The sequence below is a fragment of the Idiotropiscis lumnitzeri genome, chromosome 22 (assembly GCF_059441095.1).
Source record: "Idiotropiscis lumnitzeri isolate Australia: NSW breed Sydney's pygmy pipehorse chromosome 22, RoL_Ilum_1.0, whole genome shotgun sequence".
In the NCBI taxonomy this organism is placed as follows: Eukaryota; Metazoa; Chordata; class Actinopteri; order Syngnathiformes; family Syngnathidae; genus Idiotropiscis; species Idiotropiscis lumnitzeri.
In genome coordinates, this window is record NC_142412.1 from 7,661,196 (window position 1) to 7,731,182 (window position 69,987).

The following is a 69,987-nucleotide window of genomic DNA, read 5'->3' on the forward strand; positions in this document are numbered from 1 at the left end:
GTCTCCCCAGGAGGCGTGGGTTCGAATCCCACCTCAGACAGAGCCCATTGAAAGTTCCAAGCAAGAACAAAGCAAACACATTCAAGAGAGCATTACCAGGTGCCAGGATGGCGGAGCGGTCTAAGGCGTTGCGTTCAGGTCGCAGTCTCCCCAGGAGGCGTGGGTTCGAATCCCACCTCAGACAGAGCCCATTGAAATTACGAAGCAAGAACAAAGGAAACACAGTAAAGAGAGCATTACCAGGTGCCAGGATGGCGGAGCGGTCTAAGGCGTTGCGTTCAGGTCGCAGTCTCCCCAGGAGGCGTGGGTTCGAATCCCGCCTCAGAAAGAGCCCATTGAAAGTACCAAGCAAGAACAAAGCAAACACAGTCAAGAGAGCAGTACCAGTTGCCAGGATTGCAGAGCGGTCTAAGGCGTTGCGTTCAGGTCGCAGTCTCCCCTGGAGGCGTGGGTTCGAATACCGCCTCAGACAGAGCCCATTGAAAGTACCAAGCAAAAACAAAGCCAACACAGTCAAGAGAGCATTACCAGTTGCCAGGATGGCAGAGCGGTCTAAGGCGCTGCGTTCAGGTCGCAGTCTCCCCAGGAGGCGTGGGTTCGAATCCCGCCTCAGACAGAGCCCATTGAAAGTACCAAGCAATAACAAAGGAAACACGGTCAAGAGAGCATTACCAGTTGCCAGGATGGCGGAGCGGTCTAAGGCGTTGCGTTCAGGTCGCAGTCTCCCCAGGAGGCGTGGGTTCGAATCCCACCTCAGACAGTGCCCATTGAAAGTACCAAGCAAGAACAAAGTAAACACAGTCAAGAGAGCATTACCAGTTGCCAGGATGGCGGAGCGGTCTAAAGCGTTGCGTTCAGGTCGCAGTCTCCCCAGGAAGCGTGGGTTCGAATCCCACCTCAGACAGAGCCCATTGAAAGTACCAAGCAAGAACAAAGCAAACACATTCAAGAGAGCATTACCAGGTGCCAGGATGGCGGAGCGGTCTAAGGCGTTGCGTTCAGGTCGCAGTCTCCCCAGGAGGCGTGGGTTCGAATCCCGCCTCAGACAGAGCCCATTGAAAGTACCAAGCAAGAACAAAGCAAGCACATTCAAGAGAGCATTACCAGGTGCCAGGATGGCGGAGCGGTCTAAGGCGTTGTGTTCAGGTCGCAGTCTCCCCAGGAGGCGTGGGTTTGAATCCCACCTCAGACAGTGCCCATTGAAAGTACCAAGCAAGAACAAATCAAACACAGTCAAGAGATCATTACCAGTTGCCAGGATGGCGGAGCGGTCTAAGGCGCTGCGTTCAGGTCGCAGTCTCCCCAGGAGGCGTGGGTTCGAATCCCACCTCAGACAGTGCCCATTGAAAGTACCAAGCAAGAACAAAGCAAACACAGTCAAGAGAGCATTACCAGTTGCCAGGATGGTGGAGCGGTCTAAGGCGTTGCGTTGAGGTCGCAGTCTCCCCAGGAGGCGTGGGTTCGAACCCCACCTCAGACAGTGCCCATTGAAACTACCAAGCAAGAACAAAGCAAACACAGTCAAGAGAGCATTACCAGTTGCCTGGATGGCGGAGCGGTCTAAGGCGTTGAGTTCAGGTCGCAGTCTCCCAAGGAGGCGTGGGTTCGAATCCCACCTCAGACAGAGCCCATTGAATGTACCAAGCAAGAACAAAGCAAACACATTCAAGAGAGCATTACCAGGTGCCAGGATGGCGGAGCGGTCAAAGGCGTTGCGTTCAGGTCGCAGTCTCCCCAGGAGGCGTGGGTTCGAATCCCACCTCAGACAGAGCCCATTGAAAGTACCAAGCAAGAACAAAGCAAACACATTCAAGAGAGCATTACCAGGTGCCAGGATGGCGGAGCGGTCTAAGGCGTTGCGTTCAGGTCGCAGTCTCCCCAAGAGGCGTGGGTTCGAATCCCACCTCAGACAGAGCCCATTGAAATTACCAAGCAAGAACAAAGGAAACACAGTAAAGAGAGCATTACCAGGTGCCAGGATGGCGGAGCGGTCTAAGGCGTTGCGTTCAGGTCGCAGTCTCCCCAGGAGGCGTGGGTTCGAATCCCACCTCAGACAGTGCCCATTGAAAGTACCAAGCAAGAACAAAGCAAACACAGTCAAGAGAGCATTACGATGGCGGAGCGGTCTAAGGCGTTGCGTTCAGGTCGCAGTCTCCCCAGGAGGCGTGTGTTCGAATCCCACCTCAGACAGAGCCCATTGAAAGTACCAAGCAAAAACAAAGGAAACACGGTCAAGAGAGCATTACCAGTTGCCAGGATGGCGGAGCGGTCTAAGGCGTTGCGTTCAGGTCGCAGTCTCCCCAGGAGGCGTGTGTTCGAATCCCACCTCAGACAGAGCCCATTGAAAGTACCAAGCAATAACAAAGGAAACACGGTCAAGAGAGCATTACCAGTTGCCAGGATGGCGGTGCGGTCTAAGGCGTTGCGTTCAGGTCGCAGTCTCCCCAGGAGGCGTGGGTTCGAATCCCACCTCAGACAGAGCCCATTGAAAGTACCAAGCAAGAACAGCGCAAACACAGTCAAGAGAGCATTACCAGATGATAAGATGGCAGAGCGGTCTCAGGCGTTGCGTTCAGGTCGCAGTAGCCCCAGGAGGCGTGGGTTCGAATCTCACCTCAGACAGAGCCCATTGAAAGTACCAAGCAAGAACAAAGCAAACACAGTCAAGAGAGCATTACCAGTTGCCAGGATGGTGGAGCGGTCTAAGGCGTTGCGTTCAGGTCGCAGTCTCCCCAGGAGGCGTGGGTTCGAATCCCACCTCAGACAGTGCCCATTGAAACTACAAAGCAAGAACAAAGCAAACACAGTCAAGAGAGCATTACCAGTTGCCAGGATGGCGGAGCGGTCTAAGGCGTTGCGTTCAGGTCGCAGTCTCCCAAGGAGGCGTGGGTTCGAATCCCACCTCAGACAGAGCCCATTGAATGTACCAAGCAAGAACAAAGCAAACACATTCAAGAGAGCATTACCAGGTGCCAGGTTGGCGGAGCGGTCTAAGGCGTTGCGTTCAGGTCGCAGTCTCCCCAGGAGGCGTGGGTTCGAATCCCACCTCAGACAGAGCCCATTGAATGTACCAAGCAAGAACAAAGCAAACACATTCAAGAGAGCTTTACCAGGTGCCAGGATGGCGGAGCGGTCTAAGGCGTTGCGTTCAGGTCGCAGTCTCCCCAGGAGGCGTGGGTTCGAATCCCACCTCAGACAGAGCCCATTTAAAGTACCAAGCAAGAACAAAGCAAACACAGTAAAGAGAGCATTACCAGTTGCCAGGATGGCGGAGCGTTCTAAGGCGTTGCGTTCAGGTCGCAGTCTCCCCAGGAGGTGTGGGTTCGAATCCCGCCTCAGACAGAGCCCATTGAAAGTACCAAGCAAGAACAAAGCCAACACATTCAAGAGAGCATTACCAGGTGCTAGGATGGCGGAGCGGTCTAAGGCGTTGCGTTCAGGTCGCAGTCTCCCCAGGAGGCGTGGGTTCGAATCCCGCCTCAGAAAGAGCCCATTGAAAGTACCAAGCAAGAACAAAGCAAACACAGTGAAGAGAGCATTACCAGTTGCCAGGATTGCAGAGCGGTCTAAGGCGTTGCGTTCAGGTCGCAGTCTCCCCTGGAGGCGTGGGTTCGAATCCCACCTCAGACAGAGCCCATTGAAAGTACCAAGCAAGAACAGAGCAAACACAGTCAAGAGAGCATTACCAGTTGCCAGGATGGCGGAGCGGTCTAAGGCGTTGCGTTCAGGTCGCAGTCTCCCAAGGAGGCGTGGGTTCGAATCCCACCTCAGACAGAGCCCATTGAATGTACCAAGCAAGAACAAAGGAAACACGGTCAAGAGAGCATTACCAGTTGCCAGGATGGCGGAGCGGTCTAAGGCGTTGCGTTCAGGTCGCAGTCTCCCCAGGAGGCGTGGGTTCGAATCCCACCTCAGACAGTGCCCATTGAAAGTACCAAGCAAGAACAAAGTAAACACAGTCAAGAGAGCATTACCAGTTGCCAGGATGGCGGAGCGGTCTAAAGCGTTGCGTTCAGGTCGCAGTCTCCCCAGGAAGCGTGGGTTCGAATCCCACCTCAGACAGAGCCCATTGAAAGTACCAAGCAAGAACAAAGCAAACACATTCAAGAGAGCATTACCAGGTGCCAGGATGGCGGAGCGGTCTAAGGCGTTGCGTTCAGGTCGCAGTCTCCCCAGGAGGCGTGGGTTCGAATCCCGCCTCAGACAGAGCCCATTGAAAGTACCAAGCAAGAACAAAGCAAGCACATTCAAGAGAGCATTACCAGGTGCCAGGATGGCGGAGCGGTCTAAGGCGTTGTGTTCAGGTCGCAGTCTCCCCAGGAGGCGTGGGTTTGAATCCCACCTCAGACAGTGCCCATTGAAAGTACCAAGCAAGAACAAAGCAAACACAGTCAAGAGATCATTACCAGTTGCCAGGATGGCGGAGCGGTCTAAGGCGCTGCGTTCAGGTCGCAGTCTCCCCAGGAGGCGTGGGTTCGAATCCCACCTCAGACAGTGCCCATTGAAAGTACCAAGCAAGAACAAAGCAAACACAGTCAAGAGAGCATTACCAGTTGCCAGGATGGTGGAGCGGTCTAAGGCGTTGCGTTGAGGTCGCAGTCTCCCCAGGAGGCGTGGGTTCGAACCCCACCTCAGACAGTGCCCATTGAAACTACCAAGCAAGAACAAAGCAAACACAGTCAAGAGAGCATTACCAGTTGCCTGGATGGCGGAGCGGTCTAAGGCGTTGAGTTCAGGTCGCAGTCTCCCAAGGAGGCGTGGGTTCGAATCCCACCTCAGACAGAGCCCATTGAATGTACCAAGCAAGAACAAAGCAAACACATTCAAGAGAGCATTACCAGGTGCCAGGATGGCGGAGCGGTCAAAGGCGTTGCGTTCAGGTCGCAGTCTCCCCAGGAGGCGTGGGTTCGAATCCCACCTCAGACAGAGCCCATTGAAAGTACCAAGCAAGAACAAAGCAAACACATTCAAGAGAGCATTACCAGGTGCCAGGATGGCGGAGCGGTCTAAGGCGTTGCGTTCAGGTCGCAGTCTCCCCAAGAGGCGTGGGTTCGAATCCCACCTCAGACAGAGCCCATTGAAATTACCAAGCAAGAACAAAGGAAACACAGTAAAGAGAGCATTACCAGGTGCCAGGATGGCGGAGCGGTCTAAGGCGTTGCGTTCAGGTCGCAGTCTCCCCAGGAGGCGTGGGTTCGAATCCCACCTCAGACAGTGCCCATTGAAAGTACCAAGCAAGAACAAAGCAAACACAGTCAAGAGAGCATTACGATGGCGCAGCGGTCTAAGGCGTTGCGTTCAGGTCGCAGTCTCCCCAGGAGGCGTGTGTTCGAATCCCACCTCAGACAGAGCCCATTGAAAGTACCAAGCAAAAACAAAGGAAACACGGTCAAGAGAGCATTACCAGTTGCCAGGATGGCGGAGCGGTCTAAGGCGTTGCGTTCAGGTCGCAGTCTCCCCAGGAGGCGTGGGTTCGAATCCCACCTCAGACAGAGCCCATTGAAAGTACCAAGCAAGAACAGAGCAAACACAGTCAAGAGAGCATTACCAGATGATAAGATGGCAGAGCGGTCTCAGGCGTTGCGTTCAGGTCGCAGTCTCCCCAGGAGGCGTGGGTTTGAATCCCACCTCAGACAGTGCCCATTGAAAGTACCAAGCAAGAACAAAGCAAACACATTCAAGAGAGCATTACCAGTTGCCAGGATGGCGGAACGGTTTAAGGCGTTGCGTTCAGGTCGCAGTCTCCCCAGGAGGCGTGGGTTCGAATCCCACCTCAGACAGTGCCCATTGAAAGTACCAAGCAAGAACAAAGCAAACACAGTCAAGAGAGCATTACCAGTTGCCAGGATGGCGGAGCGGTCTAAGGCGTTGCGTTCAGGTCGCAGTCTCCCCAGGAGGCGTGGGTTCGAATCCTGCCTCAGACAGAGCCCATTGAAAGTACCAAGCAAGAACAAAGCAAACACATTCAAGAGAGCATTACCAGGTGCCAGGATGGCGGAGCGGTCTAAGGCATTGCGTTGAGGTCGCAGTCTCCCCAGGAGGCGTGGGTTCGAATCCCGCCTCAGAAAGAGCCCATTGAAAGTACCAAGCAAGAACAAAGCAAACACAGTCAAGAGAGCATTACCAGTTGCCAGGATTGCAGAGCGGTCTAAGGCGCTGCGTTCAGGTCGCAGTCTCCCCAGGAGGCGTGGGTTCGAATCCCGCCTCAGACAGAGCCCATTGAAAGTACCAAGCAATAACAAAGGAAACACGGTCAAGAGAGCATTACCAGTTGCCAGGATGGCGGAGCGGTCTAAGGCGTTGCGTTCAGGTCGCAGTCTCCCCAGGAGGCGTGTGTTCGAATCCCACCTCAGACAGAGCCCATTGAAAGTACCAAGCAATAACAAAGGAAACACGGTCAAGAGAGCATTACCAGTTGCCAGGATGGCGGTGCGGTCTAAGGCGTTGCGTTCAGGTCGCAGTCTCCCCAGGAGGCGTGGGTTCGAATCCCACCTCAGACAGTGCCCATTGAAACTACAAAGCAAGAACAAAGCAAACACAGTCAAGAGAGCATTACCAGTTGCCAGGATGGCGGAGCGGTCTAAGGCGTTGCGTTCAGGTCGCAGTCTCCCAAGGAGGCGTGGGTTCGAATCCCACCTCAGACAGAGCCCATTGAATGTACCAAGCAAGAACAAAGAAAACACATTCAAGAGAGCATTACCAGGTGCCAGGTTGGCGGAGCGGTCTAAGGCGTTGCGTTCAGGTCGCAGTCTCCCCAGGAGGCGTGGGTTCGAATCCCACCTCAGACAGAGCCCATTGAATGTACCAAGCAAGAACAAAGCAAACACATTCAAGAGAGCTTTACCAGGTGCCAGGATGGCGGAGCGGTCTAAGGCGTTGCGTTCAGGTCGCAGTCTCCCCAGGAGGCGTGGGTTCGAATCCCACCTCAGACAGAGCCCATTGAAAGTACCAAGCAAGAACAAAGGAAACATAGCAAAGAGAGAGCATTACCAGGTGCCAGGATGGCGGAGCGGTCTAAGGCGTTGCGTTCAGGTCGCAGTCTCTCCAGGAGGCGTGGGTTCGAATCCCGCCTCAGACAGTGCCCATTGAAATTACCAAGCAAGAACAAAGCAAACACAGTAAAGAGAGCATTACCAGTTGCCAGGATGGCGGAGCGTTCTAAGGCGTTGCGTTCAGGTCGCAGTCTCCCCAGGAGGTGTGGGTTCGAATCCCGCCTCAGACAGAGCCCATTGAAAGTACCAAGCAAGAACAAAGCCAACACATTCAAGAGAGCATTACCAGGTGCCAGGATGGCGGAGCGGTCTAAGGCGTTGCGTTCAGGTCGCAGTCTCCCCAGGAGGCGTGGGTTCGAATCCCGCCTCAGAAAGAGCCCATTGAAAGTACCAAGCAAGAACAAAGCAAACACAGTCAAGAGAGCATTACCAGTTGCCAGGATTGCAGAGCGGTCTAAGGCGTTGCGTTCAGGTCGCAGTCTCCCCTGGAGGCGTGGGTTCGAATCCCGCCTCAGACAGAGCCCATTGAAAGTACCAAGCAAAAACAAAGCAAACACGGTCAAGAGAGCATTACCAGTTGCCAGGATGGCGGAGCGGTCTAAGGCGCTGCGTTCAGGTCGCAGTCTCCCCAGGAGGCGTGGGTTCGAATCCCGCCTCAGACAGAGCCCATTGAAAGTACCAAGCAATAACAAAGGAAACACGGTCAAGAGAGCATTACCAGTTGCCAGGATGGCGGAGCGGTCTAAGGCGTTGCGTTCAGGTCGCAGTCTCCCCAGGAGGCGTGGGTTCGAATCCCACCTCAGACAGTGCCCATTGAAAGTACCAAGCAAGAACAAAGTAAACACAGTCAAGAGAGCATTACCAGTTGCCAGGATGGCGGAGCGGTCTAAGGCGTTGCGTTCAGGTCGCAGTCTCCCCAGGAGGCGTGGGTTCGAATCCCACCTCAGACAGAGCCCATTTAAAGTACCAAGCAAGAACAAAGCAAACACAGTAAAGAGAGCATTACCAGTTGCCAGGATGGCGGAGCGTTCTAAGGCGTTGCGTTCAGGTCGCAGTCTCCCCAGGAGGTGTGGGTTCGAATCCCGCCTCAGACAGAGCCCATTGAAAGTACCAAGCAAGAACAAAGCCAACACATTCAAGAGAGCATTACCAGGTGCTAGGATGGCGGAGCGGTCTAAGGCGTTGCGTTCAGGTCGCAGTCTCCCCAGGAGGCGTGGGTTCGAATCCCGCCTCAGAAAGAGCCCATTGAAAGTACCAAGCAAGAACAAAGCAAACACAGTGAAGAGAGCATTACCAGTTGCCAGGATTGCAGAGCGGTCTAAGGCGTTGCGTTCAGGTCGCAGTCTCCCCTGGAGGCGTGGGTTCGAATCCCACCTCAGACAGAGCCCATTGAAAGTACCAAGCAAGAACAGAGCAAACACAGTCAAGAGAGCATTACCAGTTGCCAGGATGGCGGAGCGGTCTAAGGCGTTGCGTTCAGGTCGCAGTCTCCCAAGGAGGCGTGGGTTCGAATCCCACCTCAGACAGAGCCCATTGAATGTACCAAGCAAGAACAAAGGAAACACGGTCAAGAGAGCATTACCAGTTGCCAGGATGGCGGAGCGGTCTAAGGCGTTGCGTTCAGGTCGCAGTCTCCCCAGGAGGCGTGGGTTCGAATCCCACCTCAGACAGTGCCCATTGAAAGTACCAAGCAAGAACAAAGCAAACACATTCAAGAGAGCATTACCAGGTGCCAGGATGGCGGAGCGGTCTAAGGCGTTGCGTTCAGGTCGCAGTCTCCCCAGGAGGCGTGGGTTCGAATCCCGCCTCAGACAGAGCCCATTGAAAGTACCAAGCAAGAACAAGGCAAGCACATTCAAGAGAGCATTACCAGGTGCCAGGATGGCGGAGCGGTCTAAGGCGTTGTGTTCAGGTCGCAGTCTCCCCAGGAGGCGTGGGTTTGAATCCCACCTCAGACAGTGCCCATTGAAAGTACCAAGCAAGAACAAAGCAAACACAGTCAAGAGATCATTACCAGTTGCCAGGATGGCGGAGCGGTCTAAGGCGCTGCGTTCAGGTCGCAGTCTCCCCAGGAGGCGTGGGTTCGAATCCCACCTCAGACAGTGCCCATTGAAAGTACCAAGCAAGAACAAAGCAAACACAGTCAAGAGAGCATTACCAGTTGCCAGGATGGTGGAGCGGTCTAAGGCGTTGCGTTGAGGTCGCAGTCTCCCCAGGAGGCGTGGGTTCGAACCCCACCTCAGACAGTGCCCATTGAAACTACCAAGCAAGAACAAAGCAAACACAGTCAAGAGAGCATTACCAGTTGCCTGGATGGCGGAGCGGTCTAAGGCGTTGAGTTCAGGTCGCAGTCTCCCAAGGAGGCGTGGGTTCGAATCCCACCTCAGACAGAGCCCATTGAATGTACCAAGCAAGAACAAAGCAAACACATTCAAGAGAGCATTACCAGGTGCCAGGATGGCGGAGCGGTCAAAGGCGTTGCGTTCAGGTCGCAGTCTCCCCAGGAGGCGTGGGTTCGAATCCCACCTCAGACAGAGCCCATTGAAAGTACCAAGCAAGAACAAAGCAAACACATTCAAGAGAGCATTACCAGGTGCCAGGATGGCGGAGCGGTCTAAGGCGTTGCGTTCAGGTCGCAGTCTCCCCAAGAGGCGTGGGTTCGAATCCCACCTCAGACAGAGCCCATTGAAATTACCAAGCAAGAACAAAGGAAACACAGTAAAGAGAGCATTACCAGGTGCCAGGATGGCGGAGCGGTCTAAGGCGTTGCGTTCAGGTCGCAGTCTCCCCAGGAGGCGTGGGTTCGAATCCCACCTCAGACAGTGCCCATTGAAAGTACCAAGCAAGAACAAAGCAAACACAGTCAAGAGAGCATTACGATGGCGGAGCGGTCTAAGGCGTTGCGTTCAGGTCGCAGTCTCCCCAGGAGGCGTGTGTTCGAATCCCACCTCAGACAGAGCCCATTGAAAGTACCAAGCAAAAACAAAGGAAACACGGTCAAGAGAGCATTACCAGTTGCCAGGATGGCGGAGCGGTCTAAGGCGTTGCGTTCAGGTCGCAGTCTCCCCAGGAGGCGTGGGTTCGAATCCCACCTCAGACAGAGCCCATTGAAAGTACCAAGCAAGAACAGAGCAAACACAGTCAAGAGAGCATTACCAGATGATAAGATGGCAGAGCGGTCTCAGGCGTTGCGTTCAGGTCGCAGTCTCCCCAGGAGGCGTGGGTTTGAATCCCACCTCAGACAGTGCCCATTGAAAGTACCAAGCAAGAACAAAGCAAACACATTCAAGAGAGCATTACCAGTTGCCAGGATGGCGGAACGGTTTAAGGCGTTGCGTTCAGGTCGCAGTCTCCCCAGGAGGCGTGGGTTCGAATCCCACCTCAGACAGTGCCCATTGAAAGTACCAAGCAAGAACAAAGCAAACACAGTCAAGAGAGCATTACCAGTTGCCAGGATGGCGGAGCGGTCTAAGGCGTTGCGTTCAGGTCGCAGTCTCCCCAGGAGGCGTGGGTTCGAATCCCGCCTCAGACAGAGCCCATTGAAAGTACCAAGCAAGAACAAAGCAAACACATTCAAGAGAGCATTACCAGGTGCCAGGATGGCGGAGCGGTCTAAGGCATTGCGTTCAGGTCGCAGTCTCCCCAGGAGGCGTGGGTTCGAATCCCGCCTCAGAAAGAGCCCATTGAAAGTACCAAGCAAGAACAAAGCGAACACAGTCAAGAGAGCATTACCAGTTGCCAGGATTGCAGAGCGGTCTAAGGCGCTGCGTTCAGGTCGCAGTCTCCCCAGGAGGCGTGGGTTCGAATCCCGCCTCAGACAGAGCCCATTGAAAGTACCAAGCAATAACAAAGGAAACACGGTCAAGAGAGCATTACCAGTTGCCAGGATGGCGGAGCGGTCTAAGGCGTTGCGTTCAGGTCGCAGTCTCCCCAGGAGGCGTGTGTTCGAATCCCACCTCAGACAGAGCCCATTGAAAGTACCAAGCAATAACAAAGGAAACACGGTCAAGAGAGCATTACCAGTTGCCAGGATGGCGGTGCGGTCTAAGGCGTTGCGTTCAGGTCGCAGTCTCCCCAGGAGGCGTGGGTTCGAATCCCACCTCAGACAGTGCCCATTGAAACTACAAAGCAAGAACAAAGCAAACACAGTCAAGAGAGCATTACCAGTTGCCAGGATGGCGGAGCGGTCTAAGGCGTTGCGTTCAGGTCGCAGTCTCCCAAGGAGGCGTGGGTTCGAATCCCACCTCAGACAGAGCCCATTGAATGTACCAAGCAAGAACAAAGAAAACACATTCAAGAGAGCATTACCAGGTGCCAGGTTGGCGGAGCGGTCTAAGGCGTTGCGTTCAGGTCGCAGTCTCCCCAGGAGGCGTGGGTTCGAATCCCACCTCAGACAGAGCCCATTGAATGTACCAAGCAAGAACAAAGCAAACACATTCAAGAGAGCTTTACCAGGTGCCAGGATGGCGGAGCGGTCTAAGGCGTTGCGTTCAGGTCGCAGTCTCCCCAGGAGGCGTGGGTTCGAATCCCACCTCAGACAGAGCCCATTGAAAGTACCAAGCAAGAACAAAGGAAACATAGCAAAGAGAGAGCATTACCAGGTGCCAGGATGGCGGAGCGGTCTAAGGCGTTGCGTTCAGGTCGCAGTCTCTCCAGGAGGCGTGGGTTCGAATCCCGCCTCAGACAGTGCCCATTGAAAGTACCAAGCAAGAACAAAGCAAACACAGTAAAGAGAGCATTACCAGTTGCCAGGATGGCGGAGCGTTCTAAGGCGTTGCGTTCAGGTCGCAGTCTCCCCAGGAGGTGTGGGTTCGAATCCCGCCTCAGACAGAGCCCATTGAAAGTACCAAGCAAGAACAAAGCCAACACATTCAAGAGAGCATTACCAGGTGCCAGGATGGCGGAGCGGTCTAAGGCGTTGCGTTCAGGTCGCAGTCTCCCCAGGAGGCGTGGGTTCGAATCCCGCCTCAGAAAGAGCCCATTGAAAGTACCAAGCAAGAACAAAGCAAACACAGTCAAGAGAGCATTACCAGTTGCCAGGATTGCAGAGCGGTCTAAGGCGTTGCGTTCAGGTCGCAGTCTCCCCTGGAGGCGTGGGTTCGAATCCCGCCTCAGACAGAGCCCATTGAAAGTACCAAGCAAAAACAAAGCAAACACGGTCAAGAGAGCATTACCAGTTGCCAGGATGGCGGAGCGGTCTAAGGCGCTGCGTTCAGGTCGCAGTCTCCCCAGGAGGCGTGGGTTCGAATCCCGCCTCAGACAGAGCCCATTGAAAGTACCAAGCAATAACAAAGGAAACACGGTCAAGAGAGCATTACCAGTTGCCAGGTTGGCGGAGCGGTCTAAGGCGTTGCGTTCAGGTCGCAGTCTCCCCAGGAGGCGTGGGTTCGAATCCCACCTCAGACAGTGCCCATTGAAAGTACCAAGCAAGAACAAAGTAAACACAGTCAAGAGAGCATTACCAGTTGCCAGGATGGCGGAGCGGTCTAAAGCGTTGCGTTCAGGTCGCAGTCTCCCCAGGAAGCGTTGGTTCGAATCCCACCTCAGACAGAGCCCATTGAAAGTACCAAGCAAGAACAAAGCAAACACATTCAAGAGAGCATTACCAGGTGCCAGGATGGCGGAGCGGTCTAAGGCGTTGCGTTCAGGTCGCAGTCTCCCCAGGAGGCGTGGGTTCGAATCCCGCCTCAGACAGAGCCCATTGAAAGTACCAAGCAAGAACAAAGCAAGCACATTCAAGAGAGCATTACCAGGTGCCAGGATGGCGGAGCGGTCTAAGGCGTTGTGTTCAGGTCGCAGTCTCCCCAGGAGGCGTGGGTTTGAATCCCACCTCAGACAGTGCCCATTGAAAGTACCAAGCAAGAACAAAGCAAACACAGTCAAGAGATCATTACCAGTTGCCAGGATGGCGGAGCGGTCTAAGGCGCTGCGTTCAGGTCGCAGTCTCCCCAGGAGGCGTGGGTTCGAATCCCACCTCAGACAGTGCCCATTGAAAGTACCAAGCAAGAACAAAGCAAACACAGTCAAGAGAGCATTACCAGTTGCCAGGATGGTGGAGCGGTCTAAGGCGTTGCGTTGAGGTCGCAGTCTCCCCAGGAGGCGTGGGTTCGAACCCCACCTCAGACAGTGCCCATTGAAACTACCAAGCAAGAACAAAGCAAACACAGTCAAGAGAGCATTACCAGTTGCCTGGATGGCGGAGCGGTCTAAGGCGTTGAGTTCAGGTCGCAGTCTCCCAAGGAGGCGTGGGTTCGAATCCCACCTCAGACAGAGCCCATTGAATGTACCAAGCAAGAACAAAGCAAACACATTCAAGAGAGCATTACCAGGTGCCAGGATGGCGGAGCGGTCAAAGGCATTGCGTTCAGGTCGCAGTCTCCCCAGGAGGCGTGGGTTCGAATCCCACCTCAGACAGAGCCCATTGAAAGTACCAAGCAAGAACAAAGCAAACACATTCAAGAGAGCATTACCAGGTGCCAGGATGGCGGAGCGGTCTAAGGCGTTGCGTTCAGGTCGCAGTCTCCCCAAGAGGCGTGGGTTCGAATCCCACCTCAGACAGAGCCCATTGAAATTACCAAGCAAGAACAAAGGAAACACAGTAAAGAGAGCATTACCAGGTGCCAGGATGGCGGAGCGGTCTAAGGCGTTGCGTTCAGGTCGCAGTCTCCCCAGGAGGCGTGGGTTCGAATCCCACCTCAGACAGTGCCCATTGAAAGTACCAAGCAAGAACAAAGCAAACACAGTCAAGAGAGCATTACGATGGCGGAGCGGTCTAAGGCGTTGCGTTCAGGTCGCAGTCTCCCCAGGAGGCGTGTGTTCGAATCCCACCTCAGACAGAGCCCATTGAAAGTACCAAGCAAAAACAAAGGAAACACGGTCAAGAGAGCATTACCAGTTGCCAGGATGGCGGAGCGGTCTAAGGCGTTGCGTTCAGGTCGCAGTCTCCCCAGGAGGCGTGGGTTCGAATCCCACCTCAGACAGAGCCCATTGAAAGTACCAAGCAAGAACAGAGCAAACACAGTCAAGAGAGCATTACCAGATGATAAGATGGCAGAGCGGTCTCAGGCGTTGCGTTCAGGTCACAGTCTCCCCAGGAGACGTGGGTTTGAATCCCACCTCAGACAGTGCCCATTGAAAGTACCAAGCAAGAACAAAGCAAACACATTCAAGAGAGCATTACCAGTTGCCAGGATGGCGGAACGGTCTAAGGCGTTGCGTTCAGGTCGCAGTCTCCCCAGGAGGCGTGGGTTCGAATCCCACCTCAGACAGTGCCCATTGAAAGTACCAAGCAAGAACAAAGCAAACACAGTCAAGAGAGCATTACCAGTTGCCAGGATGGCGGAGCGGTCTAAGGCGTTGCGTTCAGGTCGCAGTCTCCCCAGGAGGCGTGGGTTCGAATCCCGCCTCAGACAGAGCCCATTGAAAGTACCAAGCAAGAACAAAGCAAACACATTCAAGAGAGCATTACCAGGTGCCAGGATGGCGGAGCGGTCTAAGGCATTGCGTTCAGGTCGCAGTCTCCCCAGGAGGCGTGGGTTCGAATCCCGCCTCAGAAAGAGCCCATTGAAAGTACCAAGCAAGAACAAAGCAAACACAGTCAAGAGAGCATTACCAGTTGCCAGGATTGCAGAGCGGTCTAAGGCGCTGCGTTCAGGTCGCAGTCTCCCCAGGAGGCGTGGGTTCGAATCCCGCCTCAGACAGAGCCCATTGAAAGTACCAAGCAATAACAAAGGAAACACGGTCAAGAGAGCATTACCAGTTGCCAGGATGGCGGAGCGGTCTAAGGCGTTGCGTTCAGGTCGCAGTCTCCCCAGGAGGCGTGTGTTCGAATCCCACCTCAGACAGAGCCCATTGAAAGTACCAAGCAATAACAAAGGAAACACGGTCAAGAGAGCATTACCAGTTGCCAGGATGGCGGTGCGGTCTAAGGCGTTGCGTTCAGGTCGCAGTCTCCCCAGGAGGCGTGGGTTCGAATCCCACCTCAGACAGAGCCCATTGAAAGTACCAAGCAAGAACAGCGCAAACACAGTCAAGAGAGCATTACCAGATGATAAGATGGCAGAGCGGTCTCAGGCGTTGCGTTCAGGTCGCAGTCTCCCCAGGAGGCGTGGGTTCGAATCCCACCTCAGACAGTGCCCATTGAAATTACCAAGCAAGAACAAAGCAAACACATTCAAGAGAGCATTACCAGTTGCCAGGATGGCGGAGCGGTCAAAGGTGTTGCGTTCAGGTCGCAGTCTCCCCAGGAGGCGTGGGTTCGAATCCCACCTCAGACAGAGCCCATTGAAAGTACCAAGCAAGAACAAAGCAAACACAGTCAAGAGAGCATTACTAGTTGCCAGGATGGTGGAGCGGTCTAAGGCGTTGCGTTCAGGTCGCAGTCTCCCCAGGAGGCGTGGGTTCGAATCCCACCTCAGACAGTGCCCATTGAAACTACAAAGCAAGAACAAAGCAAACAAAGTCAAGAGAGCATTACCAGTTGCCAGGATGGCGGAGCGGTCTAAGGCGTTGCGTTCAGGTCGCAGTCTCCCAAGGAGGCGTGGGTTCGAATCCCACCTCAGACAGAGCCCATTGAATGTACCAAGCAAGAACAAAGAAAACACATTCAAGAGAGCATTACCAGGTGCCAGGTTGGCGGAGCGGTCTAAGGCGTTGCGTTCAGGTCGCAGTCTCCCCAGGAGGCGTGGGTTCGAATCCCACCTCAGACAGAGCCCATTGAATGTACCAAGCAAGAACAAAGCAAACACATTCAAGAGAGCTTTACCAGGTGCCAGGATGGCGGAGCGGTCTAAGGCGTTGCGTTCAGGTCGCAGTCTCCCCAGAAGGCGTGGGTTCGAATCCCACCTCAGACAGAGCCCATTGAAAGTACCAAGCAAGAACAAAGGAAACATAGCAAAGAGAGAGCATTACCAGGTGCCAGGATGGCGGAGCGGTCTAAGGCGTTGCGTTCAGGTCGCAGTCTCTCCAGGAGGCGTGGGTTCGAATCCCGCCTCAGACAGTGCCCATTGAAAGTACCAAGCAAGAACAAAGCAAACACAGTAAAGAGAGCATTACCAGTTGCCAGGATGGCGGAGCGTTCTAAGGCGTTGCGTTCAGGTCGCAGTCTCCCCAGGAGGTGTGGGTTCGAATCCCGCCTCAGACAGAGCCCATTGAAAGTACCAAGCAAGAACAAAGCCAACACATTCAAGAGAGCATTACCAGGTGCCAGGATGGCGGAGCGGTCTAAGGCGTTGCGTTCAGGTTGCAGTCTCCCCAGGAGGCGTGGGTTCGAATCCCGCCTCAGAAAGAGCCCATTGAAAGTACCAAGCAAGAACAAAGCAAACACAGTCAAGAGAGCATTACCAGTTGCCAGGATTGCAGAGCGGTCTAAGGCGTTGCGTTCAGGTCGCAGTCTCCCCTGGAGGCGTGGGTTCGAATCCCGCCTCAGACAGAGCCCATTGAAAGTACCAAGCAAAAACAAAGCAAACACGGTCAAGAGAGCATTACCAGTTGCCAGGATGGCGGAGCGGTCTAAGGCGTTGCGTTCAGGTCGCAGTCTCCCCAGGAGGCGTGGGTTCGAATCCCACCTCAGACAGTGCCCATTGAAAGTACCAAGCAAGAACAAAGCAAACACAGTCAAGAGAGCATTACCAGATGATAAGATGGCAGAGCGGTCTCAGGCGTTGCGTTCAGGTCACAGTCTCCCCAGGAGGCGTGGGTTTGAATCCCACCTCAGACAGTGCCCATTGAAAGTACCAAGCAAGAACAAAGCAAACACATTCAAGAGAGCATTACCAGTTGCCAGGATGGCGGAACGGTCTAAGGCGTTGCGTTCAGGTCGCAGTCTCCCCAGGAGGCGTGGGTTCGAATCCCACCTCAGACAGTGCCCATTGAAAGTACCAAGCAAGAACAAAGCAAACACAGTCAAGAGAGCATTACCAGTTGCCAGGATGGCGGAGCGGTCTAAGGCGTTGCGTTCAGGTCGCAGTCTCCCCAGGAGGCGTGGGTTCGAATCCCGCCTCAGACAGAGCCCATTGAAAGTACCAAGCAAGAACAAAGCAAACACATTCAAGAGAGCATTACCAGGTGCCAGGATGGCGGAGCGGTCTAAGGCGTTGCGTTCAGGTCGCAGTCTCCCCAGGAGGCGTGGGTTCGAATCCCGCCTCAGAAAGAGCCCATTGAAAGTACCAAGCAAGAACAAAGCAAACACAGTCAAGAGAGCATTATCAGTTGCCAGGATTGCAGAGCGGTCTAAGGCGCTGCGTTCAGGTCGCAGTCTCCCCAGGAGGCGTGGGTTCGAATCCCGCCTCAGACAGAGCCCATTGAAAGTACCAAGCAAGAACAGCGCAAACACAGTCAAGAGAGCATTACCAGATGATAAGATGGCAGAGCGGTCTCAGGCGTTGCGTTCAGGTCGCAGTCTCCCCAGGAGGCGTGGGTTCGAATCCCACCTCAGACAGTGCCCATTGAAAGTACCAAGCAAGAACAAAGCAAACACAGTCAAGAGAGCATTACCAGTTGCCAGGATGGCGGAGCGGTCAAAGGTGTTGCGTTCAGGTCGCAGTCTCCCCAGGAGGCGTGGGTTCGAATCCCACCTCAGACAGAGCCCATTGAAAGTACCAAGCAAGAACAAAGCAAACACAGTCAAGAGAGCATTACTAGTTGCCAGGATGGTGGAGCGGTCTAAGGCGTTGCGTTCAGGTCGCAGTCTCCCCAGGAGGCGTGGGTTCGAATCCCACCTCAGACAGTGCCCATTGAAACTACAAAGCAAGAACAAAGCAAACACAGTCAAGAGAGCATTACCAGTTGCCAGGATGGCGGAGCGGTCTAAGGCGTTGCGTTCAGGTCGCAGTCTCCCAAGGAGGCGTGGGTTCGAATCCCACCTCAGACAGAGCCCATTGAATGTACCAAGCAAGAACAAAGAAAACACATTCAAGAGAGCATTACCAGGTGCCAGGTTGGCGGAGCGGTCTAAGGCGTTGCGTTCAGGTCGCAGTCTCCCCAGGAGGCGTGGGTTCGAATCCCACCTCAGACAGAGCCCATTGAATGTACCAAGCAAGAACAAAGCAAACACATTCAAGAGAGCTTTACCAGGTGCCAGGATGGCGGAGCGGTCTAAGGCGTTGCGTTCAGGTCGCAGTCTCCCCAGGAGGCGTGGGTTCGAATCCCACCTCAGACAGAGCCCATTGAAAGTACCAAGCAAGAACAAAGGAAACATAGCAAAGAGAGAGCATTACCAGGTGCCAGGATGGCGGAGCGGTCTAAGGCGTTGCGTTCAGGTCGCAGTCTCTCCAGGAGGCGTGGGTTCGAATCCCGCCTCAGACAGTGCCCATTGAAAGTACCAAGCAAGAACAAAGCAAACACAGTAAAGAGAGCATTACCAGTTGCCAGGATGGCGGAGCGTTCTAAGGCGTTGCGTTCAGGTCGCAGTCTCCCCAGGAGGTGTGGGTTCGAATCCCGCCTCAGACAGAGCCCATTGAAAGTACCAAGCAAGAACAAAGCCAACACATTCAAGAGAGCATTACCAGGTGCCAGGATGGCGGAGCGGTCTAAGGCGTTGCGTTCAGGTCGCAGTCTCCCCAGGAGGCGTGGGTTCGAATCCCGCCTCAGAAAGAGCCCATTGAAAGTACCAAGCAAGAACAAAGCAAACACAGTCAAGAGAGCATTACCAGTTGCCAGGATTGCAGAGCGGTCTAAGGCGTTGCGTTCAGGTCGCAGTCTCCCCTGGAGGCGTGGGTTCGAATCCCGCCTCAGACAGAGCCCATTGAAAGTACCAAGCAAAAACAAAGCAAACACGGTCAAGAGAGCATTACCAGTTGCCAGGATGGCGGAGCGGTCTAAGGCGCTGCGTTCAGGTCGCAGTCTCCCCAGGAGGCGTGGGTTCGAATCCCGCCTCAGACAGAGCCCATTGAAAGTACCAAGCAATAACAAAGGAAACACGGTCAAGAGAGCATTACCAGTTGCCAGGATGGCGGAGCGGTCTAAGGCGTTGCGTTCAGGTCGCAGTCTCCCCAGGAGGCGTGGGTTCGAATCCCACCTCAGACAGTGCCCATTGAAAGTACCAAGCAAGAACAAAGCAAACACAGTCAAGAGAGCATTACCAGATGATAAGATGGCAGAGCGGTCTCAGGCGTTGCGTTCAGGTCACAGTCTCCCCAGGAGGCGTGGGTTTGAATCCCACCTCAGACAGTGCCCATTGAAAGTACCAAGCAAGAACAAAGCAAACACATTCAAGAGAGCATTACCAGTTGCCAGGATGGCGGAACGGTCTAAGGCGTTGCGTTCAGGTCGCAGTCTCCCCAGGAGGCGTGGGTTCGAATCCCACCTCAGACAGTGCCCATTGAAAGTACCAAGCAAGAACAAAGCAAACACAGTCAAGAGAGCATTACCAGTTGCCAGGATGGCGGAGCGGTCTAAGGCGTTGCGTTCAGGTCGCAGTCTCCCCAGGAGGCGTGGGTTCGAATCCCGCCTCAGACAGAGCCCATTGAAAGTACCAAGCAAGAACAAAGCAAACACATTCAAGAGAGCATTACCAGGTGCCAGGATGGCGGAGCGGTCTAAGGCGTTGCGTTCAGGTCGCAGTCTCCCCAGGAGGCGTGGGTTCGAATCCCGCCTCAGAAAGAGCCCATTGAAAGTACCAAGCAAGAACAAAGCAAACACAGTCAAGAGAGCATTATCAGTTGCCAGGATTGCAGAGCGGTCTAAGGCGCTGCGTTCAGGTCGCAGTCTCCCCAGGAGGCGTGGGTTCGAATCCCGCCTCAGACAGAGCCCATTGAAAGTACCAAGCAATAACAAAGGAAACACGGTCAAGAGAGCCTTACCAGTTGCCAGGATGGCGGAGCGGTCTAAGGCGTTGCGTTCAGGTCGCAGTCTCCCCAGGAGGCGTGTGTTCGAATCCCACCTCAGACAGAGCCCATTGAAAGTACCAAGCAATAACAAAGGAAACACGGTCAAGAGAGCATTACCAGTTGCCAGGATGGCGGTGCGGTCTAAGGCGTTGCGTTCAGGTCGCAGTCTCCCCAGGAGGCGTGGGTTCGAATCCCACCTCAGACAGAGCCCATTGAAAGTACCAAGCAAGAACAGCGCAAACACAGTCAAGAGAGCATTACCAGATGATAAGATGGCAGAGCGGTCTCAGGCGTTGCGTTCAGGTCGCAGTAGCCCCAGGAGGCGTGGGTTCGAATCCCACCTCAGACAGAGCCCATTGAAAGTACCAAGCAAGAACAAAGCAAACACAGTCAAGAGAGCATTACCAGTTGCCAGGATGGTGGAGCGGTCTAAGGCGTTGCGTTCAGGTCGCAGTCTCCCCAGGAGGCGTGGGTTCGAATCCCACCTCAGACAGTGCCCATTGAAACTACAAAGCAAGAACAAAGCAAACACAGTCAAGAGAGCATTACCAGTTGCCAGGATGGCGGAGCGGTCTAAGGCGTTGCGTTCAGGTCGCAGTCTCCCAAGGAGGCGTGGGTTCGAATCCCACCTCAGACAGAGCCCATTGAATGTACCAAGCAAGAACAAAGCAAACACATTCAAGAGAGCATTACCAGGTGCCAGGTTGGCGGAGCGGTCTAAGGCGTTGCGTTCAGGTCGCAGTCTCCCCAGGAGGCGTGGGTTCGAATCCCACCTCAGACAGAGCCCATTGAATGTACCAAGCAAGAACAAAGCAAACACATTCAAGAGAGCTTTACCAGGTGCCAGGATGGCGGAGCGGTCTAAGGCGTTGCGTTCAGGTCGCAGTCTCCCCAGGAGGCGTGGGTTCGAATCCCACCTCAGACAGAGCCCATTTAAAGTACCAAGCAAGAACAAAGCAAACACAGTAAAGAGAGCATTACCAGTTGCCAGGATGGCGGAGCGTTCTAAGGCGTTGCGTTCAGGTCGCAGTCTCCCCAGGAGGTGTGGGTTCGAATCCCGCCTCAGACAGAGCCCATTGAAAGTACCAAGCAAGAACAAAGCCAACACATTCAAGAGAGCATTACCAGGTGCTAGGATGGCGGAGCGGTCTAAGGCGTTGCGTTCAGGTCGCAGTCTCCCCAGGAGGCGTGGGTTCGAATCCCGCCTCAGAAAGAGCCCATTGAAAGTACCAAGCAAGAACAAAGCAAACACAGTGAAGAGAGCATTACCAGTTGCCAGGATTGCAGAGCGGTCTAAGGCGTTGCGTTCAGGTCGCAGTCTCCCCTGGAGGCGTGGGTTCGAATCCCACCTCAGACAGAGCCCATTGAAAGTACCAAGCAAGAACAGAGCAAACACAGTCAAGAGAGCATTACCAGATGATAAGATGGCAGAGCGGTCTCAGGCGTTGCGTTCAGGTCGCAGTCTCCCCAGGAGGCGTGGGTTCGAATCCCACCTCAGACAGAGCCCATTGAAAGTACCAAGCAAGAACAAAGCAAACACATTCAAGAGAGCATTACCAGGTGCCAGGATGGCGGAGCGGTCTAAGGCGTTGCGTTCAGGTCGCAGTCTCCCCAGGAGGCGTGGGTTCGAATCCCGCCTCAGACAGAGCCCATTGAAAGTACCAAGCAAGAACAAAGCAAGCACATTCAAGAGAGCATTACCAGGTGCCAGGATGGCGGAGCGGTCTAAGGCGTTGTGTTCAGGTCGCAGTCTCCCCAGGAGGCGTGGGTTTGAATCCCACCTCAGACAGTACCCATTGAAAGTACCAAGCAAGAACAAAGGAAACACGGTCAAGAGAGCATTACCAGTTGCCAGGATGGCGGAGCGGTCTAAGGCGTTGCGTTCAGGTCGCAGTCTCCCCAGGAGGCGTGGGTTCGAATCCCACCTCAGACAGTGCCCATTGAAAGTACCAAGCAAGAACAAAGCAAACACAGTCAAGAGAGCATTACCAGTTGCCAGGATGGCGGAGCGGTCTAAGGCGTTGCGTTCAGGTCGCAGTCTCCCCAGGAGGCGTGGGTTCGAATCCCGCCTCAGACAGAGCCCATTGAAAGTACCAAGCAAGAACAAAGCAAGCACATTCAAGAGAGCATTACCAGGTGCCAGGATGGCGGAGCGGTCTAAGGCGTTGCGTTCAGGTCGCAGTCTCCCCAGGAGGCGTGGGTTCGAATCCCGCCTCAGAAAGAGCCCATTGAAAGTACCAAGCAAGAACAAAGCAAACACAGTCAAGAGAGCAGTACCAGTTGCCAGGATTGCAGAGCGGTCTAAGGCGTTGCGTTCAGGTCGCAGTCTCCCCTGGAGGCGTGGGTTCGAATACCGCCTCAGACAGAGCCCATTGAAAGTACCAAGCAAAAACAAAGCAAACACAGTCAAGAGAGCATTACCAGGTGCCAGGATGGCGGAGCGGTCTAAGGCGTTGCGTTCAGGTCGCAGTCTCCCCAGGAGGCGTGGGTTCGAATCCCACCTCAGACAGTGCCCATTGAAAGTACCAAGCAAGAACAAAGTAAACACAGTCAAGAGAGCATTACCAGTTGCCAGGATGGCGGAGCGGTCTAAAGCGTTGCGTTCAGGTCGCAGTCTCCCCAGGAAGCGTGGGTTCGAATCCCACCTCAGACAGAGCCCATTGAAAGTACCAAGCAAGAACAAAGCAAACACATTCAAGAGAGCATTACCAGGTGCCAGGATGGCGGAGCGGTCTAAGGCGTTGCGTTCAGGTCGCAGTCTCCCCAGGAGGCGTGGGTTCGAATCCCACCTCAGACAGAGCCCATTTAAAGTACCAAGCAAGAACAAAGGAAACACGGTCAAGAGAGCATTACCAGTTGCCAGGATTGCGGAGCGGTCTAAGGCGTTGCGTTCAGGTCGCAGTCTCCCCAGGAGGCGTGGGTTCGAATCCCACCTCAGACAGTGCCCATTAAAAGTACCAAGCAAGAACAAAGCAAACACAGTCAAGAGAGCATTACCAGTTGCCAGGATGGCGGAGCGGTCTAAGGCGTTGCGTTCAGGTCGCAGTCTCCCCAGGAGGCGTGGGTTCGAATCCCGCCTCAGACAGAGCCCATTGAAAGTACCAAGCAAGAACAAAGCAAACACATTCAAGAGAGCATTACCAGGTGCCAGGATGGCGGAGCGGTCTAAGGCGTTGCGTTCAGGTCGCAGTCTCCCCAGGAGGCGTGGGTTGAATCCCGCCTCAGACAGAGCCCATTGAAAGTACCAAGCAATAACAAAGGAAACACGGTCAAGAGAGCATTACCAGTTGCCAGGATGGCGGAGCGGTCTAAGGCGTTGCGTTCAGGTCGCAGTCTCCCCTGGAGGCGTGGGTTCGAATCCCGCCTCAGACAGAGCCCATTGAAAGTACCAAGCAAAAACAAAGCAAACACATTCAAGAGAGCATTACCAGGTGCCAGGATGGCGGAGCGGTCTAAGGCGTTGCTTTCAGGTCGCAGTCTCCCCAGGAGGCGTGGGTTCGAATCCCGCCTCAGACAGAGCCCATTGAAAGTACCAAGTAAGAACAAAGCAAACACATTCAAGAGAGCATTACCAGGTGCCAGGATGGCGGAGCGGTCTAAGGCGCTGCGTTCAGGTCGCAGTCTCCCCAGGAGGCGTGTGTTCGAATCCCACCTCAGACAGAGCCCATTGAAAGTACCAAGCAATAACAAAGGAAACACGGTCAAGAGAGCATTACCAGTTGCCAGGATGGCGGAGCGGTCTAAGGCGTTGCGTTCAGGTCGCAGTCTCCCCAGGAGGCGTGGGTTCGAATCCCACCTCAGACAGAGCCCATTGAAAGTACCAAGCTATAACAAAGCAAACACATTCAAGAGAGCATTACCAGGTGCCAGGATGGCGGAGCGGTCTAAGGCGTTGCGTTCAGGTCGCAGTCTCCCCAGGAGGCGTGGGTTCGAATCCCGCCTCAGACAGAGCCCATTGAAAGTACCAAGCAAGAACAAAGCAAACACAGTCAAGAGAGCATTACCAGTTGCAGGATGGCAGAGCTGTCTAAGGCGCTGCGTTCAGGTCGCAGTCTCCCCAGGAGGCGTGGGTTCGAATCCCGCCTCAGACAGAGCCCATTGAAAGTACCAAGCAAGAACAAAGCAAACACATTCAAGAGAGCATTACCAGGTGTCAGGATGGCGGAGCGGTCTAAGGCGTTGCGTTCAGGTCGCAGTCTCCCCAGGAGGCGTGGTTTAGAATCCCGCCTCAGACAGAGCCCATTGAAAGTACCAAGCAAGAACAAAGCAAACACATTCAAGAGAGCATTACCAGGTGCCAGGATGGCGGAGCGGTCTAAGGCGTTGCGTTCAGGTCGCAGTCTCCCCAGGAGGCGTGGGTTCGAATCCCACCTCAGACAGTGCCCATTGAAAGTACCAAGCAAGAACAAAGCAAACACAGTCAAGAGAGCATTACCAGTTGCCAGGATGGCGGAGCGGTCTAAGGCGCTGCGTTCAGGTCGCAGTCTCCCCAGGAGGCGTTGGTTCGAATCCCACCTCAGACAGTGCCCATTGAAAGTACCAAGCAAGAACAAAGCAAACACAGTCAAGAGAGCATTACCAGTTGCCAGGATGGTGGAGCGGTCTAAGGCGTTGCGTTCAGGTCGCAGTCTCCCCAGGAGGCGTGGGTTCGAATCCCACCTCAGACAGTGCCCATTGAAACGACCAAGCAAGAACAAAGCAAACACAGTCAAGAAAGCATTACCAGTTGCCTGGATGGCGGAGCGGTCTAAGGCGTTGCGTTCAGGTCGCAGTCTCCCAAGGAGGCGTGGGTTCGAATCCCACCTCAGACAGAGCCCATTGAATGTACCAAGCAAGAACAAAGCAAACACATTCAAGAGAGCATTACCAGGTGCCAGGATGGCGGAGCGGTCTAAGGCGTTGCGTTCAGGTCGCAGTCTCCCCAGGAGGCGTGGGTTCGAATCCCGCCTCAGACAGAGCCCATTGAAAGTACCAAGCAAGAACAAAGCAAACACAGTCAAGAGAGCATTACCAGTTGCAGGATGGCAGAGCTGTCTAAGGCGCTGCGTTCAGGTCGCAGTCTCCCCAGGAGGCGTGGGTTCGAATCCCGCCTCAGACAGAGCCCATTGAAAGTACCAAGCAAGAACAAAGCAAACACATTCAAGAGAGCATTACCAGGTGTCAGGATGGCGGAGCGGTCTAAGGCGATGCGTTCAGGTCGCAGTCTCCCCAGGAGGCGTGGTTTAGAATCCCGCCTCAGACAGAGCCCATTGAAAGTACCAAGCAAGAACAAAGCAAACACATTCAAGAGAGCATTACCAGGTGCCAGGATGGCGGAGCGGTCTAAGGCGTTGCGTTCAGGTCGCAGTCTCCCCAGGAGGCGTGGGTTCGAATCCCACCTCAGACAGTGCCCATTGAAAGTACCAAGCAAGAACAAAGCAAACACAGTCAAGAGAGCATTACCAGTTGCCAGGATGGCGGAGCGGTCTAAGGCGCTGCGTTCAGGTCGCAGTCTCCCCAGGAGGCGTGGGTTCGAATCCCACCTCAGACAGTGCCCATTGAAAGTACCAAGCAAGAACAAAGCAAACACAGTCAAGAGAGCATTACCAGTTGCCAGGATGGTGGAGCGGTCTAAGGCGTTGCGTTCAGGTCGCAGTCTCCCCAGGAGGCGTGGGTTCGAATCCCACCTCAGACAGTGCCCATTGAAACGACCAAGCAAGAACAAAGCAAACACAGTCAAGAGAGCATTACCAGTTGCCTGGATGGCGGAGCGGTCTAAGGCGTTGCGTTCAGGTCGCAGTCTCCCAAGGAGGCGTGGGTTCGAATCCCACCTCAGACAGAGCCCATTGAATGTACCAAGCAAGAACAAAGCAAACACATTCAAGAGAGCATTATCAGGTGCCAGGATGGCGGAGCGGTCTAAGGCGTTGCGTTCAGGTCGCAGTCTCCCCAGGAGGCGTGGGTTCGAATCCCACCTCAGACAGAGCCCATTGAAAGTACCAAGCAAGAACAAAGCAAACACATTCAAGAGAGCATTACCAGGTGCCAGGATGGCGGAGCGGTCTAAGGCGTTGCGTTCAGGTCGCAGTCTCCCCAGGAGGCGTGGTTTAGAATCCCGCCTAAGACAGAGCCGATTGAAAGTACCAAGCAAGAACAAAGCAAACACATTCAAGAGAGCATTACCAGGTGCCAGGATGGCGGAGCGGTCTAAGGCGTTGCGTTCAGGTCGCAGTCTCCCCAGGAGGCGTGGGTTCGAATCCCACCTCAGACAGAGCCCATTGAAAGTACCAAGCAAGAACAAAGCAAACACATTCAAGAGAGCATTACCAGGTGCCAGGATGGCGGAGCGGTCTAAGGCGTTGCGTTCAGGTCGCAGTCTCCCCAGGAGGCGTGGGTTCGAATCCCGCCTCAGACAGAGCCCATTGAAAGTACCAAGCAAGAACAAAGCAAACACAGTCAAGAGAGCATTACCAGTTGCAGGATGGCAGAGCTGTCTAAGGCGCTGCGTTCAGGTCGCAGTCTCCCCAGGAGGCGTGGGTTCGAATCCCGCCTCAGACAGAGCCCATTGAAAGTACCAAGCAAGAACAAAGCAAACACATTCAAGAGAGCATTACCAGGTGTCAGGATGGCGGAGCGGTCTAAGGCGTTGCGTTCAGGTCGCAGTCTCCCCAGGAGGCGTGGTTTAGAATCCCGCCTAAGACAGAGCCCATTGAAAGTACCAAGCAAGAACAAAGCAAACACATTCAAGAGAGCATTACCAGGTGCCAGGATGGCGGAGCGGTCTAAAACGTTCCGTTCAGGTCGCAGTCTCCCCAGGAGGCGTGGGTTCGAATCCCACCTCAGACAGAGCCCATTGAAAGTACCAAGCAAGAACAAAGCAAACACATTCAAGAGAGCATTACCAGGTGCCAGGATGGCGGAGCGGTCTAAGGCGTTGCGTTCAGGTCGCAGTCTCCCCAGGAGGCGTGGGTTCGAATCCCGCCTCAGACAGAGCCCATTGAAAGTACCAAGCAAGAACAAAGCAAACACAGTCAAGAGAGCATTACCAGTTGCTGGATGGCAGAGCTGTCTAAGGCGCTGCGTTCAGGTCGCAGTCTCCCCAGGAGGCGTGGGTTCGAATCCCGCCTCAGACAGAGCCCATTGAAAGTACCAAGCAAGAACAAAGCAAACACATTCAAGAGAGCATTACCAGGTGTCAGGATGGCGGAGCGGTCTAAGGCGTTGCGTTCAGGTCGCAGTCTCCCCAGGAGGCGTGGTTTAGAATCCCGCCTCAGACAGAGCCCATTGAAAGTACCAAGCAAGAACAAAGCAAACACATTCAAGAGAGCATTACCAGGTGCCAGGATGGCGGAGCGGTCTAAGGCGTTGCGTTCAGGTCGCAGTCTCCCCAGGAGGCGTGGGTTCGAATCCCACCTCAGACAGAGCCCATTGAAAGTACCAAGCAAGAACAAAGCAAACACATTCAAGAGAGCATTACCAGGTGCCAGGATGGCGGAGCGGTCTAAGGCGTTGCGTTCAGGTCGCAGTCTCCCCAGGAGGCGTGGGTTCGAATCCCGCCTCAGACAGAGCCCATTGAAAGTACCAAGCAAGAACAAAGCAAACACAGTCAAGAGAGCATTACCAGTTGCAGGATGGCAGAGCTGTCTAAGGCGCTGCGTTCAGGTCGCAGTCTCCCCAGGAGGCGTGGGTTCGAATCCCGCCTCAGACAGAGCCCATTGAAAGTACCAAGCAAGAACAAAGCAAACACATTCAAGAGAGCATTACCAGGTGTCAGGATGGCGGAGCGGTCTAAGGCGTTGCGTTCAGGTCGCAGTCTCCCCAGGAGGCGTGGTTTAGAATCCCGCCTCAGACAGAGCCCATTGAAAGTACCAAGCAAGAACAAAGCAAACACATTCAAGAGAGCTTTACCAGGTGCCAGGATGGCGGAGCGGTCTAAGGCGTTGCGTTCAGGTCGCAGTCTCCCCAGGAGGCGTGGGTTCGAATCCCACCTCAGACAGTGCCCATTGAAAGTACCAAGCAAGAACAAAGCAAACACAGTCAAGAGAGCATTACCAGTTGCCAGGATGGCGGAGCGTTCTAAGGCGCTGCGTTCAGGTCGCAGTCTCCCCAGGAGGCGTGGGTTCGAATCCCACCTCAGACAGTGCCCATTGAAAGTACCAAGCAAGAACAAAGCAAACACAGTCAAGAGAGCATTACCAGTTGCCAGGATGGTGGAGCGGTCTAAGGCGTTGCGTTCAGGTCGCAGTCTCCCCAGGAGGCGTGGGTTCGAATCCCACCTCAGACAGTGCCCATTGAAACGACCAAGCAAGAACAAAGCAAACACAGTCAAGAGAGCATTACCAGTTGCCTGGATGGCGGAGCGGTCTAAGGCGTTGCGTTCAGGTCGCAGTCTCCCAAGGAGGCGTGGGTTCGAATCCCACCTCAGACAGAGCCCATTGAATGTACCAAGCAAGAACAAAGCAAACACATTCAAGAGAGCATTACCAGGTGCCAGGATGGCGGAGCGGTCTAAGGCGTTGCGTTCAGGTCGCAGTCTCCCCAGGAGGCGTGGGTTCGAATCCCACCTCAGACAGAGCCCATTGAAAGTACCAAGCAAGAACAAAGCAAACACATTCAAGAGAGCATTACCAGGTGCCAGGATGGCGGAGCGGTCTAAGGCGTTGCGTTCAGGTCGCAGTCTCCCCAGGAGGCGTGGTTTAGAATCCCGCCTAAGACAGAGCCCATTGAAAGTACCAAGCAAGAACAAAGCAAACACATTCAAGAGAGCATTACCAGGTGCCAGGATGGCGGAGCGGTCTAAGGCGTTGCGTTCAGGTCGCAGTCTCCCCAGGAGGCGTGGGTTCGAATCCCACCTCAGACAGAGCCCATTGAAAGTACCAAGCAAGAACAAAGCAAACACATTCAAGAGAGCATTACTTGGTGCCAGGATGGCGGAGCGGTCTAAGGCGTTGCGTTCAGGTCGCAGTCTCCCCAGGAGGCGTGGGTTCGAATCCCACCTCAGACAGAGCCCATTGAAAGTACCAAGCAAGAACAAAGCAAACACATTCAAGAGAGCATTACCAGGTGCCAGGATGGCGGAGCGGTCTAAGGCGTTGCGTTCAGGTCGCAGTCTCCCCAGGAGGCGTGGGTTCGAATCCCACCTCAGACAGAGCCCATTTAAAGTACCAAGCAAGAACAAAGCCAACACATTCAAGAGAGCATTACCAGGTGCCAGGATGGCGGAGCGGTCTAAGGCGTTGCGTTCAGGTCGCAGTCTCCCCAGGAGGCGTGGGTTCGAATCCCACCTCAGACAGAGCCCATTTAAATTACGAAGCAAGAACAAAGGAAACACAGTAAAGAGAGCATTACCAGGTGCCAGGATGGCGGAGCGGTCTAAGGCGTTGCGTTCAGGTCGCAGTCTCCCCAGGAGGCGTGGGTTCGAATCCCGCCTCAGACAGAGCCCATTGAAAGTACCAAGCAAGAACAAAGCAAACACAGTGAAGAGAGCATTACCAGTTGCCAGGATTGCAGAGCGGTCTAAGGCGTTGCGTTCAGGTCGCAGTCTCCCCTGGAGGCGTGGGTTCGAATCCCACCTCAGACAGAGCCCATTGAAAGTACCAAGCAAGAACAGAGCAAACACAGTCAAGAGAGCATTACCAGATGATAAGATGGCAGAGCGGTCTCAGGCGTTGCGTTCAGGTCGTAGTCTCCCCAGGAGGCGTGGGTTCGAATCCCACCTCAGACAGAGCCCATTGAAAGTACCAAGCAAGAACAAAGCAAACACATTCAAGAGAGCATTACCAGGTGCCAGGATGGCGGAGCGGTCTAAGGCGTTGCGTTCAGGTCGCAGTCTCCCCAGGAGGCGTGGGTTCGAATCCCGCCTCAGACAGAGCCCATTGAAAGTACCAAGCAAGAACAAAGCAAGCACATTCAAGAGAGCATTACCAGGTGCCAGGATGGCGGAGCGGTCTAAGGCGTTGCGTTCAGGTCGCAGTCTCCCCAGGAGGCGTGGGTTCGAATCCCACCTCAGACAGTGCCCATTGAAAGTACCAAGCAAGAACAAAGCAAACACAGTCAAGAGAGCATTACCAGTTGCCAGGATGGCGGAGCGGTCTAAGGCGCTGCGTTCAGGTCGCAGTCTCCCCAGGAGGCGTGGGTTCGAATCCCACCTCAGACAGTGCCCATTGAAAGTACCAAGCAAGAACAAAGCAAACACAGTCAAGAGAGCATTACCAGTTGCCAGGATGGTGGAGCGGTCTAAGGCGTTGCGTTCAGGTCGCAGTCTCCCCAGGAGGCGTGGGTTCGAATCCCACCTCAGACAGTGCCCATTGAAAGTACCAAGCAAGAACAAAGCAAACACAGTCAAGAGAGCATTACCAGTTGCCAGGATGGTGGAGCGGTCTAAGGCGTTGCGTTCAGGTCGCAGTCTCCCCAGGAGGCGTGGGTTCGAATCCCACCTCAGACAGTGCCCATTGAAACTACCAAGCAAGAACAAAGCAAACACATTCAAGAGAGCATTACCAGGTGCCAGGATGGCGGAGCGGTCTAAGGCGTTGCGTTCAGGTCGCAGTCTCCCCAGGAGGCGTGGGTTCGAATCCCACCTCAGACAGAGCCCATTGAAAGTACCAAGCAAGAACAAAGCAAACACATTCAAGAGAGCATTACCAGGTGCCAGGATGGCGGAGCGGTCTAAGGCGTTGCGTTCAGGTCGCAGTCTCCCCAGGAGGCGTGGTTTAGAATCCCGCCTAAGACAGAGCCCATTGAAAGTACCAAGCAAGAACAAAGCAAACACATTCAAGAGAGCATTACCAGGTGCCAGGATGGCGGAGCGGTCTAAGGCGTTGCGTTCAGGTCGCAGTCTCCCCAGGAGGCGTGGGTTCGAATCCCACCTCAGACAGAGCCCATTGAAAGTACCAAGCAAGAACAAAGCAAACACATTCAAGAGAGCATTACCAGGTGCCAGGATGGCGGAGCGGTCTAAGGCGTTGCGTTCAGGTCGCAGTCTCCCCAGGAGGCGTGGGTTCGAATCCCACCTCAGACAGAGCCCATTGAAAGTACCAAGCAAGAACAAAGCAAACACATTCAAGAGAGCATTACCAGGTGCCAGGATGGCGGAGCGGTCTAAGGCGTTGCGTTCAGGTCGCAGTCTCCCCAGGAGGCGTGGGTTCGAATCCCACCTCAGACAGAGCCCATTGAAAGTACCAAGCAAGAACAGAGCAAACACAGTCAAGAGAGCATTACCAGATGATAAGATGGCAGAGCGGTCTCAGGCGTTGCGTTCAGGTCGCAGTCTCCCCAGGAGGCGTGGGTTCGAATCCCACCTCAGACAGAGCCCATTGAAAGTACCAAGCAAGAACAAAGCAAACACATTCAAGAGAGCATTACCAGGTGCCAGGATGGCGGAGCGGTCTAAGGCGTTGCGTTCAGGTCGCAGTCTCCCCAGGAGGCGTGGGTTCGAATCCCGCCTCAGACAGAGCCCATTGAAAGTACCAAGCAAGAACAAAGCAAGCACATTCAAGAGAGCATTACCAGGTGCCAGGATGGCGGAGCGGTCTAAGGCGTTGTGTTCAGGTCGCAGTCTCCCCAGGAGGCGTGGGTTTGAATCCCACCTCAGACAGTACCCATTGAAAGTACCAAGCAAGAACAAAGGAAACACGGTCAAGAGAGCATTACCAGTTGCCAGGATGGCGGAGCGGTCTAAGGCGTTGCGTTCAGGTCGCAGTCTCCCCAGGAGGCGTGGGTTCGAATCCCACCTCAGACAGTGCCCATTGAAAGTACCAAGCAAGAACAAAGCAAACACAGTCAAGAGAGCATTACCAGTTGCCAGGATGGCGGAGCGGTCTAAGGCGTTGCGTTCAGGTAGCAGTCTCCCCAGGAGGCGTGGGTTCGAATCCCGCCTCAGACAGAGCCCATTGAAAGTACCAAGCAAGAACAAAGCAAGCACATTCAAGAGAGCATTACCAGGTGCCAGGATGGCGGAGCGGTCTAAGGCGTTGCGTTCAGGTCGCAGTCTCCCCAGGAGGCGTGGGTTCGAATCCCGCCTCAGAAAGAGCCCATTGAAAGTACCAAGCAAGAACAAAGCAAACACAGTCAAGAGAGCAGTACCAGTTGCCAGGATTGCAGAGCGGTCTAAGGCGTTGCGTTCAGGTCGCAGTCACCCCTGGAGGCGTGGGTTCGAATACCGCCTCAGACAGAGCCCATTGAAAGTACCAAGCAAAAACAAAGCAAACACAGTCAAGAGAGCATTACCAGGTGCCAGGATGGCGGAGCGGTCTAAGGCGTTGCGTTCAGGTCGCAGTCTCCCCAGGAGGCGTGGGTTCGAATCCCACCTCAGACAGTGCCCATTGAAAGTACCAAGCAAGAACAAAGTAAACACAGTCAAGAGAGCATTACCAGTTGCCAGGATGGCGGAGCGGTCTAAAGCGTTGCGTTCAGGTCGCAGTCTCCCCAGGAAGCGTGGGTTCGAATCCCACCTCAGACAGAGCCCATTGAAAGTACCAAGCAAGAACAAAGCAAACACATTCAAGAGAGCATTACCAGGTGCCAGGATGGCGGAGCGGTCTAAGGCGTTGCGTTCAGGTCGCAGTCTCCCCAGGAGGCGTGGGTTCGAATCCCACCTCAGACAGAGCCCATTTAAAGTACCAAGCAAGAACAAAGCAAACACATTCAAGAGAGCATTACCAGGTGCCAGGATGGCGGAGCGGTCTAAGGCGTTGCGTTCAGGTCGCAGTCTCCCCAGGAGGCGTGGGTTTGAATCCCACCTCAGACAGTACCCATTGAAAGTACCAAGCAAGAACAAAGGAAACACGGTCAAGAGAGCATTACCAGTTGCCAGGATTGCGGAGCGGTCTAAGGCGTTGCGTTCAGGTCGCAGTCTCCCCAGGAGGCGTGGGTTCGAATCCCACCTCAGACAGTGCCCATTAAAAGTACCAAGCAAGAACAAAGCAAACACAGTCAAGAGAGCATTACCAGTTGCCAGGATGGCGGAGCGGTCTAAGGCGTTGCGTTCAGGTCGCAGTCTCCCCAGGAGGCGTGGGTTCGAATCCCGCCTCAGACAGAGCCCATTGAAAGTACCAAGCAAGAACAAAGCAAACACATTCAAGAGAGCATTACCAGGTGCCAGGATGGCGGAGCGGTATAAGGCGTTGCGTTCAGGTCGCAGTCTCCCCAGGAGGCGTGGGTTGAATCCCGCCTCAGACAGAGCCCATTGAAAGTACCAAGCAATAACAAAGGAAACACGGTCAAGAGAGCATTACCAGTTGCCAGGATGGCGGAGCGGTCTAAGGCGTTGCGTTCAGGTCGCAGTCTCCCCTGGAGGCGTGGGTTCGAATCCCGCCTCAGACAGAGCCCATTGAAAGTACCAAGCAAAAACAAAGCAAACACATTCAAGAGAGCATTACCAGGTGCCAGGATGGCGGAGCGGTCTAAGGCGTTGCGTTCAGGTCGCAGTCTCCCCAGGAGGCGTGGGTTCGAATCCCGCCTCAGACAGAGCCCATTGAAAGTACCAAGTAAGAACAAAGCAAACACATTCAAGAGAGCATTACCAGGTGCCAGGATGGCGGAGCGGTCTAAGGCGCTGCGTTCAGGTCGCAGTCTCCCCAGGAGGCGTGTGTTCGAATCCCACCTCAGACAGAGCCCATTGAAAGTACCAAGCAATAACAAAGGAAACACGGTCAAGAGAGCATTACCAGTTGCCAGGATGGCGGAGCGGTCTAAGGCGTTGCGTTCAGGTCGCAGTCTCCCCTGGAGGCGTGGGTTCGAATCCCACCTCAGACAGAGCCCATTGAAAGTACCAAGCAAGAACAAAGCAAACACATTCAAGAGAGCATTACCAGGTGCCAGGATGGCGGAGCGGTCTAAGGCGTTGCGTTCAGGTCGCAGTCTCCCCAGGAGGCGTGGTTTAGAATCCCGCCTAAGACAGAGCCCATTGAAAGTACCAAGCAAGAACAAAGCAAACACATTCAAGAGAGCATTACCAGGTGCCAGGATGGCGGAGCGGTCTAAGGCGTTGCGTTCAGGTCGCAGTCTCCCCAGGAGGCGTGGGTTCGAATCCCACCTCAGACAGAGCCCATTGAAAGTACCAAGCAAGAACAAAGCAAACACATTCAAGAGAGCATTACTTGGTGCCAGGATGGCGGAGCGGTCTAAGGCGTTGCGTTCAGGTCGCAGTCTCCCCAGGAGGCGTGGGTTCGAATCCCACCTCAGACAGAGCCCATTGAAAGTACCAAGCAAGAACAAAGCAAACACATTCAAGAGAGCATTACCAGGTGCCAGGATGGCGGAGCGGTCTAAGGCGTTGCGTTCAGGTCGCAGTCTCCCCAGGAGGCGTGGGTTCGAATCCCACCTCAGACAGAGCCCATTTAAAGTACCAAGCAAGAACAAAGCCAACACATTCAAGAGAGCATTACCAGGTGCCAGGATGGCGGAGCGGTCTAAGGCGTTGCGTTCAGGTCGCAGTCTCCCCAGGAGGCGTGGGTTCGAATCCCACCTCAGACAGAGCCCATTTAAATTACGAAGCAAGAACAAAGGAAACACAGTAAAGAGAGCATTACCAGGTGCCAGGATGGCGGAGCGGTCTAAGGCGTTGCGTTCAGGTCGCAGTCTCCCCAGGAGGCGTGGGTTCGAATCCCGCCTCAGACAGAGCCCATTGAAAGTACCAAGCAAGAACAAAGCAAACACAGTGAAGAGAGCATTACCAGTTGCCAGGATTGCAGAGCGGTCTAAGGCGTTGCGTTCAGGTCGCAGTCTCCCCTGGAGGCGTGGGTTCGAATCCCACCTCAGACAGAGCCCATTGAAAGTACCAAGCAAGAACAGAGCAAACACAGTCAAGAGAGCATTACCAGATGATAAGATGGCAGAGCGGTCTCAGGCGTTGCGTTCAGGTCGTAGTCTCCCCAGGAGGCGTGGGTTCGAATCCCACCTCAGACAGAGCCCATTGAAAGTACCAAGCAAGAACAAAGCAAACACATTCAAGAGAGCATTACCAGGTGCCAGGATGGCGGAGCGGTCTAAGGCGTTGCGTTCAGGTCGCAGTCTCCCCAGGAGGCGTGGGTTCGAATCCCGCCTCAGACAGAGCCCATTGAAAGTACCAAGCAAGAACAAAGCAAGCACATTCAAGAGAGCATTACCAGGTGCCAGGATGGCGGAGCGGTCTAAGGCGTTGCGTTCAGGTCGCAGTCTCCCCAGGAGGCGTGGGTTCGAATCCCACCTCAGACAGTGCCCATTGAAAGTACCAAGCAAGAACAAAGCAAACACAGTCAAGAGAGCATTACCAGTTGCCAGGATGGCGGAGCGGTCTAAGGCGCTGCGTTCAGGTCGCAGTCTCCCCAGGAGGCGTGGGTTCGAATCCCACCTCAGACAGTGCCCATTGAAAGTACCAAGCAAGAACAAAGCAAACACAGTCAAGAGAGCATTACCAGTTGCCAGGATGGTGGAGCGGTCTAAGGCGTTGCGTTCAGGTCGCAGTCTCCCCAGGAGGCGTGGGTTCGAATCCCACCTCAGACAGTGCCCATTGAAAGTACCAAGCAAGAACAAAGCAAACACAGTCAAGAGAGCATTACCAGTTGCCAGGATGGTGGAGCGGTCTAAGGCGTTGCGTTCAGGTCGCAGTCTCCCCAGGAGGCGTGGGTTCGAATCCCACCTCAGACAGTGCCCATTGAAACTACCAAGCAAGAACAAAGCAAACACATTCAAGAGAGCATTACCAGGTGCCAGGATGGCGGAGCGGTCTAAGGCGTTGCGTTCAGGTCGCAGTCTCCCCAGGAGGCGTGGGTTCGAATCCCACCTCAGACAGAGCCCATTGAAAGTACCAAGCAAGAACAAAGCAAACACATTCAAGAGAGCATTACCAGGTGCCAGGATGGCGGAGCGGTCTAAGGCGTTGCGTTCAGGTCGCAGTCTCCCCAGGAGGCGTGGTTTAGAATCCCGCCTAAGACAGAGCCCATTGAAAGTACCAAGCAAGAACAAAGCAAACACATTCAAGAGAGCATTACCAGGTGCCAGGATGGCGGAGCGGTCTAAGGCGTTGCGTTCAGGTCGCAGTCTCCCCAGGAGGCGTGGGTTCGAATCCCACCTCAGACAGAGCCCATTGAAAGTACCAAGCAAGAACAAAGCAAACACATTCAAGAGAGCATTACCAGGTGCCAGGATGGCGGAGCGGTCTAAGGCGTTGCGTTCAGGTCGCAGTCTCCCCAGGAGGCGTGGGTTCGAATCCCACCTCAGACAGAGCCCATTGAAAGTACCAAGCAAGAACAAAGCAAACACATTCAAGAGAGCATTACCAGGTGCCAGGATGGCGGAGCGGTCTAAGGCGTTGCGTTCAGGTCGCAGTCTCCCCAGGAGGCGTGGGTTCGAATCCCACCTCAGACAGAGCCCATTGAAAGTACCAAGCAAGAACAGAGCAAACACAGTCAAGAGAGCATTACCAGATGATAAGATGGCAGAGCGGTCTCAGGCGTTGCGTTCAGGTCGCAGTCTCCCCAGGAGGCGTGGGTTCGAATCCCACCTCAGACAGAGCCCATTGAAAGTACCAAGCAAGAACAAAGCAAACACATTCAAGAGAGCATTACCAGGTGCCAGGATGGCGGAGCGGTCTAAGGCGTTGCGTTCAGGTCGCAGTCTCCCCAGGAGGCGTGGGTTCGAATCCCGCCTCAGACAGAGCCCATTGAAAGTACCAAGCAAGAACAAAGCAAGCACATTCAAGAGAGCATTACCAGGTGCCAGGATGGCGGAGCGGTCTAAGGCGTTGCGTTCAGGTCGCAGTCTCCCCAGGAGGCGTGGGTTCGAATCCCGCCTCAGAAAGTGCCCATTGAAAGTACCAAGCAAGAACAAAGCAAACACAGTCAAGAGAGCAGTACCAGTTGCCAGGATTGCAGAGCGGTCTAAGGCGTTGCGTTCAGGTCGCAGTCTCCCCTGGAGGCGTGGGTTCGAATCCCACCTCAGACAGAGCCCATTGAAAGTACCAAGCAAGAACAAAGCAAACACATTCAAGAGAGCATTACCAGGTGCCAGGATGGCGGAGCGGTCTAAGGCGTTGCGTTCAGGTCGCAGTCTCCCCAGGAGGCGTGGGTTCGAATCCCACCTCAGACAGAGCCCATTTAAAGTACCAAGCAAGAACAAAGCAAACACATTCAAGAGAGCATTACCAGGTGCCAGGATGGCGGAGCGGTCTAAGGCGTTGCGTTCAGGTCGCAGTCTCCCCAGGAGGCGTGGGTTTGAATCCCACCTCAGACAGTACCCATTGAAAGTACCAAGCAAGAACAAAGGAAACACGGTCAAGAGAGCATTACCAGTTGCCAGGATTGCGGAGCGGTCTAAGGCGTTGCGTTCAGGTCGCAGTCTCCCCAGGAGGCGTGGGTTCGAATCCCACCTCAGACAGTGCCCATTAAAAGTACCAAGCAAGAACAAAGCAAACACAGTCAAGAGAGCATTACCAGTTGCCAGGATGGCGGAGCGGTCTAAGGCGTTGCGTTCAGGTCGCAGTCTCCCCAGGAGGCGTGGGTTCGAATCCCGCCTCAGACAGAGCCCATTGAAAGTACCAAGCAAGAACAAAGCAAACACATTAAAGAGAGCATTACCAGGTGCCAGGATGGCGGAGCGGTCTAAGGCGTTGCGTTCAGGTCGCAGTCTCCCCAGGAGGCGTGGGTTGAATCCCGCCTCAGACAGAGCCCATTGAAAGTACCAAGCAAGAACAAAGCAAACACATTCAAGAGAGCATTACCAGGTGCCAGGATGGCGGAGCGGTCTAAGGCGTTGCGTTCAGGTCGCAGTCTCCCCAGGAGGCGTGGGTTGAATCCCGCCTCAGACAGAGCCCATTGAAAGTACCAAGCAAAAACAAAGCAAACACATTCAAGAGAGCATTACCAGGTGCCAGGATGGCGGAGCGGTCTAAGGCGTTGCGTTCAGGTCGCAGTCTCCCCAGGAGGCGTGGGTTCGAATCCCGCCTCAGACAGAGCCCATTGAAAGTACCAAGTAAGAACAAAGCAAACACATTCAAGAGAGCATTACCAGGTGCCAGGATGGCGGAGCGGTCTAAGGCGCTGCGTTCAGGTCGCAGTCTCCCCAGGAGGCGTGTGTTCGAATCCCACCTCAGACAGAGCCCATTGAAAGTACCAAGCAATAACAAAGGAAACACGGTCAAGAGAGCATTACCAGTTGCCAGGATGGCGGAGCGGTCTAAGGCGTTGCGTTCAGGTCGCAGTCTCCCCAGGAGGCGTGGGTTCGAATCCCACCTCAGACAGAGCCCATTGAAAGTACCAAGCAAGAACAAAGCAAACACATTCAAGAGAGCATTACCAGGTGCCAGGATGGCGGAGCGGTCTAAGGCGTTGCGTTCAGGTCGCAGTCTCCCCAGGAGGCGTGGGTTCGAATCCCACCTCAGACAGAGCCCATTGAAAGTACCAAGCAAGAACAGAGCAAACACAGTCAAGAGAGCATTACCAGATGATAAGATGGCAGAGCGGTCTCAGGCGTTGCGTTCAGGTCGCAGTCTCCCCAGGAGGCGTGGGTTCGAATCCCACCTCAGACAGAGCCCATTGAAAGTACCAAGCAAGAACAAAGCAAACACATTCAAGAGAGCATTACCAGGTGCCAGGATGGCGGAGCGGTCTAAGGCGTTGCGTTCAGGTCGCAGTCTCCCCAGGAGGCGTGGGTTCGAATCCCGCCTCAGACAGAGCCCATTGAAAGTACCAAGCAAGAACAAAGCAAGCACATTCAAGAGAGCATTACCAGGTGCCAGGATGGCGGAGCGGTCTAAGGCGTTGCGTTCAGGTCGCAGTCTCCCCAGGAGGCGTGGGTTCGAATCCCGCCTCAGAAAGTGCCCATTGAAAGTACCAAGCAAGAACAAAGCAAACACAGTCAAGAGAGCAGTACCAGTTGCCAGGATTGCAGAGCGGTCTAAGGCGTTGCGTTCAGGTCGCAGTCTCCCCTGGAGGCGTGGGTTCGAATACCGCCTCAGACAGAGCCCATTGAAAGTACCAAGCAAAAACAAAGCAAACACAGTCAAGAGAGCATTACCAGGTGCCAGGATGGCGGAGCGGTCTAAGGCGTTGCGTTCAGGTCGCAGTCTCCCCAGGAGGCGTGGGTTCGAATCCCACCTCAGACAGTGCCCATTGAAAGTACCAAGCAAGAACAAAGTAAACACAGTCAAGAGAGCATTACCAGTTGCCAGGATGGCGGAGCGGTCTAAAGCGTTGCGTTCAGGTCGCAGTCTCCCCAGGAAGCGTGGGTTCGAATCCCACCTCAGACAGAGCCCATTGAAAGTACCAAGCAAGAACAAAGCAAACACATTCAAGAGAGCATTACCAGGTGCCAGGATGGCGGAGCGGTCTAAGGCGTTGCGTTCAGGTCGCAGTCTCCCCAGGAGGCGTGGGTTCGAATCCCACCTCAGACAGAGCCCATTTAAATTACGAAGCAAGAACAAAGGAAACACAGTAAAGAGAGCATTACCAGGTGCCAGGATGGCGGAGCGGTCTAAGGCGTTGCGTTCAGGTCGCAGTCTCCCCAGGAGGCGTGGGTTCGAATCCCGCCTCAGACAGAGCCCATTGAAAGTACCAAGCAAGAACAAAGCAAACACAGTGAAGAGAGCATTACCAGTTGCCAGGATTGCAGAGCGGTCTAAGGCGTTGCGTTCAGGTCGCAGTCTCCCCTGGAGGCGTGGGTTCGAATCCCACCTCAGACAGAGCCCATTGAAAGTACCAAGCAAGAACAGAGCAAACACAGTCAAGAGAGCATTACCAGATGATAAGATGGCAGAGCGGTCTCAGGCGTTGCGTTCAGGTCGTAGTCTCCCCAGGAGGCGTGGGTTCGAATCCCACCTCAGACAGAGCCCATTGAAAGTACCAAGCAAGAACAAAGCAAACACATTCAAGAGAGCATTACCAGGTGCCAGGATGGCGGAGCGGTCTAAGGCGTTGCGTTCAGGTCGCAGTCTCCCCAGGAGGCGTGGGTTCGAATCCCGCCTCAGACAGAGCCCATTGAAAGTACCAAGCAAGAACAAAGCAAGCACATTCAAGAGAGCATTACCAGGTGCCAGGATGGCGGAGCGGTCTAAGGCGTTGCGTTCAGGTCGCAGTCTCCCCAGGAGGCGTGGGTTCGAATCCCACCTCAGACAGTGCCCATTGAAAGTACCAAGCAAGAACAAAGCAAACACAGTCAAGAGAGCATTACCAGTTGCCAGGATGGCGGAGCGGTCTAAGGCGCTGCGTTCAGGTCGCAGTCTCCCCAGGAGGCGTGGGTTCGAATCCCACCTCAGACAGTGCCCATTGAAAGTACCAAGCAAGAACAAAGCAAACACAGTCAAGAGAGCATTACCAGTTGCCAGGATGGTGGAGCGGTCTAAGGCGTTGCGTTCAGGTCGCAGTCTCCCCAGGAGGCGTGGGTTCGAATCCCACCTCAGACAGTGCCCATTGAAAGTACCAAGCAAGAACAAAGCAAACACAGTCAAGAGAGCATTACCAGTTGCCAGGATGGTGGAGCGGTCTAAGGCGTTGCGTTCAGGTCGCAGTCTCCCCAGGAGGCGTGGGTTCGAATCCCACCTCAGACAGTGCCCATTGAAACTACCAAGCAAGAACAAAGCAAACACATTCAAGAGAGCATTACCAGGTGCCAGGATGGCGGAGCGGTCTAAGGCGTTGCGTTCAGGTCGCAGTCTCCCCAGGAGGCGTGGGTTCGAATCCCACCTCAGACAGAGCCCATTGAAAGTACCAAGCAAGAACAAAGCAAACACATTCAAGAGAGCATTACCAGGTGCCAGGATGGCGGAGCGGTCTAAGGCGTTGCGTTCAGGTCGCAGTCTCCCCAGGAGGCGTGGTTTAGAATCCCGCCTAAGACAGAGCCCATTGAAAGTACCAAGCAAGAACAAAGCAAACACATTCAAGAGAGCATTACCAGGTGCCAGGATGGCGGAGCGGTCTAAGGCGTTGCGTTCAGGTCGCAGTCTCCCCAGGAGGCGTGGGTTCGAATCCCACCTCAGACAGAGCCCATTGAAAGTACCAAGCAAGAACAAAGCAAACACATTCAAGAGAGCATTACCAGGTGCCAGGATGGCGGAGCGGTCTAAGGCGTTGCGTTCAGGTCGCAGTCTCCCCAGGAGGCGTGGGTTCGAATCCCACCTCAGACAGAGCCCATTGAAAGTACCAAGCAAGAACAAAGCAAACACATTCAAGAGAGCATTACCAGGTGCCAGGATGGCGGAGCGGTCTAAGGCGTTGCGTTCAGGTCGCAGTCTCCCCAGGAGGCGTGGGTTCGAATCCCACCTCAGACAGAGCCCATTGAAAGTACCAAGCAAGAACAGAGCAAACACAGTCAAGAGAGCATTACCAGATGATAAGATGGCAGAGCGGTCTCAGGCGTTGCGTTCAGGTCGCAGTCTCCCCAGGAGGCGTGGGTTCGAATCCCACCTCAGACAGAGCCCATTGAAAGTACCAAGCAAGAACAAAGCAAACACATTCAAGAGAGCATTACCAGGTGCCAGGATGGCGGAGCGGTCTAAGGCGTTGCGTTCAGGTCGCAGTCTCCCCAGGAGGCGTGGGTTCGAATCCCGCCTCAGACAGAGCCCATTGAAAGTACCAAGCAAGAACAAAGCAAGCACATTCAAGAGAGCATTACCAGGTGCCAGGATGGCGGAGCGGTCTAAGGCGTTGCGTACAGGTCGCAGTCTCCCCAGGAGGCGTGGGTTCGAATCCCGCCTCAGAAAGTGCCCATTGAAAGTACCAAGCAAGAACAAAGCAAACACAGTCAAGAGAGCAGTACCAGTTGCCAGGATTGCAGAGCGGTCTAAGGCGTTGCGTTCAGGTCGCAGTCTCCCCTGGAGGCGTGGGTTCGAATACCGCCTCAGACAGAGCCCATTGAAAGTACCAAGCAAAAACAAAGCAAACACAGTCAAGAGAGCATTACCAGGTGCCAGGATGGCGGAGCGGTCTAAGGCGTTGCGTTCAGGTCGCAGTCTCCCCAGGAGGCGTGGGTTCGAATCCCACCTCAGACAGTGCCCATTGAAAGTACCAAGCAAGAACAAAGTAAACACAGTCAAGAGAGCATTACCAGTTGCCAGGATGGCGGAGCGGTCTAAAGCGTTGCGTTCAGGTCGCAGTCTCCCCAGGAAGCGTGGGTTCGAATCCCACCTCAGACAGAGCCCATTGAAAGTACCAAGCAAGAACAAAGCAAACACATTCAAGAGAGCATTACCAGGTGCCAGGATGGCGGAGCGGTCTAAGGCGTTGCGTTCAGGTCGCAGTCTCCCCAGGAGGCGTGGGTTCGAATCCCACCTCAGACAGAGCCCATTTAAAGTACCAAGCAAGAACAAAGCAAACACATTCAAGAGAGCATTACCAGGTGCCAGGATGGCGGAGCGGTCTAAGGCGTTGCGTTCAGGTCGCAGTCTCCCCAGGAGGCGTGGGTTTGAATCCCACCTCAGACAGTACCCATTGAAAGTACCAAGCAAGAACAAAGGAAACACGGTCAAGAGAGCATTACCAGTTGCCAGGATTGCGGAGCGGTCTAAGGCGTTGCGTTCAGGTCGCAGTCTCCCCAGGAGGCGTGGGTTCGAATCCCACCTCAGACAGTGCCCATTAAAAGTACCAAGCAAGAACAAAGCAAACACAGTCAAGAGAGCATTACCAGTTGCCAGGATGGCGGAGCGGTCTAAGGCGTTGCGTTCAGGTCGCAGTCTCCCCAGGAGGCGTGGGTTCGAATCCCGCCTCAGACAGAGCCCATTGAAAGTACCAAGCAAGAACAAAGCAAACACATTCAAGAGAGCATTACCAGGTGCCAGGATGGCGGAGCGGTCTAAGGCGTTGCGTTCAGGTCGCAGTCTCCCCAGGAGGCGTGGGTTCGAATCCCACCTCAGACAGAGCCCATTGAAAGTACCAAGCAAGAACAGAGCAAACACAGTCAAGAGAGCATTACCAGATGATAAGATGGCAGAGCGGTCTCAGGCGTTGCGTTCAGGTCGCAGTCTCCCCAGGAGGCGTGGGTTCGAATCCCACCTCAGACAGAGCCCATTGAAAGTACCAAGCAAGAACAAAGCAAACACATTCAAGAGAGCATTACCAGGTGCCAGGATGGCGGAGCGGTCTAAGGCGTTGCGTTCAGGTCGCAGTCTCCCCAGGAGGCGTGGGTTCGAATCCCGCCTCAGACAGAGCCCATTGAAAGTACCAAGCAAGAACAAAGCAAGCACATTCAAGAGAGCATTACCAGGTGCCAGGATGGCGGAGCGGTCTAAGGCGTTGTGTTCAGGTCGCAGTCTCCCCAGGAGGCGTGGGTTTGAATCCCACCTCAGACAGTACCCATTGAAAGTACCAAGCAAGAACAAAGGAAACACGGTCAAGAGAGCATTACCAGTTGCCAGGATGGCGGAGCGGTCTAAGGCGTTGCGTTCAGGTCGCAGTCTCCCCAGGAGGCGTGGGTTCGAATCCCACCTCAGACAGTGCCCATTGAAAGTACCAAGCAAGAACAAAGCAAACACAGTCAAGAGAGCATTACCAGTTGCCAGGATGGCGGAGCGGTCTAAGGCGTTGCGTTCAGGTCGCAGTCTCCCCAGGAGGCGTGGGTTCGAATCCCGCCTCAGACAGAGCCCATTGAAAGTACCAAGCAAGAACAAAGCAAGCACATTCAAGAGAGCATTACCAGGTGCCAGGATGGCGGAGCGGTCTAAGGCGTTGCGTTCAGGTCGCAGTCTCCCCAGGAGGCGTGGGTTCGAATCCCGCCTCAGAAAGAGCCCATTGAAAGTACCAAGCAAGAACAAAGCAAACACAGTCAAGAGAGCAGTACCAGTTGCCAGGATTGCAGAGCGGTCTAAGGCGTTGCGTTCAGGTCGCAGTCTCCCCTGGAGGCGTGGGTTCGAATACCGCCTCAGACAGAGCCCATTGAAAGTACCAAGCAAAAACAAAGCAAACACAGTCAAGAGAGCATTACCAGGTGCCAGGATGGCGGAGCGGTCTAAGGCGTTGCGTTCAGGTCGCAGTCTCCCCAGGAGGCGTGGGTTCGAATCCCACCTCAGACAGTGCCCATTGAAAGTACCAAGCAAGAACAAAGTAAACACAGTCAAGAGAGCATTACCAGTTGCCAGGATGGCGGAGCGGTCTAAAGCGTTGCGTTCAGGTCGCAGTCTCCCCAGGAAGCGTGGGTTCGAATCCCACCTCAGACAGAGCCCATTGAAAGTACCAAGCAAGAACAAAGCAAACACATTCAAGAGAGCATTACCAGGTGCCAGGATGGCGGAGCGGTCTAAGGCGTTGCGTTCAGGTCGCAGTCTCCCCAGGAGGCGTGGGTTCGAATCCCACCTCAGACAGAGCCCATTTAAAGTACCAAGCAAGAACAAAGCAAACACATTCAAGAGAGCATTACCAGGTGCCAGGATGGCGGAGCGGTCTAAGGCGTTGCGTTCAGGTCGCAGTCTCCCCAGGAGGCGTGGGTTTGAATCCCACCTCAGACAGTACCCATTGAAAGTACCAAGCAAGAACAAAGGAAACACGGTCAAGAGAGCATTACCAGTTGCCAGGATTGCGGAGCGGTCTAAGGCGTTGCGTTCAGGTCGCAGTCTCCCCAGGAGGCGTGGGTTCGAATCCCACCTCAGACAGTGCCCATTAAAAGTACCAAGCAAGAACAAAGCAAACACAGTCAAGAGAGCATTACCAGTTGCCAGGATGGCGGAGCGGTCTAAGGCGTTGCGTTCAGGTCGCAGTCTCCCCAGGAGGCGTGGGTTCGAATCCCGCCTCAGACAGAGCCCATTGAAAGTACCAAGCAAGAACAAAGCAAACACATTCAAGAGAGCATTACCAGGTGCCAGGATGGCGGAGCGGTCTAAGGCGTTGCGTTCAGGTCGCAGTCTCCCCAGGAGGCGTGGGTTGAATCCCGCCTCAGACAGAGCCCATTGAAAGTACCAAGCAATAACAAAGGAAACACGGTCAAGAGAGCATTACCAGTTGCCAGGATGGCGGAGCGGTCTAAGGCGTTGCGTTCAGGTCGCAGTCTCCCCTGGAGGCGTGGGTTCGAATCCCGCCTCAGACAGAGCCCATTGAAAGTACCAAGCAAAAACAAAGCAAACACATTCAAGAGAGCATTACCAGGTGCCAGGATGGCGGAGCGGTCTAAGGCGTTGCGTTCAGGTCGCAGTCTCCCCAGGAGGCGTGGGTTCGAATCCCGCCTCAGACAGAGCCCATTGAAAGTACCAAGCAAGAACAAAGCCAACACATTCAAGAGAGCATTACCAGGTGCCAGGATGGCGGAGCGGTCTAAGGCGTTGCGTTCAGGTCGCAGTCTCCCCAGGAGGCGTGGGTTCGAATCCCACCTCAGACAGAGCCCATTTAAATTACGAAGCAAGAACAAAGGAAACACAGTAAAGAGAGCATTACCAGGTGCCAGGATGGCGGAGCGGTCTAAGGCGTTGCGTTCAGGTCGCAGTCTCCCCAGGAGGCGTGGGTTCGAATCCCGCCTCAGACAGAGCCCATTGAAAGTACCAAGCAAGAACAAAGCAAACACAGTGAAGAGAGCATTACCAGTTGCCAGGATTGCAGAGCGGTCTAAGGCGTTGCGTTCAGGTCGCAGTCTCCCCTGGAGGCGTGGGTTCGAATCCCACCTCAGACAGAGCCCATTGAAAGTACCAAGCAAGAACAGAGCAAACACAGTCAAGAGAGCATTACCAGATGATAAGATGGCAGAGCGGTCTCAGGCGTTGCGTTCAGGTCGTAGTCTCCCCAGGAGGCGTGGGTTCGAATCCCACCTCAGACAGAGCCCATTGAAAATACCAAGCAAGAACAAAGCAAACACATTCAAGAGAGCATTACCAGGTGCCAGGATGGCGGAGCGGTCTAAGGCGTTGCGTTCAGGTCGCAGTCTCCCCAGGAGGCGTGGGTTCGAATCCCGCCTCAGACAGAGCCCATTGAAAGTACCAAGCAAGCACAAAGCAAGCACATTCAAGAGAGCATTACCAGGTGCCAGGATGGCGGAGCGGTCTAAGGCGTTGCGTTCAGGTCGCAGTCTCCCCAGGAGGCGTGGGTTCGAATCCCACCTCAGACAGTGCCCATTGAAAGTACCAAGCAAGAACAAAGCAAACACAGTCAAGAGAGCATTACCAGTTGCCAGGATGGCGGAGCGGTCTAAGGCGCTGCGTTCAGGTCGCAGTCTCCCCAGGAGGCGTGGGTTCGAATCCCACCTCAGACAGTGCCCATTGAAAGTACCAAGCAAGAACAAAGCAAACACAGTCAAGAGAGCATTACCAGTTGCCAGGATGGTGGAGCGGTCTAAGGCGTTGCGTTCAGGTCGCAGTCTCCCCAGGAGGCGTGGGTTCGAATCCCACCTCAGACAGTGCCCATTGAAAGTACCAAGCAAGAACAAAGCAAACACAGTCAAGAGAGCATTACCAGTTGCCAGGATGGTGGAGCGGTCTAAGGCGTTGCGTTCAGGTCGCAGTCTCCCCAGGAGGCGTGGGTTCGAATCCCACCTCAGACAGTGCCCATTGAAACTACCAAGCAAGAACAAAGCAAACACATTCAAGAGAGCATTACCAGGTGCCAGGATGGCGGAGCGGTCTAAGGCGTTGCGTTCAGGTCGCAGTCTCCCCAGGAGGCGTGGGTTCGAATCCCACCTCAGACAGAGCCCATTGAAAGTACCAAGCAAGAACAAAGCAAACACATTCAAGAGAGCATTACCAGGTGCCAGGATGGCGGAGCGGTCTAAGGCGTTGCGTTCAGGTCGCAGTCTCCCCAGGAGGCGTGGTTTAGAATCCCGCCTAAGACAGAGCCCATTGAAAGTACCAAGCAAGAACAAAGCAAACACATTCAAGAGAGCATTACCAGGTGCCAGGATGGCGGAGCGGTCTAAGGCGTTGCGTTCAGGTCGCAGTCTCCCCAGGAGGCGTGGGTTCGAATCCCACCTCAGACAGAGCCCATTGAAAGTACCAAGCAAGAACAGAGCAAACACAGTCAAGAGAGCATTACCAGATGATAAGATGGCAGAGCGGTCTCAGGCGTTGCGTTCAGGTCGCAGTCTCCCCAGGAGGCGTGGGTTCGAATCCCACCTCAGACAGAGCCCATTGAAAGTACCAAGCAAGAACAAAGCAAACACATTCAAGAGAGCATTACCAGGTGCCAGGATGGCGGAGCGGTCTAAGGCGTTGCGTTCAGGTCGCAGTCTCCCCAGGAGGCGTGGGTTCGAATCCCGCCTCAGACAGAGCCCATTGAAAGTACCAAGCAAGAACAAAGCAAGCACATTCAAGAGAGCATTACCAGGTGCCAGGATGGCGGAGCGGTCTAAGGCGTTGTGTTCAGGTCGCAGTCTCCCCAGGAGGCGTGGGTTTGAATCCCACCTCAGACAGTACCCATTGAAAGTACCAAGCAAGAACAAAGGAAACACGGTCAAGAGAGCATTACCAGTTGCCAGGATGGCGGAGCGGTCTAAGGCGTTGCGTTCAGGTCGCAGTCTCCCCAGGAGGCGTGGGTTCGAATCCCACCTCAGACAGTGCCCATTGAAAGTACCAAGCAAGAACAAAGCAAACACAGTCAAGAGAGCATTACCAGTTGCCAGGATGGCGGAGCGGTCTAAGGCGTTGCGTTCAGGTCGCAGTCTCCCCAGGAGGCGTGGGTTCGAATCCCGCCTCAGACAGAGCCCATTGAAAGTACCAAGCAAGAACAAAGCAAGCACATTCAAGAGAGCATTACCAGGTGCCAGGATGGCGGAGCGGTCTAAGGCGTTGCGTTCAGGTCGCAGTCTCCCCAGGAGGCGTGGGTTCGAATCCCGCCTCAGAAAGAGCCCATTGAAAGTACCAAGCAAGAACAAAGCAAACACAGTCAAGAGAGCAGTACCAGTTGCCAGGATTGCAGAGCGGTCTAAGGCGTTGCGTTCAGGTCGCAGTCTCCCCTGGAGGCGTGGGTTCGAATACCGCCTCAGACAGAGCCCATTGAAAGTACCAAGCAAAAACAAAGCAAACACAGTCAAGAGAGCATTACCAGGTGCCAGGATGGCGGAGCGGTCTAAGGCGTTGCGTTCAGGTCGCAGTCTCCCCAGGAGGCGTGGGTTCGAATCCCACCTCAGACAGTGCCCATTGAAAGTACCAAGCAAGAACAAAGTAAACACAGTCAAGAGAGCATTACCAGTTGCCAGGATGGCGGAGCGGTCTAAAGCGTTGCGTTCAGGTCGCAGTCTCCCCAGGAAGCGTGGGTTCGAATCCCACCTCAGACAGAGCCCATTGAAAGTACCAAGCAAGAACAAAGCAAACACATTCAAGAGAGCATTACCAGGTGCCAGGATGGCGGAGCGGTCTAAGGCGTTGCGTTCAGGTCGCAGTCTCCCCAGGAGGCGTGGGTTCGAATCCCACCTCAGACAGAGCCCATTTAAAGTACCAAGCAAGAACAAAGCAAACACATTCAAGAGAGCATTACCAGGTGCCAGGATGGCGGAGCGGTCTAAGGCGTTGCGTTCAGGTCGCAGTCTCCCCAGGAGGCGTGGGTTTGAATCCCACCTCAGACAGTACCCATTGAAAGTACCAAGCAAGAACAAAGGAAACACGGTCAAGAGAGCATTACCAGTTGCCAGGATTGCGGAGCGGTCTAAGGCGTTGCGTTCAGGTCGCAGTCTCCCCAGGAGGCGTGGGTTCGAATCCCACCTCAGACAGTGCCCATTAAAAGTACCAAGCAAGAACAAAGCAAACACAGTCAAGAGAGCATTACCAGTTGCCAGGATGGCGGAGCGGTCTAAGGCGTTGCGTTCAGGTCGCAGTCTCCCCAGGAGGCGTGGGTTCGAATCCCGCCTCAGACAGAGCCCATTGAAAGTACCAAGCAAGAACAAAGCAAACACATTCAAGAGAGCATTACCAGGTGCCAGGATGGCGGAGCGGTCTAAGGCGTTGCGTTCAGGTCGCAGTCTCCCCAGGAGGCGTGGGTTGAATCCCGCCTCAGACAGAGCCCATTGAAAGTACCAAGCAATAACAAAGGAAACACGGTCAAGAGAGCATTACCAGTTGCCAGGATGGCGGAGCGGTCTAAGGCGTTGCGTTCAGGTCGCAGTCTCCCCTGGAGGCGTGGGTTCGAATCCCGCCTCAGACAGAGCCCATTGAAAGTACCAAGCAAAAACAAAGCAAACACATTCAAGAGAGCATTACCAGGTGCCAGGATGGCGGAGCGGTCTAAGGCGTTGCGTTCAGGTCGCAGTCTCCCCAGGAGGCGTGGGTTCGAATCCCGCCTCAGACAGAGCCCATTGAAAGTACCAAGTAAGAACAAAGCAAACACATTCAAGAGAGCATTACCAGGTGCCAGGATGGCGGAGCGGTCTAAGGCGCTGCGTTCAGGTCGCAGTCTCCCCAGGAGGCGTGTGTTCGAATCCCACCTCAGACAGAGCCCATTGAAAGTACCAAGCAATAACAAAGGAAACACGGTCAAGAGAGCATTACCAGTTGCCAGGATGGCGGAGCGGTCTAAGGCGTTGCGTTCAGGTCGCAGTCTCCCCAGGAGGCGTGGGTTCGAATCCCACCTCAGACAGAGCCCATTGAAAGTACCAAGCAAGAACAAAGCAAACACATTCAAGAGAGCATTACCAGGTGCCAGGATGGCGGAGCGGTCTAAGGCGTTGCGTTCAGGTCGCAGTCTCCCCAGGAGGCGTGGTTTAGAATCCCGCCTAAGACAGAGCCCATTGAAAGTACCAAGCAAGAACAAAGCAAACACATTCAAGAGAGCATTACCAGGTGCCAGGATGGCGGAGCGGTCTAAGGCGTTGCGTTCAGGTCGCAGTCTCCCCAGGAGGCGTGGGTTCGAATCCCACCTCAGACAGAGCCCATTGAAAGTACCAAGCAAGAACAAAGCAAACACATTCAAGAGAGCATTACTTGGTGCCAGGATGGCGGAGCGGTCTAAGGCGTTGCGTTCAGGTCGCAGTCTCCCCAGGAGGCGTGGGTTCGAATCCCACCTCAGACAGAGCCCATTGAAAGTACCAAGCAAGAACAAAGCAAACACATTCAAGAGAGCATTACCAGGTGCCAGGATGGCGGAGCGGTCTAAGGCGTTGCGTTCAGGTCGCAGTCTCCCCAGGAGGCGTGGGTTCGAATCCCACCTCAGACAGAGCCCATTTAAAGTACCAAGCAAGAACAAAGCCAACACATTCAAGAGAGCATTACCAGGTGCCAGGATGGCGGAGCGGTCTAAGGCGTTGCGTTCAGGTCGCAGTCTCCCCAGGAGGCGTGGGTTCGAATCCCACCTCAGACAGAGCCCATTTAAATTACGAAGCAAGAACAAAGGAAACACAGTAAAGAGAGCATTACCAGGTGCCAGGATGGCGGAGCGGTCTAAGGCGTTGCGTTCAGGTCGCAGTCTCCCCAGGAGGCGTGGGTTCGAATCCCGCCTCAGACAGAGCCCATTGAAAGTACCAAGCAAGAACAAAGCAAACACAGTGAAGAGAGCATTACCAGTTGCCAGGATTGCAGAGCGGTCTAAGGCGTTGCGTTCAGGTCGCAGTCTCCCCTGGAGGCGTGGGTTCGAATCCCACCTCAGACAGAGCCCATTGAAAGTACCAAGCAAGAACAGAGCAAACACAGTCAAGAGAGCATTACCAGATGATAAGATGGCAGAGCGGTCTCAGGCGTTGCGTTCAGGTCGTAGTCTCCCCAGGAGGCGTGGGTTCGAATCCCACCTCAGACAGAGCCCATTGAAAATACCAAGCAAGAACAAAGCAAACACATTCAAGAGAGCATTACCAGGTGCCAGGATGGCGGAGCGGTCTAAGGCGTTGCGTTCAGGTCGCAGTCTCCCCAGGAGGCGTGGGTTCGAATCCCGCCTCAGACAGAGCCCATTGAAAGTACCAAGCAAGCACAAAGCAAGCACATTCAAGAGAGCATTACCAGGTGCCAGGATGGCGGAGCGGTCTAAGGCGTTGCGTTCAGGTCGCAGTCTCCCCAGGAGGCGTGGGTTCGAATCCCACCTCAGACAGTGCCCATTGAAAGTACCAAGCAAGAACAAAGCAAACACAGTCAAGAGAGCATTACCAGTTGCCAGGATGGCGGAGCGGTCTAAGGCGCTGCGTTCAGGTCGCAGTCTCCCCAGGAGGCGTGGGTTCGAATCCCACCTCAGACAGTGCCCATTGAAAGTACCAAGCAAGAACAAAGCAAACACAGTCAAGAGAGCATTACCAGTTGCCAGGATGGTGGAGCGGTCTAAGGCGTTGCGTTCAGGTCGCAGTCTCCCCAGGAGGCGTGGGTTCGAATCCCACCTCAGACAGTGCCCATTGAAAGTACCAAGCAAGAACAAAGCAAACACAGTCAAGAGAGCATTACCAGTTGCCAGGATGGTGGAGCGGTCTAAGGCGTTGCGTTCAGGTCGCAGTCTCCCCAGGAGGCGTGGGTTCGAATCCCACCTCAGACAGTGCCCATTGAAACTACCAAGCAAGAACAAAGCAAACACATTCAAGAGAGCATTACCAGGTGCCAGGATGGCGGAGCGGTCTAAGGCGTTGCGTTCAGGTCGCAGTCTCCCCAGGAGGCGTGGGTTCGAATCCCACCTCAGACAGAGCCCATTGAAAGTACCAAGCAAGAACAAAGCAAACACATTCAAGAGAGCATTACCAGGTGCCAGGATGGCGGAGCGGTCTAAGGCGTTGCGTTCAGGTCGCAGTCTCCCCAGGAGGCGTGGTTTAGAATCCCGCCTAAGACAGAGCCCATTGAAAGTACCAAGCAAGAACAAAGCAAACACATTCAAGAGAGCATTACCAGGTGCCAGGATGGCGGAGCGGTCTAAGGCGTTGCGTTCAGGTCGCAGTCTCCCCAGGAGGCGTGGGTTCGAATCCCACCTCAGACAGAGCCCATTGAAAGTACCAAGCAAGAACAAAGCAAACACATTCAAGAGAGCATTACCAGGTGCCAGGATGGCGGAGCGGTCTAAGGCGTTGCGTTCAGGTCGCAGTCTCCCCAGGAGGCGTGGGTTCGAATCCCACCTCAGACAGAGCCCATTGAAAGTACCAAGCAAGAACAAAGCAAACACATTCAAGAGAGCATTACCAGGTGCCAGGATGGCGGAGCGGTCTAAGGCGTTGCGTTCAGGTCGCAGTCTCCCCAGGAGGCGTGGGTTCGAATCCCACCTCAGACAGAGCCCATTGAAAGTACCAAGCAAGAACAGAGCAAACACAGTCAAGAGAGCATTACCAGATGATAAGATGGCAGAGCGGTCTCAGGCGTTGCGTTCAGGTCGCAGTCTCCCCAGGAGGCGTGGGTTCGAATCCCACCTCAGACAGAGCCCATTGAAAGTACCAAGCAAGAACAAAGCAAACACATTCAAGAGAGCATTACCAGGTGCCAGGATGGCGGAGCGGTCTAAGGCGTTGCGTTCAGGTCGCAGTCTCCCCAGGAGGCGTGGGTTCGAATCCCGCCTCAGACAGAGCCCATTGAAAGTACCAAGCAAGAACAAAGCAAGCACATTCAAGAGAGCATTACCAGGTGCCAGGATGGCGGAGCGGTCTAAGGCGTTGTGTTCAGGTCGCAGTCTCCCCAGGAGGCGTGGGTTTGAATCCCACCTCAGACAGTACCCATTGAAAGTACCAAGCAAGAACAAAGGAAACACGGTCAAGAGAGCATTACCAGTTGCCAGGATGGCGGAGCGGTCTAAGGCGTTGCGTTCAGGTCGCAGTCTCCCCAGGAGGCGTGGGTTCGAATCCCACCTCAGACAGTGCCCATTGAAAGTACCAAGCAAGAACAAAGCAAACACAGTCAAGAGAGCATTACCAGTTGCCAGGATGGCGGAGCGGTCTAAGGCGTTGCGTTCAGGTCGCAGTCTCCCCAGGAGGCGTGGGTTCGAATCCCGCCTCAGACAGAGCCCATTGAAAGTACCAAGCAAGAACAAAGCAAGCACATTCAAGAGAGCATTACCAGGTGCCAGGATGGCGGAGCGGTCTAAGGCGTTGCGTTCAGGTCGCAGTCTCCCCAGGAGGCGTGGGTTCGAATCCCGCCTCAGAAAGTGCCCATTGAAAGTACCAAGCAAGAACAAAGCAAACACAGTCAAGAGAGCAGTACCAGTTGCCAGGATTGCAGAGCGGTCTAAGGCGTTGCGTTCAGGTCGCAGTCTCCCCTGGAGGCGTGGGTTCGAATACCGCCTCAGACAGAGCCCATTGAAAGTACCAAGCAAAAACAAAGCAAACACAGTCAAGAGAGCATTACCAGGTGCCAGGATGGCGGAGCGGTCTAAGGCGTTGCGTTCAGGTCGCAGTCTCCCCAGGAGGCGTGGGTTCGAATCCCACCTCAGACAGTGCCCATTGAAAGTACCAAGCAAGAACAAAGTAAACACAGTCAAGAGAGCATTACCAGTTGCCAGGATGGCGGAGCGGTCTAAAGCGTTGCGTTCAGGTCGCAGTCTCCCCAGGAAGCGTGGGTTCGAATCCCACCTCAGACAGAGCCCATTGAAAGTACCAAGCAAGAACAAAGCAAACACATTCAAGAGAGCATTACCAGGTGCCAGGATGGCGGAGCGGTCTAAGGCGTTGCGTTCAGGTCGCAGTCTCCCCAGGAGGCGTGGGTTCGAATCCCACCTCAGACAGAGCCCATTTAAAGTACCAAGCAAGAACAAAGCAAACACATTCAAGAGAGCATTACCAGGTGCCAGGATGGCGGAGCGGTCTAAGGCGTTGCGTTCAGGTCGCAGTCTCCCCAGGAGGCGTGGGTTTGAATCCCACCTCAGACAGTACCCATTGAAAGTACCAAGCAAGAACAAAGGAAACACGGTCAAGAGAGCATTACCAGTTGCCAGGATTGCGGAGCGGTCTAAGGCGTTGCGTTCAGGTCGCAGTCTCCCCAGGAGGCGTGGGTTCGAATCCCACCTCAGACAGTGCCCATTAAAAGTACCAAGCAAGAACAAAGCAAACACAGTCAAGAGAGCATTACCAGTTGCCAGGATGGCGGAGCGGTCTAAGGCGTTGCGTTCAGGTCGCAGTCTCCCCAGGAGGCGTGGGTTCGAATCCCGCCTCAGACAGAGCCCATTGAAAGTACCAAGCAAGAACAAAGCAAACACATTCAAGAGAGCATTACCAGGTGCCAGGATGGCGGAGCGGTCTAAGGCGTTGCGTTCAGGTCGCAGTCTCCCCAGGAGGCGTGGGTTGAATCCCGCCTCAGACAGAGCCCATTGAAAGTACCAAGCAATAACAAAGGAAACACGGTCAAGAGAGCATTACCAGTTGCCAGGATGGCGGAGCGGTCTAAGGCGTTGCGTTCAGGTCGCAGTCTCCCCTGGAGGCGTGGGTTCGAATCCCGCCTCAGACAGAGCCCATTGAAAGTACCAAGCAAAAACAAAGCAAACACATTCAAAAGAGCATTACCAGGTGCCAGGATGGCGGAGCGGTCTAAGGCGTTGCGTTCAGGTCGCAGTCTCCCCAGGAGGCGTGGGTTCGAATCCCGCCTCAGACAGAGCCCATTGAAAGTACCAAGTAAGAACAAAGCAAACACATTCAAGAGAGCATTACCAGGTGCCAGGATGGCGGAGCGGTCTAAGGCGCTGCGTTCAGGTCGCAGTCTCCCCAGGAGGCGTGTGTTCGAATCCCACCTCAGACAGAGCCCATTGAAAGTACCAAGCAATAACAAAGGAAACACGGTCAAGAGAGCATTACCAGTTGCCAGGATGGCGGAGCGGTCTAAGGCGTTGCGTTCAGGTCGCAGTCTCCCCAGGAGGCGTGGGTTCGAATCCCACCTCAGACAGAGCCCATTGAAAGTACCAAGCTATAACAAAGCAAACACATTCAAGAGAGCATTACCAGGTGCCAGGATGGCGGAGCGGTCTAAGGCGTTGCGTTCAGGTCGCAGTCTCCCCAGGAGGCGTGGGTTCGAATCCCGCCTCAGACAGAGCCCATTGAAAGTACCAAGCAAGAACAAAGCAAACACAGTCAAGAGAGCATTACCAGTTGCAGGATGGCAGAGCTGTCTAAGGCGCTGCGTTCAGGTCGCAGTCTCCCCAGGAGGCGTGGGTTCGAATCCCGCCTCAGACAGAGCCCATTGAAAGTACCAAGCAAGAACAAAGCAAACACATTCAAGAGAGCATTACCAGGTGTCAGGATGGCGGAGCGGTCTAAGGCGTTGCGTTCAGGTCGCAGTCTCCCCAGGAGGCGTGGTTTAGAATCCCGCCTCAGACAGAGCCCATTGAAAGTACCAAGCAAGAACAAAGCAAACACATTCAAGAGAGCATTACCAGGTGCCAGGATGGCGGAGCGGTCTAAGGCGTTGCGTTCAGGTCGCAGTCTCCCCAGGAGGCGTGGGTTCGAATCCCACCTCAGACAGTGCCCATTGAAAGTACCAAGCAAGAACAAAGCAAACACAGTCAAGAGAGCATTACCAGTTGCCAGGATGGCGGAGCGGTCTAAGGCGCTGCGTTCAGGTCGCAGTCTCCCCAGGAGGCGTGGGTTCGAATCCCACCTCAGACAGTGCCCATTGAAAGTACCAAGCAAGAACAAAGCAAACACAGTCAAGAGAGCATTACCAGTTGCCAGGATGGTGGAGCGGTCTAAGGCGTTGCGTTCAGGTCGCAGTCTCCCCAGGAGGCGTGGGTTCGAATCCCACCTCAGACAGTGCCCATTGAAACGACCAAGCAAGAACAAAGCAAACACAGTCAAGAGAGCATTACCAGTTGCCTGGATGGCGGAGCGGTCTAAGGCGTTGCGTTCAGGTCGCAGTCTCCCAAGGAGGCGTGGGTTCGAATCCCACCTCAGACAGAGCCCATTGAATGTACCAAGCAAGAACAAAGCAAACACATTCAAGAGAGCATTACCAGGTGCCAGGATGGCGGAGCGGTCTAAGGCGTTGCGTTCAGGTCGCAGTCTCCCCAGGAGGCGTGGGTTCGAATCCCGCCTCAGACAGAGCCCATTGAAAGTACCAAGCAAGAACAAAGCAAACACAGTCAAGAGAGCATTACCAGTTGCAGGATGGCAGAGCTGTCTAAGGCGCTGCGTTCAGGTCGCAGTCTCCCCAGGAGGCGTGGGTTCGAATCCCGCCTCAGACAGAGCCCATTGAAAGTACCAAGCAAGAACAAAGCAAACACATTCAAGAGAGCATTACCAGGTGTCAGGATGGCGGAGCGGTCTAAGGCGTTGCGTTCAGGTTGCAGTCTCCCCAGGAGGCGTGGTTTAGAATCCCGCCTCAGACAGAGCCCATTGAAAGTACCAAGCAAGAACAAAGCAAACACATTCAAGAGAGCATTACCAGGTGCCAGGATGGCGGAGCGGTCTAAGGCGTTGCGTTCAGGTCGCAGTCTCCCCAGGAGGCGTGGGTTCGAATCCCACCTCAGACAGTGCCCATTGAAAGTACCAAGCAAGAACAAAGCAAACACAGTCAAGAGAGCATTACCAGTTGCCAGGATGGCGGAGCGGTCTAAGGCGCTGCGTTCAGGTCGCAGTCTCCCCAGGAGGCGTGGGTTCGAATCCCACCTCAGACAGTGCCCATTGAAAGTACCAAGCAAGAACAAAGCAAACACAGTCAAGAGAGCATTACCAGTTGCCAGGATGGTGGAGCGGTCTAAGGCGTTGCGTTCAGGTCGCAGTCTCCCCAGGAGGCGTGGGTTCGAATCCCACCTCAGACAGTGCCCATTGAAACGACCAAGCAAGAACAAAGCAAACACAGTCAAGAGAGCATTACCAGTTGCCTGGATGGCGGAGCGGTCTAAGGCGTTGCGTTCAGGTCGCAGTCTCCCAAGGAGGCGTGGGTTCGAATCCCACCTCAGACAGAGCCCATTGAATGTACCAAGCAAGAACAAAGCAAACACATTCAAGAGAGCATTACCAGGTGCCAGGATGGCGGAGCGGTCTAAGGCGTTGCGTTCAGGTCGCAGTCTCCCCAGGAGGCGTGGGTTCGAATCCCACCTCAGACAGAGCCCATTGAAAGTACCAAGCAAGAACAAAGCAAACACATTCAAGAGAGCATTACCAGGTGCCAGGATGGCGGAGCGGTCTAAGGCGTTGCGTTCAGGTCGCAGTCTCCCCAGGAGGCGTGGTTTAGAATCCCGCCTAAGACAGAGCCCATTGAAAGTACCAAGCAAGAACAAAGCAAACACATTCAAGAGAGCATTACCAGGTGCCAGGATGGCGGAGCGGTCTAAGGCGTTGCGTTCAGGTCGCAGTCTCCCCAGGAGGCGTGGGTTCGAATCCCACCTCAGACAGAGCCCATTGAAAGTACCAAGCAAGAACAAAGCAAACACATTCAAGAGAGCATTACCAGGTGCCAGGATGGCGGAGCGGTCTAAGGCGTTGCGTTCAGGTCGCAGTCTCCCCAGGAGGCGTGGGTTCGAATCCCGCCTCAGACAGAGCCCATTGAAAGTACCAAGCAAGAACAAAGCAAACACAGTCAAGAGAGCATTACCAGTTGCAGGATGGCAGAGCTGTCTAAGGCGCTGCGTTCAGGTCGCAGTCTCCCCAGGAGGCGTGGGTTCGAATCCCGCCTCAGACAGAGCCCATTGAAAGTACCAAGCAAGAACAAAGCAAACACATTCAAGAGAGCATTACCAGGTGTCAGGATGGCGGAGCGGTCTAAGGCGTTGCGTTCAGGTCGCAGTCTCCCCAGGAGGCGTGGTTTAGAATCCCGCCTAAGACAGAGCCCATTGAAAGTACCAAGCAAGAACAAAGCAAACACATTCAAGAGAGCATTACCAGGTGCCAGGATGGCGGAGCGGTCTAAGGCGTTGCGTTCAGGTCGCAGTCTCCCCAGGAGGCGTGGGTTCGAATCCCGCCTCAGACAGAGCCCATTGAAAGTACCAAGCAAGAACAAAGCAAACACAGTCAAGAGAGCATTACCAGTTGCAGGATGGCAGAGCTGTCTAAGGCGCTGCGTTCAGGTCGCAGTCTCCCCAGGAGGCGTGGGTTCGAATCCCGCCTCAGACAGAGCCCATTGAAAGTACCAAGCAAGAACAAAGCAAACACATTCAAGAGAGCATTACCAGGTGTCAGGATGGCGGAGCGGTCTAAGGCGTTGCGTTCAGGTCGCAGTCTCCCCAGGAGGCGTGGTTTAGAATCCCGCCTCAGACAGAGCCCATTGAAAGTACCAAGCAAGAACAAAGCAAACACAGTCAAGAGAGCATTACCAGTTGCAGGATGGCAGAGCTGTCTAAGGCGCTGCGTTCAGGTCGCAGTCTCCCCAGGAGGCGTGGGTTTGAATCCCGCCTCAGACAGAGCCCATTGAAAGTACCAAGCAAGAACAAAGCAAACACATTCAAGAGAGCATTACCAGGTGTCAGGATGGCGGAGCGGTCTAAGGCGTTGCGTTCAGGTCGCAGTCTCCCCAGGAGGCGTGGTTTAGAATCCCGCCTCAGACAGAGCCCATTGAAAGTACCAAGCAAGAACAAAGCAAACACATTCAAGAGAGCATTACCAGGTGCCAGGATGGCGGAGCGGTCTAAGGCGTTGCGTTCAGGTCGCAGTCTCCCCAGGAGGCGTGGGTTCGAATCCCACCTCAGACAGTGCCCATTGAAAGTACCAAGCAAGAACAAAGCAAACACAGTCAAGAGAGCATTACCAGTTGCCAGGATGGCGGAGCGGTCTAAGGCGCTGCGTTCAGGTCGCAGTCTCCCCAGGAGGCGTGGGTTCGAATCCCACCTCAGACAGTGCCCATTGAAAGTACCAAGCAAGAACAAAGCAAACACAGTCAAGAGAGCATTACCAGTTGCCAGGATGGTGGAGCGGTCTAAGGCGTTGCGTTCAGGTCGCAGTCTCCCCAGGAGGCGTGGGTTCGAATCCCACCTCAGACAGTGCCCATTGAAACGACCAAGCAAGAACAAAGCAAACACAGTCAAGAGAGCATTACCAGTTGCCTGGATGGCGGAGCGGTCTAAGGCGTTGCGTTCAGGTCGCAGTCTCCCAAGGAGGCGTGGGTTCGAATCCCACCTCAGACAGAGCCCATTGAATGTACCAAGCAAGAACAAAGCAAACACATTCAAGAGAGCATTACCAGGTGCCAGGATGGCGGAGCGGTCTAAGGCGTTGCGTTCAGGTCGCAGTCTCCCCAGGAGGCGTGGGTTCGAATCCCACCTCAGACAGAGCCCATTGAAAGTACCAAGCAAGAACAAAGCAAACACATTCAAGAGAGCATTACCAGGTGCCAGGATGGCGGAGCGGTCTAAGGCGTTGCGTTCAGGTCGCAGTCTCCCCAGGAGGCGTGGTTTAGAATCCCGCCTAAGACAGAGCCCATTGAAAGTACCAAGCAAGAACAAAGCAAACACATTCAAGAGAGCATTACCAGGTGCCAGGATGGCGGAGCGGTCTAAGGCGTTGCGTTCAGGTCGCAGTCTCCCCAGGAGGCGTGGGTTCGAATCCCACCTCAGACAGAGCCCATTGAAAGTACCAAGCAAGAACAAAGCAAACACATTCAAGAGAGCATTACTTGGTGCCAGGATGGCGGAGCGGTCTAAGGCGTTGCGTTCAGGTCGCAGTCTCCCCAGGAGGCGTGGGTTCGAATCCCACCTCAGACAGAGCCCATTGAAAGTACCAAGCAAGAACAAAGCAAACACATTCAAGAGAGCATTACCAGGTGCCAGGATGGCGGAGCGGTCTAAGGCGTTGCGTTCAGGTCACAGTCTCCCCAGGAGGCGTGGGTTCGAATCCCACCTCAGACAGAGCCCATTTAAAGTACCAAGCAAGAACAAAGCCAACACATTCAAGAGAGCATTACCAGGTGCCAGGATGGCGGAGCGGTCTAAGGCGTTGCGTTCAGGTCGCAGTCTCCCCAGGAGGCGTGGGTTCGAATCCCACCTCAGACAGAGCCCATTTAAATTACGAAGCAAGAACAAAGGAAACACAGTAAAGAGAGCATTACCAGGTGCCAGGATGGCGGAGCGGTCTAAGGCGTTGCGTTCAGGTCGCAGTCTCCCCAGGAGGCGTGGGTTCGAATCCCGCCTAAGACAGAGCCCATTGAAAGTACCAAGCAAGAACAAAGCAAACACAGTGAAGAGAGCATTACCAGTTGCCAGGATTGCAGAGCGGTCTAAGGCGTTGCGTTCAGGTCGCAGTCTCCCCTGGAGGCGTGGGTTCGAATCCCACCTCAGACAGAGCCCATTGAAAGTACCAAGCAAGAACAAAGCAAACACAGTCAAGAGAGCATTACCAGTTGCCAGGATGGCGGAGCGGTCTAAGGCGCTGCGTTCAGGTCGCAGTCTCCCCAGGAGGCGTGGGTTCGAATCCCACCTCAGACAGTGCCCATTGAAAGTACCAAGCAAGAACAAAGCAAACACAGTCAAGAGAGCATTACCAGTTGCCAGGATGGTGGAGCGGTCTAAGGCGTTGCGTTCAGGTCGCAGTCTCCCCAGGAGGCGTGGGTTCGAATCCCACCTCAGACAGTGCCCATTGAAACGACCAAGCAAGAACAAAGCAAACACAGTCAAGAGAGCATTACCAGTTGCCTGGATGGCGGAGCGGTCTAAGGCGTTGCGTTCAGGTCGCAGTCTCCCAAGGAGGCGTGGGTTCGAATCCCACCTCAGACAGAGCCCATTGAATGTACCAAGCAAGAACAAAGCAAACACATTCAAGAGAGCATTACCAGGTGCCAGGATGGCGGAGCGGTCTAAGGCGTTGCGTTCAGGTCGCAGTCTCCCCAGGAGGCGTGGGTTCGAATCCCGCCTCAGACAGAGCCCATTGAAAGTACCAAGCAAGAACAAAGCAAACACAGTCAAGAGAGCATTACCAGTTGCAGGATGGCAGAGCTGTCTAAGGCGCTGCGTTCAGGTCGCAGTCTCCCCAGGAGGCGTGGGTTCGAATCCCGCCTCAGACAGAGCCCATTGAAAGTACCAAGCAAGAACAAAGCAAACACATTCAAGAGAGCATTACCAGGTGTCAGGATGGCAGAGCGGTCTAAGGCGTTGCGTTCAGGTCGCAGTCTCCCCAGGAGGCGTGGTTTAGAATCCCGCCTCAGACAGAGCCCATTGAAAGTACCAAGCAAGAACAAAGCAAACACATTCAAGAGAGCATTACCAGGTGCCAGGATGGCGGAGCGGTCTAAGGCGTTGCGTTCAGGTCGCAGTCTCCCCAGGAGGCGTGGGTTCGAATCCCACCTCAGACAGTGCCCATTGAAAGTACCAAGCAAGAACAAAGCAAACACAGTCAAGAGAGCATTACCAGTTGCCAGGATGGCGGAGCGGTCTAAGGCGCTGCGTTCAGGTCGCAGTCTCCCCAGGAGGCGTGGGTTCGAATCCCACCTCAGACAGTGCCCATTGAAAGTACCAAGCAAGAACAAAGCAAACACAGTCAAGAGAGCATTACCAGTTGCCAGGATGGTGGAGCGGTCTAAGGCGTTGCGTTCAGGTCGCAGTCTCCCCAGGAGGCGTGGGTTCGAATCCCACCTCAGACAGTGCCCATTGAAACGACCAAGCAAGAACAAAGCAAACACAGTCAAGAGAGCATTACCAGTTGCCTGGATGGCGGAGCGGTCTAAGGCGTTGCGTTCAGGTCGCAGTCTCCCAAGGAGGCGTGGGTTCGAATCCCACCTCAGACAGAGCCCATTGAATGTACCAAGCAAGAACAAAGCAAACACATTCAAGAGAGCATTACCAGGTGCCAGGATGGCGGAGCGGTCTAAGGCGTTGCGTTCAGGTCGCAGTCTCCCCAGGAGGCGTGGGTTCGAATCCCACCTCAGACAGAGCCCATTGAAAGTACCAAGCAAGAACAAAGCAAACACATTCAAGAGAGCATTACCAGGTGCCAGGATGGCGGAGCGGTCTAAGGCGTTGCGTTCAGGTCGCAGTCTCCCCAGGAGGCGTGGTTTAGAATCCCGCCTAAGACAGAGCCCATTGAAAGTACCAAGCAAGAACAAAGCAAACACATTCAAGAGAGCATTACCAGGTGCCAGGATGGCGGAGCGGTCTAAGGCGTTGCGTTCAGGTCGCAGTCTCCCCAGGAGGCGTGGGTTCGAATCCCACCTCAGACAGAGCCCATTGAAAGTACCAAGCAAGAACAAAGCAAACACATTCAAGAGAGCATTACCAGGTGCCAGGATGGCGGAGCGGTCTAAGGCGTTGCGTTCAGGTCGCAGTCTCCCCAGGAGGCGTGGGTTCGAATCCCGCCTCAGACAGAGCCCATTGAAAGTACCAAGCAAGAACAAAGCAAACACAGTCAAGAGAGCATTACCAGTTGCAGGATGGCAGAGCTGTCTAAGGCGCTGCGTTCAGGTCGCAGTCTCCCCAGGAGGCGTGGGTTCGAATCCCGCCTCAGACAGAGCCCATTGAAAGTACCAAGCAAGAACAAAGCAAACACATTCAAGAGAGCATTACCAGGTGTCAGGATGGCGGAGCGGTCTAAGGCGTTGCGTTCAGGTCGCAGTCTCCCCAGGAGGCGTGGTTTAGAATCCCGCCTAAGACAGAGCCCATTGAAAGTACCAAGCAAGAACAAAGCAAACACATTCAAGAGAGCATTACCAGGTGCCAGGATGGCGGAGCGGTCTAAGGCGTTGCGTTCAGGTCGCAGTCTCCCCAGGAGGCGTGGGTTCGAATCCCGCCTCAGACAGAGCCCATTGAAAGTACCAAGCAAGAACAAAGCAAACACAGTCAAGAGAGCATTACCAGTTGCAGGATGGCAGAGCTGTCTAAGGCGCTGCGTTCAGGTCGCAGTCTCCCCAGGAGGCGTGGGTTCGAATCCCGCCTCAGACAGAGCCCATTGAAAGTACCAAGCAAGAACAAAGCAAACACATTCAAGAGAGCATTACCAGGTGTCAGGATGGCGGAGCGGTCTAAGGCGTTGCGTTCAGGTCGCAGTCTCCCCAGGAGGCGTGGTTTAGAATCCCGCCTCAGACAGAGCCCATTGAAAGTACCAAGCAAGAACAAAGCAAACACATTCAAGAGAGTATTACCAGGTGCCAGGATGGCGGAGCGGTCTAAGGCGTTGCGTTCAGGTCGCAGTCTCCCCAGGAGGCGTGGGTTCGAATCCCACCTCAGACAGAGCCCATTGAAAGTACCAAGCAAGAACAAAGCAAACACATTCAAGAGAGCATTACCAGGTGCCAGGATGGCGGAGCGGTCTAAGGCGTTGCGTTCAGGTCGCAGTCTCCCCAGGAGGCGTGGGTTCGAATCCCGCCTCAGACAGAGCCCATTGAAAGTACCAAGCAAGAACAAAGCAAACACAGTCAAGAGAGCATTACCAGTTGCAGGATGGCAGAGCTGTCTAAGGCGCTGCGTTCAGGTCGCAGTCTCCCCAGGAGGCGTGGGTTTGAATCCCGCCTCAGACAGAGCCCATTGAAAGTACCAAGCAAGAACAAAGCAAACACATTCAAGAGAGCATTACCAGGTGTCAGGATGGCGGAGCGGTCTAAGGCGTTGCGTTCAGGTCGCAGTCTCCCCAGGAGGCGTGGTTTAGAATCCCGCCTCAGACAGAGCCCATTGAAAGTACCAAGCAAGAACAAAGCAAACACATTCAAGAGAGCATTACCAGGTGCCAGGATGGCGGAGCGGTCTAAGGCGTTGCGTTCAGGTCGCAGTCTCCCCAGGAGGCGTGGGTTCGAATCCCACCTCAGACAGTGCCCATTGAAAGTACCAAGCAAGAACAAAGCAAACACAGTCAAGAGAGCATTACCAGTTGCCAGGATGGCGGAGCGGTCTAAGGCGCTGCGTTCAGGTCGCAGTCTCCCCAGGAGGCGTGGGTTCGAATCCCACCTCAGACAGTGCCCATTGAAAGTACCAAGCAAGAACAAAGCAAACACAGTCAAGAGAGCATTACCAGTTGCCAGGATGGTGGAGCGGTCTAAGGCGTTGCGTTCAGGTCGCAGTCTCCCCAGGAGGCGTGGGTTCGAATCCCACCTCAGACAGTGCCCATTGAAACGACCAAGCAAGAACAAAGCAAACACAGTCAAGAGAGCATTACCAGTTGCCTGGATGGCGGAGCGGTCTAAGGCGTTGCGTTCAGGTCGCAGTCTCCCAAGGAGGCGTGGGTTCGAATCCCACCTCAGACAGAGCCCATTGAATGTACCAAGCAAGAACAAAGCAAACACATTCAAGAGAGCATTACCAGGTGCCAGGATGGCGGAGCGGTCTAAGGCGTTGCGTTCAGGTCGCAGTCTCCCCAGGAGGCGTGGGTTCGAATCCCACCTCAGACAGAGCCCATTGAAAGTACCAAGCAAGAACAAAGCAAACACATTCAAGAGAGCATTACCAGGTGCCAGGATGGCGGAGCGGTCTAAGGCGTTGCGTTCAGGTCGCAGTCTCCCCAGGAGGCGTGGTTTAGAATCCCGCCTAAGACAGAGCCCATTGAAAGTACCAAGCAAGAACAAAGCAAACACATTCAAGAGAGCATTACCAGGTGCCAGGATGGCGGAGCGGTCTAAGGCGTTGCGTTCAGGTCGCAGTCTCCCCAGGAGGCGTGGGTTCGAATCCCACCTCAGACAGAGCCCATTGAAAGTACCAAGCAAGAACAAAGCAAACACATTCAAGAGAGCATTACTTGGTGCCAGGATGGCGGAGCGGTCTAAGGCGTTGCGTTCAGGTCGCAGTCTCCCCAGGAGGCGTGGGTTCGAATCCCACCTCAGACAGAGCCCATTGAAAGTACCAAGCAAGAACAAAGCAAACACATTCAAGAGAGCATTACCAGGTGCCAGGATGGCGGAGCGGTCTAAGGCGTTGCGTTCAGGTCGCAGTCTCCCCAGGAGGCGTGGGTTCGAATCCCACCTCAGACAGAGCCCATTTAAAGTACCAAGCAAGAACAAAGCCAACACATTCAAGAGAGCATTACCAGGTGCCAGGATGGCGGAGCGGTCTAAGGCGTTGCGTTCAGGTCGCAGTCTCCCCAGGAGGCGTGGGTTCGAATCCCACCTCAGACAGAGCCCATTTAAATTACGAAGCAAGAACAAAGGAAACACAGTAAAGAGAGCATTACCAGGTGCCAGGATGGCGGAGCGGTCTAAGGCGTTGCGTTCAGGTCGCAGTCTCCCCAGGAGGCGTGGGTTCGAATCCCGCCTAAGACAGAGCCCATTGAAAGTACCAAGCAAGAACAAAGCAAACACAGTGAAGAGAGCATTACCAGTTGCCAGGATTGCAGAGCGGTCTAAGGCGTTGCGTTCAGGTCGCAGTCTCCCCTGGAGGCGTGGGTTCGAATCCCACCTCAGACAGAGCCCATTGAAAGTACCAAGCAAGAACAGAGCAAACACAGTCAAGAGAGCATTACCAGATGATAAGATGGCAGAGCGGTCTCAGGCGTTGCGTTCAGGTCGTAGTCTCCCCAGGAGGCGTGGGTTCGAATCCCACCTCAGACAGAGCCCATTGAAAGTACCAAGCAAGAACAAAGCAAACACATTCAAGAGAGCATTACCAGGTGCCAGGATGGCGGAGCGGTCTAAGGCGTTGCGTTCAGGTCGCAGTCTCCCCAGGAGGCGTGGGTTCGAATCCCGCCTCAGACAGAGCCCATTGAAAGTACCAAGCAAGAACAAAGCAAGCACATTCAAGAGAGCATTACCAGGTGCCAGGATGGCGGAGCGGTCTAAGGCGTTGCGTTCAGGTCGCAGTCTCCCCAGGAGGCGTGGGTTCGAATCCCACCTCAGACAGTGCCCATTGAAAGTACCAAGCAAGAACAAAGCAAACACAGTCAAGAGAGCATTACCAGTTGCCAGGATGGCGGAGCGGTCTAAGGCGCTGCGTTCAGGTCGCAGTCTCCCCAGGAGGCGTGGGTTCGAATCCCACCTCAGACAGTGCCCATTGAAAGTACCAAGCAAGAACAAAGCAAACACAGTCAAGAGAGCATTACCAGTTGCCAGGATGGTGGAGCGGTCTAAGGCGTTGCGTTCAGGTCGCAGTCTCCCCAGGAGGCGTGGGTTCGAATCCCACCTCAGACAGTGCCCATTGAAAGTACCAAGCAAGAACAAAGCAAACACAGTCAAGAGAGCATTACCAGTTGCCAGGATGGTGGAGCGGTCTAAGGCTTTGCGTTCAGGTCGCAGTCTCCCCAGGAGGCGTGGGTTCGAATCCCACCTCAGACAGTGCCCATTGAAACTACCAAGCAAGAACAAAGCAAACACATTCAAGAGAGCATTACCAGGTGCCAGGATGGCGGAGCGGTCTAAGGCGTTGCGTTCAGGTCGCAGTCTCCCCAGGAGGCGTGGGTTCGAATCCCACCTCAGACAGAGCCCATTGAAAGTACCAAGCAAGAACAAAGCAAACACATTCAAGAGAGCATTACCAGGTGCCAGGATGGCGGAGCGGTCTAAGGCGTTGCGTTCAGGTCGCAGTCTCCCCAGGAGGCGTGGTTTAGAATCCCGCCTAAGACAGAGCCCATTGAAAGTACCAAGCAAGAACAAAGCAAACACATTCAAGAGAGCATTACCAGGTGCCAGGATGGCGGAGCGGTCTAAGGCGTTGCGTTCAGGTCGCAGTCTCCCCAGGAGGCGTGGGTTCGAATCCCACCTCAGACAGAGCCCATTGAAAGTACCAAGCAAGAACAAAGCAAACACATTCAAGAGAGCATTACCAGGTGCCAGGATGGCGGAGCGGTCTAAGGCGTTGCGTTCAGGTCGCAGTCTCCCCAGGAGGCGTGGGTTCGAATCCCACCTCAGACAGAGCCCATTGAAAGTACCAAGCAAGAACAAAGCAAACACATTCAAGAGAGCATTACCAGGTGCCAGGATGGCGGAGCGGTCTAAGGCGTTGCGTTCAGGTCGCAGTCTCCCCAGGAGGCGTGGGTTCGAATCCCACCTCAGACAGAGCCCATTTAAAGTACCAAGCAAGAACAAAGCCAACACATTCAAGAGAGCATTACCAGGTGCCAGGATGGCGGAGCGGTCTAAGGCGTTGCGTTCAGGTCGCAGTCTCCCCAGGAGGCGTGGGTTCGAATCCCACCTCAGACAGAGCCCATTTAAATTACGAAGCAAGAACAAAGGAAACACAGTAAAGAGAGCATTACCAGGTGCCAGGATGGCGGAGCGGTCTAAGGCGTTGCGTTCAGGTCGCAGTCTCCCCAGGAGGCGTGGGTTCGAATCCCGCCTCAGACAGAGCCCATTGAAAGTACCAAGCAAGAACAAAGCAAACACAGTGAAGAGAGCATTACCAGTTGCCAGGATTGCAGAGCGGTCTAAGGCGTTGCGTTCAGGTCGCAGTCTCCCCTGGAGGCGTGGGTTCGAATCCCACCTCAGACAGAGCCCATTGAAAGTACCAAGCAAGAACAGAGCAAACACAGTCAAGAGAGCATTACCAGATGATAAGATGGCAGAGCGGTCTCAGGCGTTGCGTTCAGGTCGTAGTCTCCCCAGGAGGCGTGGGTTCGAATCCCACCTCAGACAGAGCCCATTGAAAGTACCAAGCAAGAACAAAGCAAACACATTCAAGAGAGCATTACCAGGTGCCAGGATGGCGGAGCGGTCTAAGGCGTTGCGTTCAGGTCGCAGTCTCCCCAGGAGGCGTGGGTTCGAATCCCGCCTCAGACAGAGCCCATTGAAAGTACCAAGCAAGAACAAAGCAAGCACATTCAAGAGAGCATTACCAGGTGCCAGGATGGCGGAGCGGTCTAAGGCGTTGTGTTCAGGTCGCAGTCTCCCCAGGAGGCGTGGGTTTGAATCCCACCTCAGACAGTACCCATTGAAAGTACCAAGCAAGAACAAAGGAAACACGGTCAAGAGAGCATTACCAGTTGCCAGGATGGCGGAGCGGTCTAAGGCGTTGCGTTCAGGTCGCAGTCTCCCCAGGAGGCGTGGGTTCGAATCCCACCTCAGACAGTGCCCATTGAAAGTACCAAGCAAGAACAAAGCAAACACAGTCAAGAGAGCATTACCAGTTGCCAGGATGGCGGAGCGGTCTAAGGCGTTGCGTTCAGGTCGCAGTCTCCCCAGGAGGCGTGGGTTCGAATCCCGCCTCAGACAGAGCCCATTGAAAGTACCAAGCAAGAACAAAGCAAGCACATTCAAGAGAGCATTACCAGGTGCCAGGATGGCGGAGCGGTCTAAGGCGTTGCGTTCAGGTCGCAGTCTCCCCAGGAGGCGTGGGTTCGAATCCCGCCTCAGAAAGAGCCCATTGAAAGTACCAAGCAAGAACAAAGCAAACACAGTCAAGAGAGCAGTACCAGTTGCCAGGATTGCAGAGCGGTCTAAGGCGTTGCGTTCAGGTCGCAGTCTCCCCTGGAGGCGTGGGTTCGAATACCGCCTCAGACAGAGCCCATTGAAAGTACCAAGCAAAAACAAAGCAAACACAGTCAAGAGAGCATTACCAGGTGCCAGGATGGCGGAGCGGTCTAAGGCGTTGCGTTCAGGTCGCAGTCTCCCCAGGAGGCGTTGGTTCGAATCCCACCTCAGACAGTGCCCATTGAAAGTACCAAGCAAGAACAAAGTAAACACAGTCAAGAGAGCATTACCAGTTGCCAGGATGGCGGAGCGGTCTAAAGCGTTGCGTTCAGGTCGCAGTCTCCCCAGGAAGCGTGGGTTCGAATCCCACCTCAGACAGAGCCCATTGAAAGTACCAAGCAAGAACAAAGCAAACACATTCAAGAGAGCATTACCAGGTGCCAGGATGGCGGAGCGGTCTAAGGCGTTGCGTTCAGGTCGCAGTCTCCCCAGGAGGCGTGGGTTCGAATCCCACCTCAGACAGAGCCCATTTAAAGTACCAAGCAAGAACAAAGCAAACACATTCAAGAGAGCATTACCAGGTGCCAGGATGGCGGAGCGGTCTAAGGCGTTGCGTTCAGGTCGCAGTCTCCCCAGGAGGCGTGGGTTTGAATCCCACCTCAGACAGTACCCATTGAAAGTACCAAGCAAGAACAAAGGAAACACGGTCAAGAGAGCATTACCAGTTGCCAGGATTGCGGAGCGGTCTAAGGCGTTGCGTTCAGGTCGCAGTCTCCCCAGGAGGCGTGGGTTCGAATCCCACCTCAGACAGTGCCCATTAAAAGTACCAAGCAAGAACAAAGCAAACACAGTCAAGAGAGCATTACCAGTTGCCAGGATGGCGGAGCGGTCTAAGGCGTTGCGTTCAGGTCGCAGTCTCCCCAGGAGGCGTGGGTTCGAATCCCGCCTCAGACAGAGCCCATTGAAAGTACCAAGCAAGAACAAAGCAAACACATTCAAGAGAGCATTACCAGGTGCCAGGATGGCGGAGCGGTCTAAGGCGTTGCGTTCAGGTCGCAGTCTCCCCAGGAGGCGTGGGTTGAATCCCGCCTCAGACAGAGCCCATTGAAAGTACCAAGCAATAACAAAGGAAACACGGTCAAGAGAGCATTACCAGTTGCCAGGATGGCGGAGCGGTCTAAGGCGTTGCGTTCAGGTCGCAGTCTCCCCTGGAGGCGTGGGTTCGAATCCCGCCTCAGACAGAGCCCATTGAAAGTACCAAGCAAAAACAAAGCAAACACATTCAAGAGAGCATTACCAGGTGCCAGGATGGCGGAGCGGTCTAAGGCGTTGCGTTCAGGTCGCAGTCTCCCCAGGAGGCGTGGGTTCGAATCCCGCCTCAGACAGAGCCCATTGAAAGTACCAAGTAAGAACAAAGCAAACACATTCAAGAGAGCATTACCAGGTGCCAGGATGGCGGAGCGGTCTAAGGCGCTGCGTTCAGGTCGCAGTCTCCCCAGGAGGCGTGTGTTCGAATCCCACCTCAGACAGAGCCCATTGAAAGTACCAAGCAATAACAAAGGAAACACGGTCAAGAGAGCATTACCAGTTGCCAGGATGGCGGAGCGGTCTCAGGCGTTGCGTTCAGGTCGCAGTCTCCCCAGGAGGCGTGGGTTCGAATCCCACCTCAGACAGAGCCCATTGAAAGTACCAAGCTATAACAAAGCAAACACATTCAAGAGAGCATTACCAGGTGCCAGGATGGCGGAGCGGTCTAAGGCGTTGCGTTCAGGTCGCAGTCTCCCCAGGAGGCGTGGGTTCGAATCCCGCCTCAGACAGAGCCCATTGAAAGTACCAAGCAAGAACAAAGCAAACACAGTCAAGAGAGCATTACCAGTTGCAGGATGGCAGAGCTGTCTAAGGCGCTGCGTTCAGGTCGCAGTCTCCCCAGGAGGCGTGGGTTCGAATCCCGCCTCAGACAGAGCCCATTGAAAGTACCAAGCAAGAACAAAGCAAACACATTCAAGAGAGCATTACCAGGTGTCAGGATGGCGGAGCGGTCTAAGGCGTTGCGTTCAGGTCGCAGTCTCCCCTGGAGGCGTGGTTTAGAATCCCGCCTCAGACAGAGCCCATTGAAAGTACCAAGCAAGAACAAAGCAAACACATTCAAGAGAGCATTACCAGGTGCCAGGATGGCGGAGCGGTCTAAGGCGTTGCGTTCAGGTCGCAGTCTCCCCAGGAGGCGTGGGTTTGAATCCCACCTCAGACAGTGCCCATTGAAAGTACC